At 41.6% G+C, this 72,089-nt stretch overlaps 3 protein-coding genes across 8 annotated transcripts; 2 read left to right on the top strand and 1 right to left on the bottom strand.

The window, feature by feature from the left end:
* The first annotated feature begins 8,015 nt into the window (after window positions 1-8,015).
* On the top strand, window positions 8,016-9,502 carry LOC148047781 (vomeronasal type-2 receptor 26-like). Its single transcript, XM_087708489.1, has one exon. The coding sequence runs from the start codon at window positions 8,048-8,050 to the stop codon at window positions 8,999-9,001; it is 954 nt and encodes a 317-aa protein (XP_087564615.1). The 5' UTR covers window positions 8,016-8,047; the 3' UTR covers window positions 9,002-9,502.
* Window positions 9,503-40,598: 31,096 nt separating this feature from the next.
* On the top strand, window positions 40,599-60,945 carry LOC106551331 (uncharacterized). 6 transcript variants are annotated; one of them, XR_015695855.1, is made up of 6 exons: window positions 40,599-40,937; window positions 41,819-41,894; window positions 42,782-43,104; window positions 54,436-54,524; window positions 54,844-54,988; window positions 60,785-60,945. XR_015695855.1 is itself a non-coding variant. In XM_087708486.1 (4 exons), the coding sequence occupies exon 4, from the start codon at window positions 48,375-48,377 to the stop codon at window positions 49,671-49,673; it is 1,299 nt and encodes a 432-aa protein (XP_087564612.1). In that variant the 5' UTR covers window positions 40,783-40,937; window positions 41,819-41,894; window positions 42,984-43,104; window positions 48,148-48,374; the 3' UTR covers window positions 49,674-52,314. The 6 variants fall into 6 exon arrangements, 4 of the variants coding, with proteins under 4 accessions (XP_087564612.1, XP_087564611.1, XP_087564610.1 ...); XR_015695854.1 differs by having other exon boundaries at window positions 54,436-54,988; XM_087708486.1 differs by lacking the exons at window positions 54,436-54,524; window positions 54,844-54,988; window positions 60,785-60,945 and adding an exon at window positions 48,148-52,314 and having other exon boundaries at window positions 40,783-40,937; window positions 42,984-43,104.
* Window positions 60,946-61,343: 398 nt separating this feature from the next.
* Window positions 61,344-71,380, bottom strand: LOC148047780 (16 kDa beta-galactoside-binding lectin-like). The gene is made up of 4 exons (XM_087708491.1): window positions 71,232-71,380; window positions 66,566-66,645; window positions 64,567-64,738; window positions 61,344-61,576 (listed from the first exon to the last, which is right to left on the bottom strand). Exons 2-4 carry the CDS (start codon window positions 66,640-66,642, stop codon window positions 61,424-61,426), a joined length of 402 nt encoding a protein of 133 aa, XP_087564617.1. The 5' UTR covers window positions 66,643-66,645; window positions 71,232-71,380; the 3' UTR covers window positions 61,344-61,423.
* Window positions 71,381-72,089: the final 709 nt, after the last annotated feature.

Raw genomic sequence — 72,089 nt, 5'->3', positions numbered from 1 at the left:
AAATCAGAAAGGGGATGAGAAGCATTAGAGGAAGGAGTTGAACCAGCACAATACTGTACCACCCAAGCACAAATCCCACTGCTGACAATGGTAATGAAAGCTGCTGTGAGGTCAAACAGTTGAAGGATGGATGCACTAATCTCATCCTGCTCTTGTGCTTGCCAGATGTCATTTGTAAGAGCTGCCAGTGTCATTTCTCTCCCTTAACTGAAACATGAATGAAAGGCCACATGTAATACCTTTCATCCAAGGAACTCTGGAGTTTGCAATGTAACTTCTTTTTCCATCACCTTCCCTAAGAAGGAGAGGTGGCAGAGTGCATGGAAATTGTCCAGACAGTTGGGATGCGATGACTGTTTCATAAAGAGGGGACAGACCAAGTCCTCCTTGAATGATACCGGGAACAGTCCCTCCTGCAGCAATGCATTAATTATCACCTGGACCCACCAACAAGTCCCCATCCTATAGACTTTCACCAATAAGGAGGGAGAAAGATCTAATAAACAAGTAGTTGCATTGACAGTCCCAAGGACTGTGTCCATTTCCTCAGGACCAACATGATCAAACCATTCCCTTGGCATGTCTAATGATCCTACTCCATGCTTGGTTTCAAACTGAGAGTGGATCCAAGCAAGTTTATCCATCAGGTGTTTGATAAATTCCTCAAGTTAGTTCTGTAAGTGATTGTAGGAGCCTTCCTTCCCAAGGACAGACTGGGTGGCCCTGAACAGGGCTGTCAGGTGACACTCTGCAAGTACAATAAAACTGAAGAAATGGTGACATTGCACTGCTCTTATTTCCATGAGTATATTCATAAAGAACAGATATAAAATGTGCTAGTTCTATTGCCTCTGTTCTATCCACTTTATGTTGTGTCAGACATGTGACAAAGGCAGCGATTTCTTAGGCTATACTACTTACATCCATGGTACGTTACCCAACATATAAGGGGGAAATGAGAAATGGGGCAGGTCTGTTAGCATAACCTTCTCACATCTGGCTGTGTAAATATTTCTCTTCTTCAACCTGTTTCTTGTGGATTTTCTTCTATACCCCCAACCCCAAAGCAGAGTAGAAGCAGCAAGGTTGCTGAAAGGACTTGCCTAACCTCTCTGCTCAAGAAACAATTGTCATTTCAAAAGGAAACAATAGCAATAGCAGTAGACTTATATACCGCTTCATAGGCCTTTCAGGCCTCTCTAAGCGGTTTACAGAGAGTCAGCATATTGCCCCCAACAATCTGGGTCCTCATTTTACCCACCTCGGAAGGATGGAAGGCTGAGTCAACCCTGAGCCGGTGAGATTTGAACCGCTGACCTGCTGATCTAGCAGTAGCCTGCAGTGCTGCATTTAACCACTGCGCCACCTTGGCTCTTAACTTTTATTGAGAGAAAGTGATAGCAAGACAAAGAAAGCAGGATCTGAAGATTCCGGCAGAATTCCATAACCCTAACCCTAACCCTCAATCTGGTGTTGAATAAGTCAATCCACAGGTGTAAAGTTGTCTTGAGAATCACAGACTGAGAAGGTGATAAGAAGTTTTTCTCAGGCATTGCTTGCTGGAGATTTTAGAGTTGAGGCAAAACAGATGCCTCCCCCCCCCCTTACATTCCCAGGAAGGTAAATCAAAGTGCAGGATAGGTAGGGAACAGGAAAAAGGTTATAAACTGAGGAATGAATCAAGGCCTCTGCCCCACCAGAATGCCAGCATCCTGATAGGGATCTATGGGACCTGACAGTTGTCTTGGGACATCCATTTCCTTTTACATCATCTAGATAAGTGCATGATAAGTGCAAATAATATAGTTCAGTACTGTCAAACTGGCGGCCCATGGTCTGATTGCATCATGAGCAGGCCATGCCGACCCCAGTTCCACAAAGGGGAAAAACACCATGAAATATCACATGATGGTAATGTGACACCATGAGTTTTACACCCGTGACATGGACAAAGAGAGAGGACAGCAGCCCCATAGCAGAGGGGAAAAAGCAGAATGCCTTGGGACATCCACCAAAGGAGATTGAAGAATCAGCACCAGGCTGATGGTTATTCAAAGCCAAGGTGGAGTTGATGTTCAGAGAAGTAAAAACGGGACACGTGTGTTTTGGGGTACATCAATACTAGAGGTGGGGAAACAACCCTGGAGAGATGGAGAGATTTCTGGAGGTAAAACATGTTTGTGACCTGAGATTATTGCAATTTTGACTTAAGGGTCAAAAGATTACAGGTAGTTCTCCATTTTCTTTCAGTTCCATCATTTTCTAAGAAACGTCCAGATTTACAATCTTTCTGTGAATGATATTTATTTGGATGAGGCAGGAATTCCTATTGCTGACTTTGATATCATGGACTGGGCAATGTTTCCTAACAAGACCTCTGCTGGGGTGAAAATTGGGAATATCAAAAAAGATGAAGTCTCTTCAGATATTAAGTTCTCTATTGATGACAATGCCATCATATGGCCATCTTCCTTTAACCAGGTAATCAATTCTGCCAGTTTGTGGATCTTGCTATTCATCCATTCCTACATATCCACCTGCCTTTGTGGTTTATCAATCTTGTCACTCTGCTAGAGGCTCTATGCTAACAAAATGATAGGTTGAAGATCACACTACCAGTGGTGGAATTTAGCCAGCTTGGTTCGGTTCAGATGAACAAGTAGTAAAAGCTCTGGCTGCCTTTCCCCATGGTCCCCAAGGCCTAGAGAAGGGCCGGTGGAAACACCCCATTTCCCATGCACATTTCCCCCATTTCCCTCTCTCCTTTCTGCCACATGTGCAAGCCTTCCCTTCCCTTGCACTGCTCAGCCCCAGGTTTCTGCTGCCTGTGCCCTAAATTGCCTGCCTGTGTTTTTCCCACAGACTCCTATCCTCCTGCTGTCCTCACACAGCCTACCTTTCATTCTCCCCTCCTGTGCTCCTTCCTTCCACTCATTTCCCCCATTTCTCTCTCCTTTTTGCTCCCCTGCGAGCTTTGCCTTCCCCCGCAGAGCGTGACTTAAAGTTTCTGCTGCCTGAGCCCTAAACTGCCTGCTTTTTCCCATGGACTCCTTTCCTCCTGCTTTCCCCACGCAGCCTACCTTTCATCCTCTCTTGCTTTCCTTCGCTGGTCACCTAATTTTTGGTAAATTGTTCTGACCTCATAATCTTATTTCCAGGATTATTGGCCTAGGTACCTTTTATAAATGAAGCTTTTAATACACACACACACACAAACACTACTGTATATATTTGTGTCTGTGTCTCTCTGTGTGTGTATGTATATGTAATGTGTGTGTAATGTATATATATATAGGAAAGAGGAGGAAGGGGCAGAGAGAGGCTTTTCAAAAGCTCCGTGCAGCGCTAAAGCCCAATTCCACATGGGCTCCCCTCCTTTCCTTCTCTCTGAGGAGAGCTCCATTTTCAAGCTGCTTGGGAAAGAGGAGGAAGGGACAGAGAGAGGCTTTTCAGGAGCCCAGAGCAGTGCTGAAGCCCAATCCAGCATGGGCTACCCCCCCCCCCTTTCCTTCTGTTTGAGAAGAGCTCCGTTTCCAAGCTGCTTGGGAAAGAGGAAGAAGGGGCAGAGAGAGGCTTTTCAGGAGCCCAGGACAGTGCGTTCCGGTACTGGGCCTCCGGAAGAATGGGCACTAGGAGGCAGGCTAAATTTCACCAACCAGTACGCCTGAACTGGTGTGTACCAGCTGAAACCCATCCCTAATTCCCAATCTACTCTGGGGCCAGTAAGAGGTGGCATTTGCCGGTTCTCCAGAACTTGTCAGAACTTGCTGAATTTCACCCTTGGCCCCGCCCCATCTATTTTCTGCTTCCTGAATCTCAGCTGATCAGGAGGGAATGGGGATTTTGCAGTATCCTTCCCCTGGAGTTGGGAGAGAATGGAGATTTTACAGTATCCTTCCCCTGCCACGCCCACCAAGCCATGCCCACAGATCTGATAGTAAAAAAAAAATTGAATCCCACCACTGTACTATTCATAGAGTTTACAGCCTGGCACAGAGACGTAAACCATTTTCAGACATAGAAGATGACATAGACATGCAAATTAGAAATGGATTAGATATGGTAATAGGATTTCATTCATGTAAAACTGCAGTGGAAATAGTTCATTTCATTGCAAACGAAATAAAAAAATATCTACTAAAATTATTGAAAACAATCAGAAAATATGTTAGATTATTGATGAGGCCTCAATGATATCTTGCAAACCAATTGTTATACTTTTCTTGAAAGTTGAGGATCCAGTTACCTCACCAACAATTTTCCTTGAGCTAGTTGAATTTTGAAAAAAAAGATGCAGAGACAATATGTTCTTCAGATGGAAAGTTTAAATAATGTTGGGCTTACCAAGAACTATCTAGAAAAAAAATTATTAGGATTTTGCTCCGATGGTGCCAGAGTTATTCTTGGGAGAAAATCTGGAGTGATGCACTAGTGAAAGCCTCTAGTGATGGATCACTCACTATGTGTTACAATGTTGCAAGTTCCATTGGGTGGATCTTGTGTTATGTCATTCTTTCTACTTATATTTTGGTATAGCAATCAAATAGATTATTTAAACTGAATGTGATTTTGTTTCTTGGAACAAACAATACCAGTGGTGGTTAACCTCTTTGGCACAGAGTGCCAAAAAAGGAGTGTGCATGTGTGCCAGAGCACCAAAACCTGGAAGAGATGAGCTGGCTAATGTCCATGCATGTGGCCGCCAGCTACACTTCTGGATTCCGTCATGTGCATGTGCAAAGACCAGCTAGCCCGACGTGCATGAACATGTGACCAGCCACTCTCTTCCAGGTTCTGGCACACACATGCATGCAAACCAGCTGATCGTAACGCATGCATGGGACAGAATGTGGAAGTGCAGCTGGCAATGGGGCGTGTGCCCACAGAGAGGGCTCTGCATGCCACTTCTGGCACACATGCCATAGGTTTGCCATCACGGAACTATACTCTTGTGGTTCTATAAAATCAGAGAACATGGATTAAATTCCTGTGCCTTAACCTGGATTCAGATTGATTGAGTTTAAAGCTAAATTCCTTATCAGTATGGTTAAAATATCAGTTTAAAGTATATGTTAAACATCTGGGTGAAATATTAGAAACAAAGTGGGGTTTATTTGCATCAGTACTATTGCAGAAATAAAGTGAGAGGCATCTTGAAGTTCAAATAGAAAATGACATCCATACCTTATTCATCTACTATCAGTTTTTAATAGAATAAAATAGTGATTGAATAGAGATGGAAATAGAAATAGCAAAGAAGCGCCCTCAAGTTCATATGGTAAGATGGAAATCATATTGGCTAGTCCAATGGTGCTTGTGCCCGTAAGGATATGAAGGAACCACGCAAAGCCCTTAAAGCCTGAAGATTCTACAGCATGTCTTACTCAGTGGAGTCCTTGATGCACTGTGAGCTTGGTTGTTTACTTGCACACATTTTATTACCCAACTTAATAACATCATCATCACTGCCTGATGATATTACCTATTACGTTTTCCCAGAAAATAAGACTCCCGAAATAAGCGCTTGGCCTTATTTTCAGAGAGGTCTTATTATTTTTGAGGTGCACGAGGTGGCAAGCGTGGTCACCTCATGGCTGCTGCAATATTTTCAGGGAGGGCTTATTTTCATGGGAGGGCTTATTTTAGCACATGAGCTCAAAAGTCCTATTGGGCTTATTATCTAGGGAGGTCTTATTTTCAGGGAAACAGGGTAGGTGTTTAATGATACATCAGCAAGGAAACAAGCAAGCAAAGGGAGCAACCCAAAACACCATGTATTGTCTTCTATTGGATTTTACTTAATGCTTCTTCAGTAACTAAAATCTGTTTTGAGAATAGCATGATAGGAAATTAAGATCCATATTGGAAAAAGGCAAAGACATGAACATACGTTATGGTATATGGTATTCTAGCATTTCCTAAATGGGAGGAAGCAATCTTCTCCTTCCTAGGTTTTGGTCAGTTCTTCTCATCTTTTCTTACTATTGGCAATTCATTCTGAAGCTGATGGGAACTTGAGTCCAAAGGCATGTTACCTTGCACTGCCTGAAAAAACTCAGAAAGATAATGATGTCTGGATAGAGAAGCCATCAGCCTTGAGTGCACTCTGGGATTATATCTTGCTGAAATGAAACTGCGAGTGGAAAGATTTCAACCAAAACAAAAGTATTTCTGTTATATTGGGGAAAAGATCTTGAAAGTCTCTTCTTGAGTTTATGAATCCATCTTGGCAATGACTTCCACTTATAAAAGGAATCTACTCATTCATACATTTGCCTGATTTTCTTTCTATTTAGAAGGTCCCTTTTTCTAGATGTACTAAAAGTTGCTTCCCAGGGTACACCAAGCTCGCAAGAGAGGAAGAACCAGTTTGCTGCTATGACTGCTCTCCATGTATGGAAGGAACAATCTCCACCCAGGAAGGTAGGTTGCACGAGGGCAAGGAAGGAACATCTGCATTTTATTCTAGGGATAATTATATTAACAAGATTCAAACTCATATGCCAGTATACAGCATCCAGACTCAGGAAAGACAATGAAAATACAACAAGAACTCACAAATGAAGGCAAGTATACAAGTACCAGAATAATGTTGCAGTATCCAATCTGAGACGATCACCAGGACAAGAAGTTTAGTCTTCCGAGCATTCGGACTCACATTGGAGTCCATCCTCAGGGAACTATACTCTTACATTCTGGTGAGAGAGAAGTTCCCTAGGCCGGGCTCTTAGCACGAGTCTGAAAGCTCAGAAGACTAAACCACTGATCCCAGGTGACTGACCCAGATTAGTTCCTTCAACAGCAAGAACTAAGGTATTTCACTTAAAGTATTTCACCATGGTGGATGATTGTCTTCAGAAATTCCTAAAACTTTCATAAGCAATTTCAGAATGTGCACAGTGACTGTGAGACAATCCAGGAGCAATAACATCAAACAGAGGTTTGTAATAATAAATAGTGGTTTATGTCTCCAAAAGGATATACACACACGTACTAGGCAAAGGTCAAACAATCAGCAGCTACAGCAGGGAAGCACACACGGAGAGAGAGATTTGCCCCAACAGAGCGTCTCTTATAATACATCTCAAAGTGGTAACACTCAAATAATCCTGCTGACTCATTCCTCCCATTGCATCATCATTACAGTATTCCAGCAGCTGGTCAGCTATTAAAGCATCATTACCCTGACAAGCAATTATTTTTTTAAAAATGGAAGAAGCTTTAGAAAGATACAAAGCCAACATCAACGATTGAATACCAAAATTCAGAAAATTCACTCCTGGTTATAAGTTAAGGGAAATTGGTATTCTATAACAATCACTGATTTTAAAATAGATACATTGTTTAACAATATCTACTGGAAATGCCATAATAAGGAAGGATTATTTTATCATTTGTGGTGGTTATGGAAAACAATTTTTAAAGTATTGGAATGACAGATATCAGAATAGTGGGGGGGGGATCCTAAACATAAAAAAAATGAACTGAAATGACAAATACGCACTTTAGGTATGATTCTATAAATCTGGCACAAAATTGGAAAGACACATTTTGTCAGGGATGTCAGAATGGGAGGTAAAATTGGAAAATATGGGGCAATGGAAAAATACAATATCTATAGTATTTATGACAGAAGTAGCAACAATGGGTACCCTACATACTGCATATTACAAAGCAAATTTAGACCTTTTGAACATAGTTTTTAGAAAGTTTTGAGAGTAATCAAAACTAATAGACGAAAGTATTCAAATAGATGTTAGTAAGAATTGTTTAAAATTAAGCACAAACACATACACACACACACAAATGACATACAACACAGCACTTGGCAAATAAAGAGAAAGGATGATGGCAAAGTTTTCCTATAATCACTGTATTCATGCTGAGTAATTATTTCTTTGTGTTATTCAATTGCCACTACTCAATGTAGATCATTTCCTCCTTTATATTTCATTATTCCAGTAATAAAAATTGTTTTGAAAAAATAAAAATGTCATTGCTTTATCCTGCTTTATCGGCTCCTGTCAATTGGTTATGTCACTGTAGAATGTCACTGAATCACGAGATAAACAGCAATTCATGTTTTCCAGATGCAGCATATTGTGAAAAGTGTCCAGATGGTCAGCATTCCAACAAGAAACGAGATCAGTGTGTCCCCAAAGTAATAACTTTCCTGTCCTACAAAGAAACGTTAGGTCTCATCCTGGCTATCACAGCCTTATGTTTGTCCCTAAATACAGCCTTAATTCTGGGAATCTTCATTAAATATCGAGAAACTCCCATAGTCAAAGCCAACAACCGGGATCTCACCTACATTCTCCTGGTGTCTCTCCTGCTTTCCTTTTTGACATCTCTTCTATTCATTGGTCAGCCCAAGCAAGTGACTTGCCTTCTTCAACAAATCACTTTCAGTGTGGTTTTCTCAGTTGCTGTCTCTTCCTTGTTGGCCAAGACGATTATGGTGGTGGTGGCATTTTTGGCCACAAAGCCAGGCAGCACAATGAGGAAATGGTTGGGGAAAAGTCTGGCCAACTCCATTGTCTTGTCCTGTTCTGGAGTTCAGGTGAGCATCTGCCTTACATGGTTGGGAATTTCTCCCCCATTTCCATATTCTGACCTGCATTCTCAACCAAGAGAGATCCTCCTGCAATGTAATGAAGGCTCAACCATCATGTTCTACACTGCCCTTGGCTACATGGGCTTTCTGGCTGCCACCTGCTTCTTGGTGGCTTTCCTGGCCCGCAAGCTTCCAGGGACTTTCAATGAAGCCAAGTGGATCACCTTCAGCATGCTGGTCTTCTGCAGTGTTTGGATCTCCTTTGTCCCCACCTACCTGAGCACCAAAGGAAAATATATGGTGGCTGTGCAGATCTTCTCCATCTTGGCCTCCAGTCTGGGCTTACTGGGATGTATTTTTGTCCCCAAATGTTACATCATTATTCTGAGACCTGACGTGAACACTAAGGAGCGTCTAATAATGAAAAACAATGAGGGCTCTTGAGTTTGGAAGTTTTTTTCCTTACCCAAATTATTTTTAGGATAAAATAAGATCACTTGGAAGTGAAATCTGTTATGTTAAGAACTCTCTCTCTCTCTCATGTGAACTTTCAATCATGACTGATTTAGTAAGATATATAAGAGATCTGTAAGAGGTCATTTTCTTTTAAATCATTACTTTATCACAATCCATATTTAGGAAGAATCATAAAGTGGGCCTTGGTGGTGCAGTGGTTAGAGTGCAGTACTGCAGGCTACTTCTGCTGACTGTTGGCTGCTTGCAATTTGGTAGTTTAAATCCCACCTGGCTCAAGGTTGACTTAGCCTTCCATCTTTCTGAATTGGGTAAAATGAGGACCCAAATTCTTGGGGGCAATATGCTGACTCTCTAAACTTCTTAGAGAGTGCTGGAAAGCACTGTGAAGCAGTATATGTCTAAGTGCTATTTCTATCACTAATTACTAACCAGGGACTCTTTGGCTCAGTGGCGATCAGAAAGGTTGGTAATTCGACAGTTCAAATCCCTAGCATCGTGTAATGGAGTGAGCTCCTGTTACTTGTCCCAGCTTCTTCCAACCTAGCAGTTCAAAAGCACATAAAAATGGAAGTAGAAAAATAGCCAATATTAACTAGAGCCCTTACTGATAATAAATTAACTTTCAGTTTAGGTACATATAATATGGATAAATGCTCATTTACAAATAAACAATATGCATTACCTTCACCAGATGCTTTCACTTTCCATCCATTTGCCACTGATACATGTTGCTTGCTCATGAAATTTTCACAAAACACTTTCTATTTCTAGTAATGCACTGTGATGCTCCATTATCAACAACCCACAAATCATGGTCTATTGGTGCATTGCTAGACATAGCCAAAGTACACCTAGCTAAGTAGACATTAGCGTTTTTTGTAGCCTTTCTAGTATTCTGTTGTTTTGCATTTTTACAGAATCTAGCTTATGTCCCTTAGTCCCACAAGAAAAACATTTTCATAACAGTATAGGCAGTCGAAAATGACTCGTCATGTTGTGGTGGTTTCTCTCTCAGTTGTTATCTTTCCATCTTTCTTCTTGACTCTTCCAACAGTCGTGCAGTTATGTCAGTCAATGTTAGTTTATTTCGGGTTAGGACTTCAAGGGAAGATACAAAATCATCGTAACTCTCATCCAGTGAGGACAAAATGATGTAAACTTGTTGTAGCTCTGAAAAAATCAGATCTTTTTCATGTAGCTCCTGGAAAACACCTTTCATAAAGGTTAAATGAGCTAACATATCTCCACCTTTCAGAAGACGTGCCCTAAACAGTTTGCGTGTAAGATGTATATGTGCACCTACAGCGTCACACACATACATTCTCTTCAAATTCTCCCAACATCTTGCAGCAGAATCTTTCCACGAATGTGTACTAACTGTTGATTATTCAGTGTTAGACAAATTATACACAATGCCCGTTCATTGCATCACTGAAAATCTGCTATCTTCTTTGTATCATTATCGTTATCTGGTTTCCAAGCAGTTACATCCGGTGGATTCTGTACAGCATCCCATAAACCTTCCCTACGCAGGAGTAGACTGCATTTCGTAGACCAGGAAACATAGTTTGTTCCACCCAACCAGGTTATCATCGATCGACTTGTTGATGGGTCGCTCGTCATCTTCTCCAGGATAGTGCAATCACTAAATGAACAGCTGTCTGTATACGGTATTGCGTATCAACACCAACTCTCCTTTAGCTACATCTGGTATACTCTGGGCCCATAACCAGTGTTAGGTAAGCTCCCCGTTGGGAGAGTGAGTACATTCAGCGAAGCATTGTGAGAGTTGTGTTGGAGAACACACAAACCAGCATACAGAGACAATACAGTTTAAGTAGGCTTTTACTTTCGTGGAAATAGAGGTTTCAGAGTCCATCAAACAGTCCAAGTCATACATGGGTAAGACTTTTGTGGAAATAGAGGTTTCAGAGTCCATCAAACAGTCCAAGTCATACATGGGGAATGTCTTTCAGTTAAGGGATAATCCAAATAACATAGTCCAGTTTCATATAATCAGTTCGGTACTCAGAGTTTGCTCCCAGCTGCAAAACTTACAATAGCTCACGGCACTTTCTAACAGCCAGCTTCCAAAACACTCAGATCAGATCAGCCCAGCATCTAACAAACAGAGAGAGAGCTAACAGTCATTCTGGCTCCCTCTTATGGCAGATTGGGGAAAACAGCAACCAATCACATTTTACAGTATGATTTAAAGAAACAGGTATAACATTGCTATATGATTTACATATTGCCAACCCAACCGTTAGATTATATTCCTAACACCTTTCTTTAACCATGACCTTCCTTTACGTCTGCTTCCTGAGATTCCTAGTTGACATTCTATTTTAGAGTAACTCTTGGTTTTTTTCATGGACATAATTGCAGGTAAGTGTGCAAATAAAGGTGGGAAATTTGCAGCCCCTGCCTCAATACCCCCTTTGCATGGACCCAAGTTGGCCATTTGATCTAAGATAGACTTTTTGATTTCATTTGATCTAAGATAGGCCATTTAGTCTAAGATGGGCTTTCCATGCACAAAGAACCAAGATTTATTGCAGATATTCTAGCTCAGAGCTCAGCAACCTGCCGCTCTGGAGCTGCAAATGGCTCTTTCATCCCTCTGCTGCGGGTGCCTGTCACCAGTCTGCACCACAACTGATATACAGTATTTAACATTTCTAGGTGTTTCCCATGGCTTTCATGAAAATTGAAGAATGTCTAAAAATACAAAGTTTGTGGACAGCAGATTAAGAACACACTTTACATATTTTTCCCTCTCCTTGCATCCTTAACAATATTTATAACTGTGAAATAGATAGCCATATAAAGGAAGCATATTATGCCCACACTTTCCCCAAATCAAGAAAAGTAGTACTGCTTCTCTAAAATGCATTTAATCTCTGAAAGTACACCCTTGAGATATTGGAATGTTTCAAATCAAGGCTTAGCAATGAGAAGGTATTTGAGTTTGACTTCTGGCTGCTAAAAAAAAAAATTGTCCAAACTCTAGAAGCTTTTACAATCTGCCTGTGAACCGAAAGCAGACAGAAACTGTTTACCTTAATCCTGTTTGTCACGTTGAGAGATTTTGGAATGAATGAAAGAATTTAAAGAATTCACCATGGGGTGTAAAGATTTCGCCAGCAAAGTCAGTGACTTCATCAGGGATTCAGTGGCACAGAGAAAGTCAGAAAGGGCCCTGCTTGTAGCCCCTAATTCACACATAACTATCCAAAACCACCTCCCCATTCTTACCCACCAGTTCTCCACATTGATATTATACACGGGCTTGTCTAGATTAGTGTCATATAAAACGGTGGCCAAGTTCTGTCCTTCGCCAGAGAGAAAACTCAGAATAATGTCTTCACAAATGATCTTCAGGATCATGCTCTTCTGGAGACACTGGAGTTCCTCCGTGAATTTGATCTTGGCAAGAGAAAAACAAGCACGGATTTCTTGGTTCTGAATTCCAAGTAGCTTTAGATCATTCTCCACATGCTGGAGATTTTCTGCAGAGAGGGTCTCCTCTATTAGGCCTCCTCCATACTGTAAGTAGATCTCCTGTACTGGCAAACGTTTTGAGAATTGGGTTTGTCCACCAGCATTCAAAACAGCCACTTGGCAGGTCTCTGTCCAATAAGTCAGTGACAAGATTTTCCCATCACACTGATCTTGAGCCGCCTCACCTTTCTGTAAAGAGCGCGATGTTTGGAGCATTTTTTTCAGCAACCTACAAAAGCAACGTTTCTGCTCCTTGGTTAATGAATTATTTGAGGCAGGTTGGATTTTTTTGGAGAAAGACATACCTTTTTTTTAAACCACAAACCTCCAAAGATGGAGGTAAGATTTGAATGTACTTTTGGAGGTTGAATTCCTGGAAGCCAAAATCTGGGGGAGAGAAATTGAACGGATGAAAGCTATTGCAGATGATCTAGCCCAGTGGTTTAGGATTGTGGGAAGCTGTGGTTCACTCATCAGTGTCTGCAGAAGGAAAGAAAAATGACAAAACAAGTTCGTAATTCAAACCGTGTGTCTCGGGTTAGAGTCAGAAAGTAAGAAAGGCAGGGGGTTGCATCATGACATTTTGTTGTACATTGTAGTCCTTATTGTCTAATTGTGGATTATATTGTGAGTGAACCACATTTGGTTTTAAAGGATTAGACCAGGGATGGTATTCACTTACTTTCCCTACTGGTTCACAAATGTGAGCATGCACATACTCGGCTTTCCACGCGTGTGCTTTGGCTTGAAAACATGCCTAAATAGGATGGCATAGAGCTGGGGCGGGTGGGCTGGCCCACCCACGATGTCCACTACTGGTTTGGGTGAACCAGTCCGAACTGGCTGAATATCACCTCTGGATTAGACTACAACAACATATAAAAACAAAGAAGAGCCATACTCTCTTGGAGACTTTACTTTGTATTGGGAAACTGCCACCCAGACTGGAAGGATAGGTCAAACAGGGACCTAGCTTGGAGTCCTTGCACGGCTACAACAGGCATAAGCCTGACCTTCCCCAAGATCCATAAAACATTATCCACTTATTCCCAGAAGGCAAGCAGTGTGGGGAGCTCCTCTCTGGTTGCTTGTGCCTGTTGTGCCAAGAGTTTGATTCCCCCTTCAGTAAACCTGTAAACTCTTTTGTGAATACAGTTGAACTTACTTAATGATTAAATAGAATTGAAAATCCATTGAAATGGTCTTCCCTTTTGAAGCTGCTTCATGAAGCAACAGAGCCCTTGGTTTCTTAGAAACCCTTGTGTTAGGTAAGCTCCCCGTTGAGAGAGCGAGTACATTCAGCGAAGTGTTGTGAGAGTTGTGTTGGAGAACACAAAAACCAGCATACAGAGACACTGCAGTTTAAATAGGCTTTTACTTTCATGGAAATAGAGGTATCAGAGTCCATCAAACAGTCCAAGTCATACACGGTTAAGACAGTCAGTCATCAATGTCTTTCAGTTAAGGGATAATCCAAATAACATAGTCCAGTATCATATAATCAGTTCAGTACTCAAAGTTTGCTAGCAGTTGCAAAACTTACAATAGCTCATGGCACTTCCAGCTTCCAAAAACACTCAGATCAGATTAGCCCAGCATCTAATGAACAGAGAGCTAACAGTCGTTCTGGCTCCCTCTTATGGCCGATTGAGGAAAATAGCACCCAATCACATTTTACAGTATGATTTAAAGAAACAGGTACAACATTGTTACATGATTTATATATTGCCAACCCAACCGTTGGATTATATTCCTAACACCTTGTTTTTATGCATTAGGTTTATGGAGTCTAACTTATGCTAAAATTGAGCTGGTGGAGCAGTACTCAATTCTAAAATAAAAATAAGTTATATCTTTATTACAGACGGCTGTTGTCAGGGTCCCAAGTAACACCCCCAATGGAAGAAGACTCCAAGGTTTGCGTTTCCTCACAGTTCCATTTTATTAGAGATGTCATATTGGCACATCTGGGAAAACCTGAATTTGAAAGGCTCAAGGTTTTCCCCATCCAAGTGAAAGTTCAAGTCCCTGCCCAGCACCCACATTTCCATCACATGGCCCAATTAGGCACCATCCAAAACTGGAGATGCTTCCCAATCACCTCATCGCAGCTGCAGGACAAGATGGCCTTGACTCTCTGAGAAAGGAATGTTATTTTGACTATATATCACCCATACTCCATACAACCCCCATCCCCTTTTCCCACAATAGAAATTGTGGTAGGCCTGAAGGCCCAATGCAAAAGATGGCTTCCGGGTCTGACATCTGTTTCATTAAAATCAAAAGGATAGTTTTTCTTTACCCAAACACTTACAGCACTTTGTCAATAAATACCAAATATATTTCTTCAGAGAATATTATGGTTCTCGATTTTGTGCTTGCAATGAAAAAAAATATGAAACTTTGATTTTGTTTTTGCTAATTAAATAGGTTTATTGTTATAGAAATGATTAGTATATACAGTTATATAAAAGTAAAAAAGTTGAAGGTATAATGTCGTTATCTTCTACTGTACTAAAGAAAGTACAGTAGAAGTTGGTGCCTTTTTCTTTCTTTTTCCCTCCTTACACCATTTTTTCCTTTTTCCCTCCCCCTCCTCCTAGTTTTCTGTCATCTCAATGAAGCCATCAAAATAATAGGTTTTGGAAATACATATTACGTGTTCTTGGTATTGATTCCTTCTCAAAATAATCTCAATGGCAATTATGAAATGATGCTACAATCTCTAAAAGGGAACAAGCAAGATCAATGGTGGAAGTTGCCATTATTTTAATTAACATTTCAATTAAATACTTAGAATACATAAAATCCACTAAAACATTTCTTAGACAAAAAAAATTAAAACATGTAATATACATAACTCACAATCTAAGAAATATGTAACATGCTTTTTTTCAATAAAAGTCATCAAAAATCACAATCTTATTAACAGTAGTGATCATGGTAAAATAAAAATAAAAATGCAAAGGCAGCATTTTAAAGTAATTATGGCAAAAAATTTAAAAATGCAAAGGCAGCATTTTGCAAATGACATTATATTGGGGTACAAGAATCTTAAATTGGTAAAAACCATGAAGCCTCTTTCTTTTTATAAGAAGAATCTGGTATGCAAACTATCATTTCACAATGTAATTGAGCATTTCTTAAATATTTAAAGGTAAAGATTCCCCTTGAACATATTTGCTACTCGTTCCCGATTCTAGGGGGCAGTGCTCATCTCCATTTCAAAGCCGAAGAGCCAGCGCTGTCCGAATATGTTTCCATGGTCATGTGGCCAGCATGACTAAACACTGAAGGCACATGGAACGCTGTTACCTTCCCACCAAAGTGGTCCCTATTTTTCTACTTGAATTTTTTTTACGTGCTTTCGAACTGCTGGGTTGGCAGAAGCTGGGACAAGAAACAGGAACTCATTCCGTTACGTGGCACTAGGGATTCGGACTGCTGAACTGCTGACCTTTCTGATCAGTAAACTCAGTGTCTTAGCCACTGAGCCACCTTGTTTCCAAGGTAAAGATTCTCCTCGCACATATGTGCTAGTTGTTCCCAAGTCTAGGAGGTGGTGCTCATCTCCATTTGAAAACTGAAAAGTCAGCACTGTTTGAAGATGTCTCTGTGGTCATGTGGCTGGCATGACTAAATGCCGAAGGCGCACGGAATGCTGTTACCTTCCCACCAAAGGTGATTCCTATTTTTCTACGTGCATTTTTACATGTTTTCGAACAACTAGGTTGAAGCTGGGACAAGTAATGAGAGCTCACTCCATTACGCCGCGCTAGGGATTTGAACTGCTGAACTACCGACCTTTTGCTCGACAAGCTCAGCGTCTTAGCCATTGAGCCATCGCATCCCACTCTTAAATGTTTATGTATGTGATAATATACATTTAAAATCAAAGAAATGCACAAACTGGAAATAGAAAGTTTTCCAGAACAGGACAGATATGAGATCAACGTCTGGATGCTCCCAAAACACCTTTAATGGAACCTAGTCCTATTTTTCTTGTTGACAATCCATATCATACCTTCCCACTATTTTGAGGCAGGAAATAAACAAAAATGTTTGCAATGCTACATTGCAATGCAATGTTATCCCTGAAATAGTTTAACAAGTTTGAAAACAATAAAGAAAAGTCAATTCCCAGTTATGCCCATATATGTAAGATGGCATACACTTGTGCCACACTTCCCTTCCCCTCATGTTAAATATGGGCAATAGCTATCAAAAGTTTTCTTGCCCACAACTGAACAACAGGAGCTAACAAAATCATTTCTTATTAGCTTTGCAATGGATGTACTATTTAGCATCATTTGCATGGCCATTACAGAAAGGTTTACAAACCTGATACAAGATTTCAAGTAGTTCTGTGAGATGCCATGAATTGTGGCCTTTCTCCTAGTTCAGAGATTGCCACTTATTTTTTAGAAACAATGGGTGGAAATTAGCTAAGGAGAAAAGCAACCTAGAACTAAGGAAATATGCTCCATCACTGGAGGTTTTGAAGAAGAGACTGGACAGCCATTTCTCTCAAATTGTATAAGATTTCCTGCTTGAGCAGGGGGTTGGATTAGATCAGGGCTATCAAACTCCCAGCCCTTGGGCCAGATGCGTCATGTGCTGGCCAAGGCCAGGCCCAGTTTAGCGAAAGGGGGGAAAGTCCCAATACGTCACCTGAAGATGCCATTACAATGTGAGTTTGACACCCCTGGACTAGATGATCTCCAAAGTCCCTTCCAACTCTGTTTTTCTGTAGTTCTGTAGTCCTCAACTCATTTATAAACACTGAAAGTCAAGCTATCAACATAGCTAGTCTGTTTTGAAGAAACAGCAGCTGTGGTGCCTGCAGAGCTCAATTCCTCCTACTTAATTCTTCAATTTGCTTTTTTTTTAAAAAAAAAACACCAAGTATTTAAGAGTAAACAGGAACATCCTTTTTCTGATAGCAGGTACAGATAATATTGGGGAAAGTTAAAGGATTTTCAGAAAATGGATAACCCCAAAGAACCATCCTCTTGTTAATTTGAACTGGAAACAGTTCAACCGAACTGGGCCGAACCAGTAGGAATCCACCTCTGCATAAGTGGGAGGTGATGGGTGATAGGAACGATGAGAAAATTAAAAGTAATAGTAATGCAGACTTAGTTTGACAGTGTTGAGTGAATTATTTGTTTAGCAGAGTGATGGCATTGGGGGGGGGGAACTGTCCTTGTGTCTAGTTGTTCTGGTGCTCAGTGCCCTATTGCATTGTTTTGAGGGTAGGAGTTCAAACAATTTATGTCCAGGATGTGAGGGGTCTGTAAATATTTTCACAGCCCTCTTTATGACTCCAGCAGTATACTGGTTATATTTCTTTTGTATTTCTTGCACAGTGGTAGAATTTTGTAAAGACATTGTAACAAAGATTCAATATGGGAAAAAAATGTAGAAGCTCTTCTATAAAATGTGGCCAACCAAGCAAAAAATACCCTCAAGTTCCTGTATAGCTTGGTATACCAAGCTATACAGGACCATTTTTATATCATATTTTGGTATTTCCTCAATGTCATCGAAAAGAACTGTGGCCAAGTTCTTTCCTTTACCAAAGGTGAGAATAACTTCACAGCAAATTATTCTCAGTTTCATATTCTCCTGCACCACGTTTTGCTCTTCCATAAACTGGGTTCTAGCCAGGGAGAAGCAACCACACACTTTCTTGTTTTGAATTCCAAGGAATTTCAATTCATTCTGCACAATTTGGAGATTCTCTAAGCTAAGAGGTTCTACCTCATCACCATGCCAGTTGAGGTAAATATATTTTGTTTCTATTATTCCCTCCCATATTTTCTTTCCATCTTCATCCAGAATGAGTGCTTTACAATCTCTTCCCATATATTCAAGCTTCAGTTTGGAATTGTCACACAAACATTCTTCCTTGTTGCCTTCTTTTAAGATGCTCTGATCTTTAAGTAAATGTTTCAGAATGTTGAAAAAAACTTTTTTGTCTTTTTTAGATGGGATGCTGTCATTGCAGGAATAGTAGAAATCATCAGATCTTGTTGATCCTGAAGAATCATCACTGTCTTCTAATTGACTTAGAATCACAAGTGAATCTGGATTTTCTTTTGAAATGTTAACTTCGTATTCTTTTGAATCCATGGTTCCATGGATTCTTTATATGATCAAAAGATGAATAATCCATGAATCTTGAGGACAATTCATTCAACACCATGCTACACCTGGTTCTGCAGCTCTTCTCCTCTTCCCCCAATCCTTTTGTGGGGGAAAAATCTGCCAATTTTTGAGCAGTTCTTATACAGTCAGTTTCCAAGACCTGGAAATATAGGTACAAATTATCAATATATGAAAATCTCTCATCAGGAAATCTCCAGAACCATAAAGCCTACATACACCTTAATTGTTTATGTATTGGATTCTTGGATGTGACAGACACCTTTGGAGATTTCTATTAGAAGAACGGTAAAATAGTCCTCTAGGAACTTCTTCCCAAAAGAAGCACTAAAGAAATGCAATAAGCTTGATATATTAGGACAAAGGGTCTCCTATTAAAATCACCAGAGCTGACCCTAACTATAGTTTTCTCCAAATTGTGACTTGGAAGGAAAAAATAGGAAAATAATTCTTATAGCTTCACTAACACACTTAGGGATAGAAAGAGGAGAGGCTTCTTAATTCTATTACAGTACTTAGGACTGTTTAAACATTGCAAAACCAAAAAATTCTCTTTCTGTCTTTCTCTTTCTTTCATTCTCCTTAGTTAATAACATAGTTACCATAGTTTTCGTAGCATAAGATGCACTGGAGTATAAGACACACCAAGGTTTTGGAGAGACAAATTTTTTAAAAAAGTTTTTGCACTCTGCAAATCTCCCCAAAATGGCCCATTTTTCATGAAAACAGGCCTGCTTTTTTTTTCCAAAAAAAGGGCATGAATAGCCTTTAGGAGGCTGATAGAGTGATCCGGGGGGGGGGGGACAATTGAGCAAAAAAGGGCTGTACAAATTGCTTACAATTACACCCCAGGGTTCTGAAGGAACTGGCAGACGAGATCTCAGAACCACTGAACTATATCTTTCAGAGATCCTGGAGTACTACAAGAGGACTGGGAAAGAGCTGATGTTTTCAATCTGCCACCCAACAACCAAACGGAGAAGCGAAGAGGTAGGAGAGACGAGGCAGGAGAGACAAAGCGGGAGCCAAGTCGGGTCATGATGAATGAATGTTGTTTACTATTTTACTTTTATGTACTATTTTGTGTCTATTGTCTGTACCCTCCCCTCCCCATTTTATGTAAGCCGCCCTGAGTCCCCTCAGGGAAAAGGGCGGCCTATAAATATTAATAAAATCTCTAAAATCTCTAAATTCCTTCCAAAAGGCAACTTTCCCATAAAATGGCTTGCTGCCCTAGACTCGAGGAGACCCTCTGCAGTCCCTCTCGTCTGGCCGGTATGCCAGCAAGAGTGTTGGGCTGAAGAAAGGAAGGATGCACACGCTCACGCGCTCTCTCTCTCCCTCTCCCTCCCTCCTCCCTCTCTCTCACAAATGGCAAATCTGAGCAGCCTCTGCTGGGAGTCCGTCCCATGCTTTCTCCCAACCCCCACACCCCTTCTCTCAGCTACTTTCTGCCTTGTGGACCTAGAACTGATTGCTGTCTCCAGCCTGGTTCTCCTCTCCTATTATCATAGAAGGCATCTCACAAAAACCACTGCATGGCAGTTGGAAACTGCTGCGTGGTGTTTTGTTGCTACGTACACAGCCGCACAGCTTAGAGGGAACATTGGAGGGAAGTATGCAGTGGAGTACCCCAAGGCTCTATTTTGGGCCCAGTACTCTTCAACATCTTCATCAATGATTTGGATGAGGGAATTAATCAGTGGAATGGCTTGTCTCCAGAAATTGTGAATGCCCCAACACTGGAAGTCTTTAAGAAGATGTTGGATAGCCATTTGTCTGAAACGATATAGGGTTTCCTGCCTAGACAGGGGGTTGGACTAGAAGACCTCCAAGGTCCCTTCCAATTCTGCTTTGTTTTGTATTGTATAACTTTTATACAGTTTATACAATAACAGCAATTCTGGACATAAATACCAAAAGCAGACAAATGATTGATGAGTGCAAGCTGCAGTATAGCTCACAGAACAGGAACTGACTTTTTAAAATAAATCTTATTAAAAGTTTTAAAGAGAACTGGCACTTTAAAAGCTGAGACATATCAGACAGATATTTAAATATCAGAGAAATTTGCATCTCAAAAGACTTAAATGCAGTGAGATGCTTTTTTAAAAATGTTGGGGAGATTTAATAATTAACTTATGAAAGAAACGTACAAAACCTTTGTATGTCATTTCGTGTTGCAAATACATTTTTAAGCTTTTATAATATATAGTACAGAACTTACAAAAGCAATAATTACAAACATGAGACTGAAAATCAGTGGTGGGTTGCTCCCAGTTTGGCCCGGTTCGTCCGAACCAGTAGTAGTGATGGCAGGAGACCCCGCCTACCCACCTGGGTGCTTCTGCGCATGCGCAGAAGCGTTGTGAATGCACGTGAGAGTGCCCGAACCGGCAGTAAAAATATTTGCCACCCAACACTGCCCAAAATGTATTCTATTGACTCCTAAAGGGTGTTCTTAGGGTACATATCTTTACTTTTAATCATAATTCTCCTATTTTCCAAAACTTCTCCCCCCTGCATTCATACCCACACAACCCACACAAATTTGTTCAGGAGAAAAAGTTGGAATATATGTACAATGGCTTTGCACTAACACATCGACACTGTCTATTAATCCAGAAGTGCAGCTCCTACCTAAAAATCAGAATTATCAGGCATTTGCCTGCTCCTTTTGTGGAGATGGGGAGGGAGATGATTCAATAACACAATGAGGCTTTCCCTCAACATACGTATTTCAACAGTTTTCATTGGAAGGGTCCTTTTCCAATTTCATTTAGATATTGGGTTGTCATATCATACTTTAAAATTTATCCTGTTACATACAAGGATTTAGGAAGGTTTTCTCTGCTGCCTGGTCCAAACCAATACAAATGTAGCCACTTACCTGAAAAGACAGACAGTTGATTTGATATTTCGGAAGAAGAATAACTTGAGGTTCTTCTTTGCCAAAAGAGTAACGTCATCGGAAGAGTTTCTGTTTCTAAACTCTGGTAGCCATTAGAAGGAACTACAGCATGTCCTGCTAACTTCCAGAAACCTCAGAGACTGAGGCATAGAAGTACAACTAGCACAACTTTTCTGAAAAAGATCACATGTCACACCACACAGGAAATTGTTGATTTGATGGCTTGTTTGTTTAACTTGTGTGAGGGACATCACAAAGGGGTGTTTGTTTGAAAGAAAAATAAATGAGGAAGGCTGAAGAAGGAGAAAGGAACAACTTTCACTGAATGAGTAACTTTTGGATGTTTATGAACAACAATTCTTATTTTATGCAAAATATTATTTAATTTTTTTCTCACATACTTCCTCATCAGGACGCAGGGCAGATCTGCATTTCTATTTATGTCAGCATGAACAACTTCCTTCTTTATCAGTAGGACAGAGGGCACATCTGCACTTCTATTTAATTCAGCATGGAAAACTCACTGTTGTCTGAGCAAGGAATGGCTGACAGCCTCCTTCTACATCTAGCCCATTGCAGCTGTACTCTTGTTTTTAGGGGACTGGAGACCAAAACATAGGAAGAACGGTTGCAGGAACTGGTATGTCTAGTTTAATGAAGAGAAGAACTAGGGGAGACATGATAGCAGTCTTCCAATATCTCAGGGGCTGCCACAAAGAAGATAGAGTCAAGCTATTTTCCAAGGCACCTGGGGGCAGGACAAGAAGCAATGAGTGGAAACTAATCAAGGAGAAAAGCAACCTAGAACTAAGAGAAATTTCCTGACTGAACAATTAATCAGTGGAACAGCTTGCTTCCAGAAGTTATGAATGCTCCAACACTGGAAGTTTTAAAGAAGATGTTGGATATCCATTTGTCTAAAGTGGTGTAGGGTTTCCTGCCTAAGCAGGGGGAGAGGACCTTCAAGACCTTCCAACTCTGTTATTCTAATTCCAATACTTTTCCATCTTTGATTCAAAATGGCTGCTTTCCAACTGCAACTGTTTTAAACCCTCCATAATTAGTGGTCTCCAGTGCTCTTATCTAGTTGATTGCAGTGCCTTTCACAGCCCTTCCTCTCAATGAACTGGTCACTATCCTGTACAACTGTCGGATTTTAAACGGCTGTGATGTTCTTCACTGCTCAACAGCCCCCATTTTCTTTAGGTATTTAGGTATTTATTGGGATTTATATGCCGCCCTTTTCCCTGAGGGGACTCAGGGCGGCTTACAACCACAGGGGAGGGGAGGTGCAAGGTCAAAACAAGACAATATGTGAACAACAGAAAAATAATAAAACCCAACTTTCATTCAGCAATCAAACACTCGGGCGGGTAATTAGGAGCCTATCCCCAGGCCTGCTGGGAGAGCCAGATCTTGAGGGCTGCGCGGAAGGTCTGGATAGTGGTGAGGGTGCGGATCTCCATGGGGAGCTCGTTCCATAGGGTCGGGGCAGCAACAGAAAAGGCTCTCCTCCGTGTAGTCGCCAGTCGGCATTGACTGGCAGATGGAATTCGGAGGAGGCCCAGTCTGTGCGATCTAATTGGTCGATTTAGGGAGGTAATCGGCAGAAGGCGGTCTCTCAAGTACCCAGATCCACTACCATGGAGTGCTTTAAAGATGGTCATCAGTATCCTGAAGCGCACCCGGAGACCAACAGGTAGCCAGTGTAGCTCGCGGAGGACAGGTGTAACGTGGGCGAACCACGGTGCGCCCACTATCATTCGCGCGGCTGCATTCTGGACTAGCTGTAGTCGCCGGATGCACTTCAGGGGCAACCCCATGTAGAGCCCATTGCAGTATTCCAGTCTAGAGATCACAAGGGCTCGAGTGACTGTTGTGAGAGCCCCCCGATCTAAGTAGGGCCGCAACTGACGGACCAGGCGAACCTGGGCAAATGCCCCCCTGGTCACAGCCGACAGCTGGTGATCAAGAGTCAGCTGTGGATCCAGGAGGACTCCTAAGTTGCGGACCCTATCTGAGGGGTATAGAATTTGACCCCCCAGCCTAAGCGTTGGTGTATTAGCCAAATTATTGGGGGGGAAACACAACAGCCACTCGGTCTTATCCGGGTTGAGTACCAGTTTGTTAACACTCATCCAGTTCTTAACGGCCTCCAGACCCTGGTTCATCACGTCCACCGCTTCATTGAGTTGGCACGGGGCGGACAGATACAATTGTGTATCGTCCGCATATTGGTGGTATTTTATACCGTGCCTCCGAATGATCTCGCCCAGCGGTTTCATGTATATGTTAAATAGTAGGGGTGATAGGACCGAACCCTGGGGTATCCCACATGTTAGGGGCCTCAGGGACGATCTCTGCCCCCCGACTAACACCGACTGCGACCTGTCCGAGAGGTAGGAGGAGAACCACCGCAGAACAGTGCCTCCCACTCCCACCTCCCGCAGTCGTCGCAGAAGGATACCATGGTCAATGGTATCGAAAGCCGCTGAGAGGTCAAGGAGAACCAGGATGGACGCATGGCCTCCATCTCTGGCCCTCCAGAGATCATCGGTCAATGCGACCAAAGCGGTTTCTGTGCTGCAACCAGGTCTGAAGCCGGACTGGAAGGGGTCAAGATAGCTAGCTTCCTCCAAGGCCCGTTGAAGCTGAAAGGCCACCACCTTCTCAACAACCTTCCCGATAAAGGGAAGGTTGGAGACAGGACGAAAGTTGTTTAAAATGGCTGGATCTAACGATGGTTTCTTCAGGAGGGGTCTCACCACCGCCGTTTTGAGTACGGCGGGGAAGTACCCCTCCCGAAGGGAGGCGGTGACAACCGCCTGGATCCAGCCATGTGTCACCTCCCTGCTGTTAGCCACCAGCCAGGAGGGACACGGGTCCAGAATACAAGTGGAGGCACTTACAGCTCGGATGGCCTTGTCCACATCCCCAGAGGCAACTTCCTGGAACTCAACCCAGAGCTGATGTGGCAAATGATCCTCCTGTGTCTCAGCTGGGTCTACTGCGGTGGAGTCCAGGTCCGATCGAAACCGAGCTACTTTGTCCGCCAAGAATTGAGCATAATCCTCAGCCCTACCCTGCAAGGGGTTTCCCGCCTCCCTCCTATTAAGGAGGGAGCGGGTTATCCTGAACAGGGCGGCTGGGCGTGACTCGGCGGACGCAACCAAGGAAGAAATATATGATCTTTTTGCAGTTCTCAATGCTCGGACATAGTCCTTGGTGCAGGTAGTTAAGAGTGCTCGGTTTGCCTCTGACTTATCGGACCTCCACTGGTGCTCTAGGCATCTCCTCCGGCGTTTCTTCTCCCGGAGTTCCTCAGTGAACCAGGGAACTCTCCGGGATCCACTGACCCGGAGGGGCCGTAGTGGCGCAATCCGGTCGAGAGACTCCGACGCCGCCGAGTACCAGGCGGCGGCCAGAGTCTCCGCCGAACTGTGGGCGAGGGTATCAGGAATAACCCCAAGCTCCGTCTGGAACCTCAGAGGGTCCATAAGTCGCCTGGGGCGGAACCACTTGGTCGGTTCCTCCTCCCTACGGTGGGGGTTTGGCCTCCGGAAGTCAAGCCTCAGTAGGCAATGGTCTGACCACGACAGGGGTATGATCTCATTACCCCTCAGACCAAGATCACACATCCACTGCTCCGAGAGGAATACGAGGTCGAGCATGTGACCCGCTGCGTGGGTTGGGCCCCGAATTACTTGGGTCAAGCCCATGGCTGTCATGGAAGCCATGAACTCCTGCGCCCCATCAGAGCGTTCACCGAGCGATGGCAAGTTGAAATCCCCCAGAACTATAAGCCTGGGGAACTCAACTGCCAGCTCGGCTACTGACTCGAGGAGCGAGGGGAGGGATGCTGCAACGCAGTTGGGAGGCAGGTACGTTAGCAGCAGACCCACTTGACCCTTGAGGTCCAACTTTATCAGCAGAGACTCACACCCGACAAGCTCCGGAGCAGGGACCCTACGAGGTAACAGAGACTCCCGGATTACAATAGCCACACCGCCACCCCTTCCCTGGGCTCTCGGCTGATGAAGCACCTGAAATCCCTCTGGGCACATCTCTACAAGGGGGACTCCTCCTTCTGTGCCCAGCCAGGTTTCAGTAATACATGCCAGGTCTGCCCTCTCGTCAACAATTAAGTCCCGGACGAGGGGAGCTTTGTGAACAACAGACCTGGCATTTAGCGACAACAGCCTGAGACCAGGGTCCTGACTACTCGCGCCATCTGGTCTTGGAGTGGGACTCCTAGGGCCGGAAGGAGGGATCTCTGTAATGTAGCGAACCCTCCTTCCCCGATTATGGCCAGCCCTAAGGTCCCCGCCGTATCTGCCTCTCCCTGTCACGACCGCTATGCTCCGACCCACTCCCATGTCCATGGTCCCCCCAACCACCCCGGTTCCTCCCGCCTTCCCCAGCAGGTCCTCCGAGTCAAGCATTCTCATTTATCCACTCTAACAATTCCCACGTAAAAAATTTAAAACATTTAAAATACAAAGGTAACAATTACTAAAAGTGGGCCATTCATTCAATTCCAGCCAACTCCCATACACTCAGCATTCTATTTAAAATTGCGCAGTTATAGGATATAATAATATGGAAACAATGGAGGAAGCGATGGTCTGCTCCTCTCCCTTCTTATGTCCTGGGGAAATGTCCTTAGCCACCAAATCAAAAGTACGTAGTATATAAGGTGGTTGTAGACAAACAAGATTGAGTATAAAGCTCCAAAGTTCGTAAACGGCATCCGTATAGTCTTGCCCCACTGGTGGAGGTTAGCGGGCTGTATGTTCGAGAGTCTCTTTCCCAAAGATATATAAGGGCCCCAATGTAGGAGACCAGAGTTCGAGGCTAACTTGCACCGCTCTTGCAGATGGAAGGAAAAATGCTGGTATTTTCGGGGCTCAGTCCTTATCCCTGCAGTCGCCATCCTCTATTGCTCCCTGCCGGTTGGCCACAGTCCCACTCCTCCTAATGGTTAAGTGAGCAGGGAGCAAGGTCCGGAGGGGGCTACAACGATGATAAATAGTAAAACAGCAGATGATAAATAGTAAAAATAGGTAACAGATAATAAAGTGAGCAGAGATAGATCCGAGGGGGGGGGGGCGTCTAGGGCAATAGCAAGCACGTCCATTCAATCTGCAGATTCAGTGCAGCCTCCAACAGCTTCCGACAGCCCCCTTCTTAAAGTAAACTAAGTTGAAGATTCGCCCCTCTCAGCTCACTAGTCACCAAGACTCACAATCTCAGTCACAACCACTCAGCTCCAGCGTAATCAGCAAGCTGGCCGGAGAGGAGGATGTAGAGATGAATGCTGTGAGTCAGCTGTTTGGCGCCGCCATTTCCTCCATGCTTTCCTCCACGCTTCCCTTCCAACCTCAGCAGCCGCTGTTCCGCTGCTCTGGGATGACTGCTAGGACCAGGGGCCAGCAGGTAATTGGCCAGGGGGCTCACCAGCAGCACCAGGGGCTACCAGAAAAGACCAGAGATGGTAAGGTGGTAGGGGAGGCCGTCGCCGCCGTCCTCGCACAGCTGGGTAGCCCGGGCTGCCGCTATAGTAAAAATGCGAGCCTCCGGATTTCAGCAGGTCCTATGGGTTCCGGAGCTCTTGGGCTCTCCCAGGAGCTGTTCCCAACAATTTTTGCGGTCCGTTTGGAGGCTTCCCGGTGCTTTTTCGCCAGGTTAATGTGGAGCGAAAAAGCCCGGTCGCCATTCCAAACCCGCACATGCGCAGAAAATTTTACACTCTTAGTTGATCAACGTTGGCTTAATGCCATTGAATATATCAGCACTTTGTGCCCTCAATTCTTATTTTATTTTGTCATCTTTAAAACCTTGGTCCTATCCATTCTTCCTGGTTCCAAATTTTCAGGGGACCTAAAGATAAGGTGACCAGATTTTCAGATTGGTAAAGAGGGACACCTTTGACCGGGGGCGGGGGAGGCCTTGATTAAAATTTTTATATGGAGCAACAAAAATTTTCAAACAACGCAAAAATAGTATTGTAATTTTTTTTAATTTCAACATAACTACAAATATAAATTGTAACCGATAAGTTAGTAACATGACTTTGTCAAAAGGTGATTATATGACCCCAGGACACTGAAAACATCATAAATACGAATATGTTGCCAAACATCAAAATTTTGATCGTGTGACCATGAGGATGCTGCAATGGTCGCTAAGTGTGAAAATGGTCGCTAAGTGTGAAAAATGGTCATCAGTCACTTTTTTCAATGCCATTGTAACTTTAGTCACTAAGCCCATTATACCACCTTTCTTGCCGCAGTTCTTAAGTGAATAACTGCAGCTGGTATTTTGTATTTTGTATAGAATCTTTTTTTAAATAGCCTAAGACAATTTAAAAAAAGAATCCACACAGAATAAATTGAAGTAAAACATTTCAAACTATTCTTTCTATGCACAATATATTTCAAAGTATTGTGCATAGAATTTTTAAACATGGTTTCACTTCAATTTATTTTGGATAGAATCTTTTTTTAAATAGTCTAAGACAATTTAAAAAAAGAATCCACACAGAATTTTAAAAAATCCTATGCACAATAAATAAAATATTATTTTAAAATACATTAAAAAAATAAAAGAAAAAACCCAGTTCACTTACCAGCAGGCTTGCACTCCAAGTCAACCCAGAATGATGTAGATATTAATACAAAGAACTGAGTAAAATTAGTCAGGGAAATATTTTTCAAAGCCACCATTTTTTCTACACGAGCAGCCCTCCAACCGCCGTGCCCCTCCCCTCCAGAAAATTGCAACCTCTCTAGCCAAGTGTTTCCTGCAGCTCTATGGTACTTGGTCATTTTTTCTTAAAAAATGTGGTAAAAGGGGCGTGGGGGGTTCCGTTTTGTTGCTTTAACGTTTTAATATCTTCAATGAAAGTACTGAGACAGAGAGAGGGATTAGACAGAGTGTCTTTTGTCTTGCCCCGGTTAGGATTTCTTAAGCAAATCCACTGGGCTTTCAACATGAAGCCAGAAAATCGGGACTTTTTTAAAACGGCCCGGGACACGGGACAAATTGTTATAAAGCGTGATTGTCCCGCTGAAATCGGGACGTTTGGTCACCTTACCTAAAGAAGAAGTTTAAACAAAAAAACTAATCACCGTTGCAGCAACACAGCAATGATGGCACCCCAAGGGGAAGAAAAAATGTCTGCAGTAGTGTTAAATGAGATAAGGGTGAAGGATGGATGCAGAAATTCACGTGTACAAATATTTGAAAAGTGAAAAGGAAGCATAGGGAGAAGGGAACAACTCCTACAAAAAAAAGACATACTTTATACCAGGGGTGTCAAACTCAAGGCCCGTGATCCAGATACGGCCCACGGTGTGCTTAGATCTGGCCCGCAGGGCCACCCTGAAAACTGAAGGACGGGCCCGTGGTGCCTCTGCCAGCATAAACAGAGCTCCGTTTTCACTGGCAGACGGTTGCAGGAGGCTGCTGCAGCCAAAACCAGACCTCGGGAGCCTGTTTTAGCTGGCAGAGCGTTTGGGCCTCCATAAGCACCCCCGAGTGATGTTAAGCTGGCCACTCCCACCCTTGCCACACCCACCTTTGCCACACAAACCCAGCCATCCAAAGTCAAACACAACCCTGATGCAGCCCTCAATGAAATTGAATTTGACACCCCTGCTTTATACTTTTGCTGTGAGATGGGCAGTACCAAAATTTGACAACTAAATAATAAAGTTTCAAGACCAAATGAAGAACATAAATACAGGTGCTCCTCAACTTACAACAACTCATTTAGTGACCACTCAAAGTTACAACAGCATTGAAGAAATGTGACTTATGACCATTTTTCACACTTACGACCATTGCAGCATCCCCATGATTGCAGGTTGAAAATTCAGATGCTTGGCAACTAGATCATAGTTATGATGGCTGCAGCGCCCTGGGGTGATGTGATCAGCTTTCGCGACCTTCTGACAAGCAAAGTCAATGGGGAAGCCAAAATCACTTCACAATGGTGATACTAACTTAACAACTGCAATGATTCACTTAACAACCGTTGGCAAGAAAGGTCGTAAAATGGGGCAAAATTCACTTAACCAATGTCTCATTTAGCAACATAGATTTTGGGCAATGTTGTGGTTGTAAGTCAAGGACTACTTGTGAAATTAAATGAGTCTAAAGGACAACTTTATTATAAAGGATTGTCCTTTATAATAAAGGATGTAAGGCCACTTAAAAAACAAACATGTTTCTTCATTTTTCCTTTAGGGTAATACAATATTCTGTGTTTTTTAAGTATGGGCTGTATTGCCAGGGATTCACGTGGAAGGAAAAGTGGGGGTGTGTAAGACTGCAATCTTACTACTCTGAGGGAGTTTCCAGTATATTTGTGGAACATTTTTTTTATTTTGTTTCTCAGCTTCTTCTCTCCAATTGTTTTGCTCTCTCAACAATTTGCACACATGGATTTCTTTATCCACATCCTTAATTCCTTTGATGCTAATGCAGATTCCCCAGCCCCTTTCTTTTCTTTTCCCCTTTGTGATATCATCATTGTGTGATGCAACTGTGGGAGGCCCCCTCCCCACCCCGAAGAATGAAATATTTCAGGAAATATTACAAAAAGCAGAATATTATATTTCCCTAAAGGAGAAATGGAGAAGCATGTGTTTAGAGGCAGAAAGCAGCCCCCAGTCTTTCTTAATAGCCCACAGCAGATGCCAGCACTTAAGAGATAAATAGCTTATTGAAAGAGGAGGACAACTCTAGATGGTTCTATTCCTAAGGAAAGCAAATACTTCCAGCAGAAGCCCATTCAAGACAGGATATTTCAAAACTCCTCACAGCAAAGTTTGACAGCTAACAAAGGCAGAATGTTAGGATTAGAAAGCAGCCCCTCACCCAAGATCCAACATAGGGCAAAAGCCATTAAGCCACAATAGCAATTGCCCAACATCCTTTCGGAACACAAGCCCCTTCGTTGCACCCCCACCCCCCAGAACAGTTCAAACTTCAAAGTCACAGAAACCTATAAAGATCCATCCACTCATTCAATCATTTGTTCAGCTGAGCCAGAACTGCTGTTGGTTCTGTTCATCATTAAACTTTCTTTCCAATCAGCCTCTAGCCTCTATTTGTTTCCAGCATCTTTCTCCCAGCTTGGAACTGGACCAGATGGATTTTCCTTTCAACACAACCAATCAAAGTAACCAAAGCACTGGCCCCTTTTGCTTTCATTTCAACTACCTTTTAGGGGTTAATTGAACCTTTCCAACAATGAAGACCTGATGAGTGAAGCCTATAGAATTGAGGCTTTATATAAAAAGAAAGAGAAACTTTGTAGTACTGTGGACAGGAAGTACTAGAACATTCTTTGGCATTATTGATCAGCCACAAACTATATAACTCAAGACTGATTATTTCCAGTCTATCACACTTAAATCAGAGATGGTATTCAGCAGGTTCTGACCAGTTCTGGAGAACTGGTAGCAGAAATTTTGGGTAGTTCAGAGAACCGGTAAATAACAATTCTGACCGTCCCCTCCCCCATCTATTCTCTACCTCCTGAGTCCCAGCTGATTGGCCGGAAATGGGGATTTTACAGTATCCTTCCCCTGGAGTGGGGAGGGAATAGGGATTTTATAGTATCCTTCCTCTGCCACGACCACCACAATGTTGAATCCCACTACTGACTCAAATATATAATATAAATATATAGATCTAAATAATAACATTTGATAGCTGACAGGGCTGCTTTACCTTGTTTGACTAATTTGGGAATATAAAAAGTTTCAGCAATGGTATATTGCCCATCAGATGTCAGATAATTTGGTCCTTCACAGCAACCTTTGGTTCCAAAAATGCTTCTCCCAACTGCATCCAGCTTTGGAGTAAAAAATCCCAAGGCAGAGATATTAAAGTTTGCATATCATGCAGCTCCAAGGTTACACCAACTTTCACTTTTAGGCCATGAACTGGGAATTTTTCACTGGGCACTTTGCCAAATCTTTTGTTTTGATTCCATGAGAGAAAGGAACAATTCTTAAAAGGAAAAAAATAAGAACTTTTCAAGCAGTATACATGGGGAAGGACCAAGGACCCCTCAAAGAGTATGGATCCATACATTAAGATATAAAGGTTCATGCTCATGACGCTAGATAGTGAATATGAACTGAATTATAACCAATCTGGTGTTGTGGTCAAGGTGTGTATGCTACTGTGGCATAGTAGTTAAGGTATTTATCTAAGACCCTGGAATCAAATCACTCCATAGCTAGACGTTGAATGATGTTGTACCAAACCCTCTTTTCTTAGCACAGAGGTGTCAAACCCACGGCATCATATTGCTGTCACATGACATATCATGATGTTTTTTCCCTTTCGTGGAGCTGGGGTGGCCGTGGCCTTCATGTGATGCATTGAGGCTGCTGGTGGCCAGTTTGACACCCCTGTCTTCTCACAACCTCTTGTCCTGTCCAGGATTGTTATTGTAGAGAAAGTGAAACAAGAATCCACTGTAAACCATCATGAGTTCCTGGAAAAAAGGTGGCATGCAAAACAAGTGAAAGGAACACTACTAGAGCAAATAGATGAATTTGTATAAATGCTGATTAAAAACATGCAAATATTGGTAGGAAAATAGCAGGCATAACAATGAACATTTATTACAGTCAGAAACCAACATAGCAGCACGTCCAGAAAAGAAATATTTATATCTGCAATGCAAAATGTAAACAAGAAGAGAAGGAATTTAAATGCACCAACAAAGGATAAATGGATTAAATATTTTTGAGTTGGAACAGTGAGGAGTCTCAATTCTTTGTCTCTATATGGGGAAACAGTACCAGACAGAAGCTAGCAGCAGTGTCAGGAAGAAATGGGGGTGGAATAATTAGGCTGACAAAAACAGCATCCTGTCATCATGCTACAAAAGCCCCATCCCTTTTAGAAAGTATATGTGTTGTGACCTCACACACAAACACACACACACATGCATCCTGAAGAGGTAGAACTCTTATGTAGCAACACAAACTCTGCTTTTATCATTTCGATTAAAGCATCTGCAGCTGTTGACATTTACACAACTTAGCTGCGTTGCAGGATTACCAAATCATGGTTGTGTCAGCGTTCCAAATATCATGCAGGATTAAATCAGAGTCCAAGGCAGAGTCATCCTTAAAGTTCCAATTTAATAAAACAGACATGTTGGCATCATGCTATGAAATCCCAATTCTAAAACTTCCTGGGATTCCACCCAGTTTAAAGTTCATGATCTTGTCCCCACACCCACAAATCCATCACATGGTCCAATCCTCTTCTTCCTCACTAGGACTCCACCCAGTTCAAGAATAACCTTGAGCTTCTAGAAAGGATTTTTTTATTTTGAAAACAACACATTCTACCCCTTGCTATCCCCCCCCCCGCTCTTAATGAGAATGTGGCAGGCCAAAGATTCTTAAAGGAACCGCTGCAGGCCTGACAGGTTGCCTATGAAGGAGTACCAATTGTTCCCTCATCTCAGCCGTGGGTGCGCAGTGGTTAAAATGCAGTACTGCAAGCTACTTCCACTGCCTGTTGGCTGCCTGAAATTTGGCAGTTCGAATCTCACCAGGCACAAGGTTGACTCAGGCTTCCATCCTTCCAAGGTCGGTAAAATGAGGATCCAGATTGTTGGGGGACAATATGCTGACTCTGTAAACCGCTTAGAGAGGGCTGTAAAGCACTGTGAAGCAATATATAAGTCTAAGGGCAATTGCTATTGAGCACTATGAAGTCTGAGCATCACCTGGGGAGCAACTGCAGTACACTGAAATCTAAGTAAGTGATTTGAGGGTTGAAATCATCTCAGCCTGTTAAAATTTATAAAGATATGAAGCCCACTTTCAGGATAAGGGTAGTCATGGAGCCAGGAGAAACAGGCTTATTAAGGTAGAAAGTAGCATGGGTGCAGTGACCATATCGTCTTGGAAAAAATAAAGGGCAAACCTGAAAAAGGAGTAAATGTGAAAGAGGTCCATAAGGGTTAACAGAAACATTGTTTGTTTGTATTTTTAGGCTTGTTTTAAGAAAATAAAATTCAAGAGCAAAATCAAGACTATAAATACTGAAATTAAAGGACGGCTTTCTGAAATAAATGGCAGTCTTTTATAATAAAGAATGTACAGACATTGTCAGCATGGGCTCTGTTGCCAGAGATTAATGTATGTAAGGAAAAATGGGTGTGTGTAAGAGTGCACTCCGACCTACTCCGAGGGAGTTTCCTGTGTGTTTGTAAAACAGTTATTTTCATTTTGTTTCTCAGCTTCTTTCCCATGGTATTAAAAACAAAAGGTTTGGCAAAGTTCTCACTGAATAATTCCAATTTTCTTTTTATGGCCTTCAACCAAGTGTCGGCCTAATCTTGCAGTTTCATCAGATAAAACACTGAATATCTCAATCTTAGGATTTTTCTATTCCGAAACTGCGTGCAGCTAGGGGAGTGAGGGAAACATTTTTGGAACCAAATGTTGCTGTTATGAACCATTTAGTGACCACTCAAAGTTACAACAGCATTGAAGAAATGTGACTTATGACCATTTTTCACACTTACGACCATTGCAGCATCCCCATGATCGCAGGTTGAAAATTCAGATGCTTGGCAACTAGATAATAGTTATGATGGCTGCAGTGCCCTGGGGTAATATGATCAGCTTTTGCGACCTTCTGACAAGCAAAGTCAATGGGGAAGCCAAAATCACTTCACAATGGTGATACTAACTTAACAACTGCAATGATTCACTTAACAACCATTGGCAAGAAAGGTTGTAAAATGGGGCAAAATTCACTTAACTAATGTCTCACTTATCAACATAGATTTTGGGCTCAGTTATGGTTGTAAGTCAAGGACTACTTGTGAAATTAAATGAGTCTAAAGGACAGCTTTATTATAAAGGATTGTCCTTTATAATAAAGGATGTAAGGTTGCTTAAAAAAACATGTTTCTTCATTTCTCCTTTAGGGTAATATAATATTCTGTGTTTTTAAAGTATGGGCTCTATTGCCAGGGATTCATGTGTATCAAAGGAAGGAAAAGTGGGGCCGTGTAAGACTGCACTCTTACTACTCTGAGGGGATTTCCAGTATATTTGTGGAACATTTTTTTATTTTGTTTCTCAGCTTCATCTCCATGGAATCAAAACAAAAGATTGGGCAAAGTTCCCAGTGAAAAATTCCCAGTTCATGGCCTAAAAGTGAAAGTTGGTGTAACCTTGGAGCTGCATCAGATGCAAACTTTAGTATTTCTGCCTTGGGATTTTTTACTCCAAAGCTGGATGCAGTCGGGGGAAGCATTTTTGGAACAGAAGGTTGCTGTGAAAGACTAAATTATTTGACATCTGATGGGCAATATACAATTGCTGAAACTTTTTATATTTCCAAATTAGTCAAACAAGGTAGAGCAGCCCTGTGAGCTATCAAATATTATTATTCATATCTATATATTTATATTATATATTTGAGAGTGGTGGGATTCTAATTTTTTACTACCAGTTCTGTGAGCGTGACTTGGTGGGCATGGTGTGGTGGTCGTGGCAGGGGAAGGATACTATAAAATCCCTATTCCCTCCCCACTCCAGGGGATGGATACTGTAAAATCCCCATTTCCTGCCGATCAGCTGGGACTCAGGAGGTAGAGAATAAATGGGGGAGGGGCGGTCAGAGGTGGTTTTTACCAGTTCTCTGAACTACTTAAAATTTCTGCTACCGCTTCTCCAGAACTGGTCAGAAACTGCTGAATACCACCTCTGATTTAAGTGTGATAGACTGGAAATAATCAGTCTTGAGTTATATAGTTTGTGATTGATCAATAATGCCAAAGAATGTTCTAGTACTTCCTGTCCATAGAACTACAAAGTTTCTCTTTCTTTTCTTTTATATAAATATATATCATTAGAGCCCCAGTTCTATAGGCTTCACTCATCAGGTCTTCATTGTTGGAAAGGTTCAATTAACCCCTAAAAGGAAGTTGAAATGAAAGAAAAAGGGGTCAGTGCTTTGGTTACCTTGATTGGTTGTGTTGAAAGGAAAATCCATCTGGTCCAGTTCCAAGCTGGGAAAAAGATGCTGGAAACAAATAGAGGCTGGAGGCTGATTGGAAAGAAAGTTTAATGATGAACAGAACCAACAGCAGTTCTGGCTCAGCTGAACAAATGGTTGAATGATCTTTATAGTTTTCTGTGACTTTGAAGTTTGAACTGTTCTGGGGGGTGGGGGTGTAACAAAGGGGTTTGTGTTCCGAAAGGATGTTGGGCAATTGCCATTGTGTCTTAATGGCTTTTGCCCTATGTTGGATCTTGGGTGAGGGGCTGCTTTCTAATCCTATCATTCTGCCTTTGTTAGCTGTCAACTTTTACTGTGAAGAGTTTTGAAATATCCTGTCTTGAATGGGCTTCTGCTGGTAGTATTTGCTTTCCTTAGGAATAGAGCCATCTAGATAGTTGTCCTCCTCTTTCAATAAGCTATTTATCTCTTAAGTGCTGGCATCTGCTGTGGGCTATTAAGAAAGACTGGGGGCTGCTTTCTGCCTCTAAACACATGCTTCTCCATTTCTCCTTTAGGGAAATATAATATTCTGCTTTTTGTAATATTTCCTGAAATATTTCTTTCTTTGGGGTGGGGAGGGGGCCTCCCACAGTTGCATCACAGCAATGATGATATCACAAGGGGGAAAAGAAAAGAAAGGGGCTGGGGAATCTGCATTAGCATCAAAGGAATTAAGGATGTGGATAAAGAAATCCATGTGTGCAAATTGTTGAGAAAGCAAAACAATTGGAGACAAAGGAACAATCCTTAAAAGGAAAAATAAGAAGTTTTCAAGCAGTACACATAGGGAAGGACCAAGGACCCCTCAAAGAGTATGGATCCATACATTAAGATATAAAGGTTCATGCTCATGATGCTGGATAGTGAATATGAACTGAATTATTACCAATCTGGTGTTGTGGTCAAGGTGTATATGCTACTGTGGCATAGTTGGAATGAGTTAGAGTTAGGATTAAGGTTAATGTGTGGCAAAGGAAGAAAAAATGGGTGTGCATAAGAGTGCACTCCTACCTACTCCGAGGGAGTTTCCTGTGTGTTTGTAAAAGAGTTATTTTCATTTTGTTTCTCAACTTCTTCCCCATGGTGTTAAAAACAAAAGGTTTGGCAAAGTTCCTACTGAAAAATTCCAATTTTCTTTTTATGCCCTTCAACCAAAAGTCGGCCTAATCTTGGAGTTTCATCAGATAAAACACTGAATATCTCAATGTTAGGATTTTTCTATTCCAAAGCTGAATGCAGCTAGGGGAGTGAGGGAAACATTTTTGGAACCAAATGCTGCTGTTATGAACCACACACCCCTACATCTGATGGACAACGCCCATCGCTGAAACTTTTCATATTCCCAAATCAGTCAAACAAGGGAAAGCAGCTCTCCTAATGCCAGCTATCAATTTTTTTCAAGAGAGGACTCTCTCCTTCTGTGAACCTATTGAAACATTTTATTAAGAAAATGAAACAGTAGAACACAGAATGCAGCAGAGAATCTAGATTCAGAGAAAACCATGGGTTAAGAATGAGGAGCGATGGCAAATATAATTAAATACAGGGGTGGGCTTCAAAAGTTTTAACAAAGGGTTCTCTGCCAGATTGCTGGGTAGCCATGGTGGGCGTGGCCTAGCCAGCCTCCTGCACCATGGGAGAGGGGGGGCGTTTTTGCCCTCCCCGGCCTCTGAAGGCTTTCCTCAAGGCTCTGGGAGGGCAAAACTGGCCTCCCCAGACTCTGGAGCCCCTCTAGAGGCCTTCTCAAACTTCTGGTAGGCTCATTTTTCACCCTCCCTGAGCCTTTCACTTACCTACATCCAAAATGGTCAGCATGGAGACTCCTGGGAGGGCCTGGGTAGGCGGGGCCAGCCAGGAGTGGGATTTGAGGATTCTCCGAACTGAACAGGATCTTAACTAGAGTTCTCCTGAACCCCTGTGAACCCCCAGCCACCCAACTCTGATTAACTATCACAGTGCAAAACAGCAAAAGACTGATACAGATGATAAAACCTGAGATAATAACATGGTTTTCACAAGGCAGTGGAAAAAACCACAATGTGAGTGCCAGGTAACCTCTTTGGTTGTGCCAGGAGATAAATGGTTATTCTGCGTTGAGTGTGGACCCCTGAAGATAAGCCTAGACCAGAGTTCCAAATGTGAACAATATCAGGGGAATTATCCAAGGGGTTGATGAATGGCTGGGGAGGTCAAAAGTACATTTCTGGGGGTCAATAGATGGTTGAGAAAGGATAGAAGGTCAATTGGGAGGGTCAATTAATCTTTTGTGGTTTCTATAGAGCTCCATACCAGTCCATAATCCTGAAGGTGAAAGTAGCCACTGGCAAGATAGTATTGCCTGCGTTGCAAAGTTGCCAGTGAGAGTGGCTTTGAGTTGTCCCTATCACCTGTGTGATGTTACTGGCCTCATTTGTCTATTGTTTGTAATACTATTACTAAAAGTAGAATGTATTCAATTATTTTCATATAATAAATATTTGGAGGTCAATGAACAATCTGAAATGTTATGACGAAGTCAGTGAGCTGAAGAGTTTGGGGACCCCTGGGGTAGTTTGATTTCCTGGACCATGGACTGTATGACCTACATGAAGGACTCTTGGCAAGGGATGATCTGCACTCACAAAAACAGGGGGAAATGTACTTAGAAAATGACTGGCTCAGCTCATCAGAAGGACTTTGAACTAAAAATCAAGGGGGGAGGCTGACCAATCTTTAGCATCTCTAGAACACAAAACCAATCATAAACCCCAAGAAAAGAAATCAAACAATGAGGTAGGGAGTGATGGAGGGGGATATCAAACACCAAGTAGGAGATGCAGGAAACATACCCATGGACTGGCATAAAAGTCTCAAATGCTTATATACAAATGCTCAAAGTTTGGGGAACAAACAGAGTGAACTGCAAGCAATAGTATACGAGGATAGGTATGTTGTAGTTGCCATTTCAGAAATCTGGTGGGACGAAACCCATGACTGGAATGTACTGATGGGTAGATACAAATTGTTCAAAAGAAACAGATCTACAAAAAGAGGAGGTGGGGTTGCACTATATGTAAGAGATCACTACATATCTACAGAAATGCACATGATCAAAGATATAATACATATGGGCCAATAAAAAAGGACAAACGACTGACATTGCCATAAGTATATACCCAACCAATCAGAAGAAATGGGTGAAATCTTTGCTAACCAGTTAACAAAGTCATAATGGGAGACTTTAACTACCCTGATATCAATGGGGAGACAAACTCTGCAGCAAGTGGGAGATCCAATAGATTCCTAATCAACCTAGCTGACAAAAGGTAGAGGAGGGAACCAGAGGAAAAGCTATACAGGACTTAATTATTGGCTATCCCGTCAGGCCTGGGGATAGGATTACTCTCACCCCGCCCGAATGTTGAGTGAATGTTGTGATTTTATGGTTAATTTTCTTTTAATCACGATTCTTTTCTTTTTAAGTCTCGTCTTGCACTCCCTTCCCTTCACTGTTGTGAGCCGCCCTGAGTCCCCTCAGGGAAAAGGGCGGCATATAAATTCCCAATAAAATCCTAAATCCTATACAGGACTTATTTATAGAGAAGAAGTGATAGAGGGAGTTGAAGTTGCCGGAAACTTGGGTGAGAGTGACCATGTCATATTGCAGTTCAATATAATGCAAACCCAAGCAACAGAACATAATCTAAACAGTGTCTTAAAATTTAAAAGCGCTGATTTTAACAAACTCAGAGAGAGCCTAGGAAAGATTCCATGGATGAAAATCATAAAGGGGAAAACAATTCAAGAAGCATGAGAATCTGAAAAATATGATCATAAAAGCCAGTCCAGCACAATACCACTAAAAAAGAAAAACAAGAAATCCATAAAGAAACCAGCCCAAAGATCTGTCTAATAAACTGAAAGACAAAAAGAACAAGTACAAAAAAAATGGAAAGAGGGACACATAACTAAGGCAGAATATCAGCAGATAGTCTGAATCTGCAAAGATGAAGTCAGGAAAGCAAAGCTCAGAAAGAATACACTTGTAACAAAAGTCAAATATAATCTTAAAAGTTTCTTTCAACATATTTATAACAAGAAAAATGTCAAAGAAATAGTCAATCCACTAATTTGCAGATGACAGTAGGCTGGCTCAGGAATAGCCAACACCCTAAAAGACAAGCTCAAGCTTTGGATGCAAGAATAAGAAAGAATAAGGATCTTGACAAGAGTTGAACAATGGGCCCTATCCACAAAATAAATTTTAATGTGGAGAAGCCAAAAAAGCTAATAAAATCCTTGGTTCTATAAGAGAGGCATAGAATCAAAATCACATCAAGTATTAATACCACTTTATAAAGCCTTAGTAAGGCCACACCTAGAATACTGCATCCAGTTTTGGGCCCCACATTACAAAAAAAAGATGTTGAGACTTTGGAAGAAGTGCAAAGAGCAACTAAGAAGATTAAAAGCCTGGAGACTAAAACATACGAAGAATGGTTGCAGGATTTGGGTATGGCCAATCTAGAGAAAAGAAGAACTAGGGGTGACATGATAGCAGTTTTTCAGTATCTGAGGGGCTGCCATAAAAAAGAGGGGGGCAACTTATTTTCCAAAGCAGCATCAAGTAGGGCAAGAACCAATGGATGGAAACTAATCAAGGAAAGAAGCAACCTGGATTTAAGGAGAAACTTCCTCACAGTGAGGACAATCAACCAGTGGCACAGCTTGTCTTCAGAAGTTGTGGGTGCTTCATCACTGGAGATTTAAAAAAAGAGACTGGGCAGCCATTTGTCTGAAATGGTATATAGGACCTCCTACTTGAGCAGGGGGCTGGACTAGAAGACCTCCAATATCCCTTCCAGCTACTTATCCTATTATCCTTTCTTAGATCCAAGGTCCATGATCAAATCACTTCAGAGGATAAATTAGACCCTTTTTTTGGCACAAGAAGACAAGCAAGCACACAAAAAGGCATAATACCCTTAGCCTTCTAAAACTATCAGGGAGTTTTGCAGTGAACTAAGAGTTAAAATGAACACATTTGTTAATGTAAGTCTGTAATTGACACCATTAGGGGAGGAGAAAAAGAAAGGAGGGGAAAGAAAGGTTTATAGAATTGTTCCTAAGATATTCATTTCACTTCTATTCAGGATACTTTGAGTATAAAATGTAACAGAAAACCCATTACTATATACATATTTTTGTTCATCTGTTCAGAAACTGGTTTTGTTTTTAACTCAGACTGGATTCCTAAACTTCCTGCCGTGGCACTTAAAGGCAAGTATTCTTTTTTCTTAGTTTGCATACTTTGAGAAAATGATTATTAAACAGAATCAATGTGCATGTCAGGTATGGGCTGGAGATTGTTTTTCCTGACAAGATTAGCCAAAAGTATTCTAAGAACAGAAGGGAAGGGAAGGGAAGGGAAGAGTTAGAAGGGACCTTGGAGGTTTTCTAGTCCAACCCCTTGCTCAGTCAGGAAACCCTATACCATTTCAGACAAATGATTAACCAACATCTTCTTAAAGACTTCCAGTGTTGGGGCATTCACAACTTCTGGAGGCAAGCTGTCCCACTGATTAATTGTTCTAACTGTCAGGAAATTTCTCCTTAATTCTAGGTTGCTTCTCTCCTTGAGTAGTTTCTACCCATTGCTTCTTGTTCTACCCTCAGGTGCTTTGGAGAATAGCTTGAATCCCTTTGCTTTGTGTTATTTATTAGAGTTAGTAAGTACCTCCTTACATTTTAAATACACTTGATGCAGATATTTTGTTTGTTCCGATTTGTATAGTTGTCCATCTCGCATAACTAACTTGCATGCTTGTTTGTTGCATTCAAGGCTAGTTCGGATTACTTTAATATCCAAGGATGGATTAGTAAATACAGTATATAGATAATATATATTTATATTATATTTATTTGTCTACTGTATCATTTGGCTAAACTAAAGATATTTGCTGCCTGGAGCTGAGAAACAGAAAGGAAAATAATGCAATTTCTGGCAGGAAACAGATGTCCTGTTTTGTGTTGTGCTGTATAAACATAATATTTGAGAATCATGCTCCCTATTCGACAAACATTTAAACAAAAGGGTTCATCTCTTTTTTCTCACCAAAGCTCTGTGTTATATATTAGTTATCTTTTTTATCCTTCTGCAGAAAAAGGCAAAAACTACAATTCCTGCCTTTTCTTTTCCAATTCTGGAAGGAGAGTGGATTTAGACTACCAGTTCAGGTATGTGATCACAACTTAGTCTTGTAGTAAAGTCCAAAATGTTTCTGTTTAATGAAGATCTGAATTAAACCAGTGCTTCCCTTTCTGGCAATGGAAAGAATCTTCTAGGCCTGTATCCTAGACCGGCCTGGGGGGGGGGGGGGGGAGAGATATGACACTTCTGTATATCCCCCCACTACAGATGTCAAATTCATCATGTTGCCATCATGTGACGTTTTCCCCATTCACAGAGCTGGAGTACACATGGCGAATCCAGCCCAGGTGTTCCACTGGTTAATTGGGAAGTAAATAAGGGAAAGGGGATTTTTTTTGCCTGTTGTGGAAGAATCAGGGGTGGGTTCCTGCCACAAATCTACAGTGCCGTTTAGAACCGGTTCCAGCTCCCTCCCCCCGCCCGTCCATACATCATTAAGATGAAGAGTGAGAGAAGGAATTCTGGGAGTTGAAGTGTGCAAGTCTTAAAGCTGTCAAGTTTGAACACCCCTGGGTATTTTTTCCTAAAGGGTTAGGGGTGCAAGGGTCTTGTAACTTGACAGCTTTTAGACTTGCATGCTTCAAATGCCAGAGTTTCTGAGCCAACATTTTGGTTGCTAAGCAAGAGCGTTGTTATGTGAGTTTCATCACATTTTACAAGTTGACCACACCCACCCAGTCACATGGCTGGCAAGCCACTCCCACAAAACAGGCCATACCTACAGAAAAGGTCCTAAAAAATTTGGAAACCCACCACTGGGAAGAATATAATAAGAGTATATGAGTTAGGGATGCTCCATGGAAGCATATTTTTGCACCCTTCACCTATGTCTAATCCATTGATTGGCACTTCTCCCACCTTTGTCACTTAAGTACTCACAATAATTTTGTTTCATTTCTATTTAAATATGTAGGCCACAGAAATCATACTCCTTGACAATTATGTAAATTTGGTAAATATGTTATTGTGAAGATCACCCTAACCCCAACCCCGTTCATGAATATTTGAGAAGGGGATTTCTCTACGAAACCAAATATAGCTAGCGCTCAACTTACAACAGTTTGTTTAGTGACCATTACAATGGCACTGAAAAAAGTGACTTGTGACCATGGCAGCATCTCCATGTTTAAGAGATCGAAGCAGGAACGACGTGAGAGCCAGGACTTCAACAAGAACAGATTTATTGGAAGCAAGCAGGAGCTGACAGCGATTCAAAACATCAATTTCCGCGCCAAGGTATTTATACAGGCTTTGTTTAAAAGGGTAACTAATGGGAGTCCGGGTAGCGTCCAGCAACTGATGACGCAGTACCCTGGCCAATCAGAACGGTTCGGCTGGCTAGCAACAGTCTATGCTGCGCCTCAGCCAAGCAGGGCTCAGCATAGACTGTTGCTGGCCTCCCGGTCGTAAGTGGAGGATTTTATTAATCCTCAACACCATGGTCACATGATCAACATTCAGATGCTGGGCAACTGACAGTTGGGGTCACGTGATCACCTTTTGCGACCTTCTGACAAGCAAAGTCAATGGGGAAGCCGAATTCACTCAACAACTGTGTTACTAAATTAATAGCTGCAGTGATTCACTTAGCAACTGTGGCAGGAAAGGTCGTAAAATGGGGCAAAACTCATTTACCGGTGGCAACTGTCCAAGTAGCTAATTGGGCTCAACTCTGGTCATCTAATGCTAATTGTCTTTCTAATGCTTCAATCCTAGGGATTTTAGGATTGAGTGTCAGGGACTGTAAGATAGATGAGTTTCTCAGCTGAATTATTCTCAGCCTCAGGAATTGTCTCTGCTGCTGAATGCAACCCTATCAAATTTGAAAATCAGCTCCTTGGAAATTCCCCAAAGGAAGTGTAGCAGGGTGTGGACCTTTTTGCTTTGTTTAAACAAACACAGCCCATTGTGCAGAAACGTCACAACACTCCGAGAGTGCTTTCCCTGTAAATCTCAATGCGCACTTATGTCATATACAGATAATCCTCAGAATCAGAATTAAAGCTGGAAGGGACTTTGGAGGTCTTCTAGTCCAGTCCCCTGCTCAGGCAGGCGCTTCTTGATTTACAACAGTTCATTTAGTGAGCAAATGAAGTTATAAGATTAAAAAGGTAACTTTTTAAAACTGTTTTTCACACTTAGGACCATTGCAGCACCCCCATGGTCATGTGATCAATATTCAAACATTAACAACTGACTCATATTTATGACGGTGGCAGTGTCCTGTGGTCATGTGATCCCCTTTTGAGACTTTCTGACAAGCAAGATCAATGGGGAGGCCCGATTCACTTAACAACCATGTAACTAACTTAACAACTGCAGTCATTCACTCAGCAACTGTGGCAAGAAAGGTCGTAAAATGGAGCAAAACTCACTTAATAAATGTCTTACTTGGCAACAAAAAATTGGGGCTCAGTTGTGGTTTTAAGTTGAGGACTACCTGTATTTAGATGTGCTTTTCCTTACTTGCACAGGAACATGGATTTGGGAAGTAAAAATTGATCCAGAAGTCTGCCTATTCTTTGTCTTTGGATCCTGGAAGCTTCTGTCCCTGTGGCTAGTGCCTGGCAGCCTAATGAAGAAGACTGTGTATAAGTTGATTGCCAAGATTGGCAGCTGCTGGTGGGATTTTAGTGGGGAGGGAGGGTTTAGACAGGAATTTTGCCCTTTTTTTTACTTCCTTACCTCCCTGCTCCATCTTTAGATGTGGCAGCTTTATCCTAGTCCCGTGATGGTGCACCTATGGCACGCATGCCACAGGTGGCACACGGAGCCATTTGTTAGGACATGTGAGGCACTGCCCTTTCATTTGGCCAGCACTCATGTGTGTGTTGTCCAGCTGACTTCAGCCTTCTTTTGAGGCTGTGTTTCGCCCTCTGGAGGCTTCCTTGAACCCTCCAGAGCATGAAAAACTGGCCCCACGGGCAAACCGGAAGTCACTTCAGATTTGCTCATAGGGCTGATTTTTGCCCTCTGGGGCCTTCAGGAAAACCTCCTGAAGCCCCCTACGGACAAACCGGAAGTCACCATTCCCAAATTACCAGTTTAGGGCTAGTTTTTCACCCTCCGGAGCCTTCAGGAAAGCTCCTGAGGCCTCCGGAGGGCATCTGGAGGGGAGGAGGCTGTTTTTGCCCTCCCCAGGCTCCTAGAAAGCCTCTGCAGCCTGAGGAGGGTGAAAAAACCGTGCCAAAAGTATGGGGGGCGCTGGTTCACGCACTCATGCATAGCATTATGGATATGGTATCCCCGCGGATGACCCACCCACGTTCCCCCCGCTTTTGGCATGAGACAGGAGAGCCAAAAAAGATTCGCCAATACTGTCCTAATCTGACATATTATCTGCTTTCCTTTCATTAAACAGTGCCATCTAGTGGGATCCAGGAGGTATGCCTTCTGTGTTTTAGTGCTTATTATATGGCACATGTTGCCTGGAATTTGCTGTGGGAGGTTCAGCAGGTGCCAAAGAGAGCCAAGAAAAATATTTCTCAACCTTGGCAGCTTAAAGATATGTGAACTTCAACATAGGTGCTAAGGGATTTTGGGAATTGAAGTCCACTAGCCAAGAGGGTCATCTACAGAATGAACTGGCTGGTGGAACAGACTATAGTTTTAGAGATCAGCAAGCACTTCGGCTAGAAATACTGGAAACTCAGAAGTTGAGAAAAGAGTTGTTTTTCCTTTGCTTAGAATCTCTCATCACTCTTGCATTTTAATTTGATTCCCTCAATTTTTTCACAGAAACCATCATGTAGTGAATTGATTGCATTCCTTTGCCATCTGAACTTGTGCTTAAACCATGTCTTCAAAAGTTATGTTTTTGAGCCAGTCCTCAATCAGTCACAATTATTGTTCATTACAGGGTCATTTTTTCAATATATTCTTATCTTGTGCTCATCAATCTACTTATGCTTTCTAGCAAAATATTTTTCTCTCTTACTTCAAGTTAATTCAGGGTGTCATAATATGTCCCCTCAAAATCTTCCATCATCTTTCTTTCATTGGAAGTTAAAATGGCAATTATCACCAACCTAGGAGTTTCTACTTCAACCATTTTGGTATCATCACAACAACCTAAACACCAATGTATACTTCCTGAATATCTCTCAGACTTTTCATACATGACTATGCTTTCACTTCCCTGAACATATTAAGGACCTCCATAACATTATTAAGAAGAAATGTCCTAACAGTGAGGATAATTAACCAGTGGAACAGTTTGCCTTCAGCAATTCTGGGTGTTTCATCACTTGAGGTTTTTAAGAAGAGACTGGACAGTCACTTGTATAAAAGGGCATAGGGTCTCCTGCTTGAGCAGGGAGCTGGACTAGAAGACCTCCAAGGTCCCTTCCAACTCTATTCTTATCAGAGGTGGTATTCGGCAGGTTCTGACCAGTTCTGGAGAACCGGTAGCGGAAAATTTGAGTAGTTCGGAGAACTGATAAATACCACCTCTGACTGGCCCCACCCCCATCTATTCTCTGCCTCCCAGGTGATTGGGAGGAAATTGAGATTTTGCAATAACCTTCCCGTACCACGCCCACCAAGCTGCACCCACCATGCCATGCCTACAGAATTGGTAGTAAAATTTTTTTTAATCCTACCACTGATTCTGACTGATTGACTTTAAGATCAATTACATTCTTGCTCCCTCTCTTTTTGGGGGTCTTCCTTTCAAATAAAGTCTTGATTCTTCATAATTGCCAGGAGGAGCTCATGCAGTTCTTAGTACAGATAGTTTTTCGTAATTTTAATGTTGAATAATTTTTACTAACAGTTTCACTGTTTCAACTCATGATCATGAGTTGCTTGAGAAGTGATAAGAGGTTATTATGAGGAAGGAGGGATATTCAGGATCAAGCCCGTTTGTCCTGATTACTTAATAGGTTTTGTAGATGACCAGATTGAGCCTGAGAGAGGGATCAAACATGTCATCAGTCTCGAGTCTCTTCATGCGAGCATTAGTATATAATAAACATTTATTTATTTAATCTGCCTGGACGCCTGATTTCCTGCACTTGACAGTTACTTTGTACCAGTCACTCTGTTTTAGCCCCACATACAGCTCAGGGATGTGGCGAAGGGACATGGTGGCTCAGTGGCTAAGATGCTGAGCTTGTCGATCAGAAGGTTGGCAGTTCAGCAGTTAGAATCCCTAGTGCCGCATAATGGGGTGTCCCAGCTTCTGCCAACCTAGCAATTTAAAAGGACATAAAAATGCAAGTAAAAAAATAGGAACCACCTGTGGTGGGAAGGTAACAGCATTCTGTGTGCCTTCAGCATTTAGTCATGCCGATCACATGACCACAGAGACATCTTTGGACAGCATTGGTTTTTCGGCTTTGAAATGGAGATGAGCACCGCCCCCTAGAGCCAGAAATGACTAGAACACATGTGAGGGGGAACCTTTACGTTATAGCTCAATGGACTACAATGGAGCCCAAAATTTCTGTTGTTAAGTGAGACGTTAAGTGCGTTTTGCCCCATTTTACGACTTTTCTTGTCACAGGCTGTTAAGTGAATCTAGCTTCCCCACTGAATATTTTTTTTGTCAGAGGGTCACAAAAGGTGATCACTGAACCTTGACACACAGACATAAATATGAACCAGTTGTCAAGAATCTGAATTTTGATCACATGATTACGGGGAATGCTGCAATGGTCGTAAGTGTGAAAAGCGGTCATGTCACTTTTCTCAGTGCTATTGTAAGTTTGAACGGTCACTAAACGTACTGTTGTAAATCAAGCTCTATCTATCTATATATCTATCCATCATCATCATCTATATCTATGCCTATACCTATCATCTCTGTGTGTGTGTGTCTGTCTGTCTGTCCATCATCATCATCTATATCTATGCCTATACCTACCATGTGTCTGTCTGTCTTTCTGTCCATCATCATCATCGTCATCATCATCATCTATATCTATGCCTATACCTACCATGTGTGTGTGTGTCTGTCCATCATCAGCAGCAGCAGCATCTATATCTATGCCTATACCTACTGTGTGTCTGTCTGTCTGTCCATCATCATCATCATCATCATCATCATCATCATCATCATCATCATCATCATCATCATCTATATCTATGCCTATACCTACCATGTCTGTCTGTCTGTCTGTCTGTCCATACGTACGTACGTACATACATACATATATACATACATACATACATCTATCATCACCTTTCATTCAACCAATAAGCAGCTAAATAAACATGTATTTTTTTAAAAAAAAATCAATAAAATATTGTTTTGTTCCTTTAAAAAAACAATTCCAGGTAAACAGCATGCTAAATGTTCATCCTGAACTGTGAGCATTAATCTACAATCAGTATGAAGGATTATCCTTTGAAATTTAAGGCCTGCAATCTCAGACAAAAGAGACTATAAATATTTTGATATGGATTCATAAAAGAGCCCCCAAACAATCAAGCCTGAGAAAAAGAGTATTTTTTTGAATGTAGTTCATTCAAATAATTTGGAGCTATTTCAGAGTGCAAAGAACATGGCCATTGTTTTATCTTTTTTCAAGAAGCAAAAATTACTGTCAAAGACACATCGCCTGGATATTGACAGCTTAAACAAAGTGAAGAACGAATGGAGGAATTTAGGAATGGATGAGGGGATGGGGAAATGTTTCAAAGAAGTAATGAAGAACTTTCCAAATGAGCCTTCGTGGGTAATGAAAAATGCTCAGATGGTTCTCAAGGGAGATGATGGGAAAGTGCTCTCTTTTGCTTCAGGAAAAAAAGAATGGAAAATCAATGTTTCTGCTGGAGACTACAAGTACCATGTCAAAGCCCCATCAAAATCTGGATATCTGGCCAGATTACGCTCTCGGCTGCAACCCCTTAGCACTGGACATTTAGAAAAGGTGAAAAGAGACTTGGAGACATTTGGCCCATTGACTCAGGTTGAGAAGAGTTGCTTCGAGTTGGTACTCCAGAGGTTCCCCCAGAAACCGAGTCAAATACAAAATAATGCCCAGATAAAATTCAGCTTTGACATGGATGGAGAAAATGTGGAATATGTATTCATCTCAGGGGAAGGAGATTACAAACTGGACGTTACTCATTCCAATGGGCAACCTCAGTACCGTGAACTACATACAAGTTTAGGCAACAAACTAGAGAATTTCTCGTGTTCTCTTCAAACACTGGACGTTGGCAACTTGAGGGGAATTAAAAGTGAATTAGCCCAATTGGATTTGCTCACCGACAGCCTCAAATCATGTTTTAATATCCTTGTGGATAAGTTGCCTGAATATCCTGCCATCAATAAGAATCTCCAAATTGATTTCACTTGCTATGAGCAAGGCCTATCTGTAGACTCCGAAGATTGGAAGATCATCGCACAGAGTAAAGACGGAAAAGTAGATTTCAACTTCGAATCACAAACTTGGGACATGTTTTCCAAGCAGAATGTTTACCCTTGTAAAACACATGAGCTCACTGTGGAAAAACTGGAGGGAATGAGGACAAAAGTCCGAAATCTGTTGGGAGTACCTCAGAGTGTCCATGACGGAATCAACAAAGCACTAGATACATTTCGCAAGGAAATATCATGTTTGCAAAAGAATGCTCGCCTTATTATTCGGTGTGACCAAGGAGAGATGGTTTTCAAATCTGGCAAAGGGGAGAACATAATTGATACATTCAGCACTGGTGGTGTCATCCATTGTGAGATATATCGTACTTTGGTAATTACCATACTGATGTTCATAAGGAGATTGCATAAACACATTCCAGATATTTTAACTGCAGTACGTTTTTTGCTACCTTGTTTGGGATGTCCCGTTCATTGAGGCCATTACTTGGGATAAAGCTATTTCAGTGAGGGGTAAATTGTATTGAACAATGATTGCTGTAGGAACATCATTATTGCCATGTGTTTTAAATATGCATTAAAAACTTTTTCTAACAGGAACCCACTCACTTGGTTCTTCCAATAGGCAGAGGAAGTAGATGCTTAAGTACTTGAAGTTAACCCAATCAATTTAACCCATTCCTTTAAGGCTGAGCTTTAGGACACATTCTGGAAAAACTAAAACCTCAGCTTTGGAGAAATTCATTTCAAGAAAGACCCCTTTATCTATGTACTGTATTTTCCGGAGTATAAGATGCACCAAGATTTTGAAGAGGTAAATTACAAAAAAATATTTTTTTGTACTCTGACCTCCCAAACCCTTTGCACGCCTCATTTTTTGTGAATAATTTTGTGCTCCTGGGGGTGGGTGGGGAGCCAAATGAGGAAAAATGGCCCATTTTTTGCTCATTTTTGCCCCCCCCCCCAGCCCCTAGGAGCACTCTACAAGCCTTCTAAAGGCTATGCAGGTCTATTTTTGTGAAGGGGCGGGGTTTCGGGAGGCAAAAAATGCTATATTCAATGTATAAAATGCACCCAGATTTTTACCCTTTTTTTGGGGGGGGGGAGGTGCCTCTTATACTCCCAAAGATACGGTACATTAATTTTCATTTAACTGATGGATGTTTCTATGTGCCTTGGAGTCAGTTTTGACTCCTGGAGACTGTCTGGACTTAATCCCTGCAGTTTTCTTGACAAGATTTCAGAAGTATTTTTCCATTGTCTCCTTCCTAGGGCTGAGAAAGAGTGGGTGGCCCAAGATCACCCAGCAGGCTTTGTGCCCAAGGCAGGAGTAGAACTCACTGTGTCCCGATTTTTTGTCTGATGCCTTAACACTACAACATACTGGCTCTTGATAAGGAGTAGCTAAACATGCATGTATTGTTTGTACACAAAGTTCCCTGCAATGGTGACCTGCGTAGATACTTTTTCCTTCCCTTTTGATAAGGACCAGGTTGGATCAACTTGAGGCCTAGTTGCTTATGTCAATTCTTAAGGTTACTATAGCCTAGTTCAGTAGATCCCTTCCTGTTTGTATCCTGCTACTGTCTGTGTGTTCTGCTTATTTGATATTTTCCCCTTTTAACCAAATTCCCTTTATACCATGATTTAGCAGTGTTCCAGCAGTTACTATTTGATAGATAATAGTCCCTGCACACTCACATTTGTGACCCAGTAGCAAAGGTAAGTAGATTTCACTCCTGCTCCATACCAATGGTTGGTATGCACACAAGGTCAAAGAACGCAGTTATGCAATAAAGGAAGATAAATTAATGCAAGCAAATGGAGAAAAAATTAGCTTCAAGTAAGACAACTGTGAGTATAATGTCAAATATCTAATTACGTATTTAGCCACAGATTAGTCAAGTATTTGAGTCAAAATAGACCCCACCCCACCCAAATTGGATTTGGCTTATCCATGGTTGAGCTTCATCTGTGAGTAAATACCATAATACTTTTTTAAAAAATTTCATATATACTGTTCCCCAAAATAAGACAGGGTCTTATTTTCTTTTGATCCCCTGAAATAAGCGCTTGGCCTTATTTTCTGGGAGGTATTATTTTTGAGGTACAGGAGGTAACAAGCGTGGTCACCTCATGGCTGCTGATGTGTTGCAATATTTTTGGGGCGGGCTTATTTTCGTGGGTCTGCATGTGCTCAAAAGCCCCATTGGGCTTATTATCTGGGGAGGTCTTATTTTCAGGGAAACAGGGTACTCAAATATAAGGTCATCTGCGGCAAGTTGTTTGGTGTAGTGGTTAAGGCATTAGGCTACAAACTAGGAGACTGAGTTCTAATCCCACTTTGCTGATGATATCCAGCTGCATGGGTTTCGGTCCTTGGTCCAATCACTTTCTCTCAGGCCGAGAAAGGAGGCAATGGCAAACGAATTCCCCCCCCCCCAAAAAAAACTTACAAAGAAAAGATAGGATTGATGGGAAAAGCCCACCTTCAGGTAAGTCAGCCTTCACATTTTCAACCAAATAACCATTAAAACTGCACATACACACAACCCCGATAAGCCAATCGTGAAAATTAAAGCATGAAAAAAATGAGATCAGTTTATTGTGGATGGGCTTATCTGCAAGAATACATATGATCTGTTAAAATACATGCACCCATTGCTAGGTATGATGCTAAACACAGCAATAGCACGTAGACTCATATACTGCTTAAGTGTTTCTTTACAGGTCACTTTTAGCAGTTTAGAATCAGAATATTGCCCCCAACAATCTGGGTCCTCATCATTGAAAGGATGGAAGGTCGAGTCAACTTTGAGATGGTGAGAATCAAGTAGAATTAGCCTGCAATACTGCATTCTAACCACTGCGTCATCATGGCTTAAAGGTAGTGGTATTTAAAATGAATATTTATATTTATTAGTACCCAATTCTATAACCCAATCCAGACAGTTATCCTTCTAGGGAGGAGCAATGAAATAGTGCAACAAGAAATCACAATATTGCTGTTTAAGGTACACATAGCTAATATCAAGGATACTAAAAAAGCGACCAAATGTATACATTTTTCCCTTCCTCCTTTTTTCTCTTTGCACTTTTTATTTTATATTTTCCTTTTTTTTAAAAAAATAGTATTAGGGTTGTGAGGTGTTTTTTTTTGCATTTTTTAAAATTTTAATAACATATTTTAACAAAGATAATATCAGGAAGGACACTGCAAGTATGAAGTATAACAAGGAAATCATTTCAATAGCTCATCAAAGCATTCAGAAGGCAGTCTTATTGTATTCTTTTTATCTTACTGTTTCAAATGCAGTTAACCAAACCTATATAATCTGAGGAATACTTTGCTCTGGAGTCACTTTCCTGCTGTAAGCATATTTCAATAAAGTATACTTCATTGCACCTATCTCCAAATGTTTCAGTTTTAATTTCATCCTTCCTTAACCTCAGAACTCAACTGGTTATATTGCCAAGATCTGAAAAAGTAGTTGGCTTATTTGCAGCGTATTTCCTGATGACTTTGGGGGAGTCATTTTTTCATGATCTGCCTTCATCTCATATCCAACATTTGCTTGAGACAATTTAAAGTCGTCTTGTTATGGCTGAGCCCCCTCAAAACTCTCCTTAGCTACTCTAGTATTAACTGATGAGAAAATCTTAAATATTACGCTGATGATGCACTCTGGATACCCCTAGCAGATAAGAACAGCCTGCACCTATTGAACACTTGAAGGTTTTGTGGGCAGGATATTCTGATGTACAGGTAGTCCCCGAGTTACAACAGTTCATTTAGTGGCCATTCGAAGTTAGAACAACAGTGGAAAAAAAGAGACTTATGATTGTTTTTCACACTTAAAATCCTTGTAGCATTTCCCTTAATCACTTAATCAAAATACAGATGCTTCGCAACTGACTCATATTTATGACGGCTGCAGTATCCCGGGATCATGTGATTCCCCTTTTGCAACCTTCTGAACAAGCAAAATCAATAAGGAAGCCAGATTCCCTTAACAGCCATATTACTAGGTTAAGAATCATAGTGATTCACTTAACAAATGAGGCAAGAAAGGTTGTAAAATGGACGCAAAATTCACTTAACAAATGTCTCACTTAACAACCGAAGTTTTGGGCTCAATTGTCATATGTCGAGGACTACCTGTATCGCTTTGGTTTTGCTTATGTTGTCTCTTAACAATTTTGTGTTCACGTGCATTGTTTTCAAATATAACTCTGAGCCTCCTTGGTCACAGTAAATATGCCAATTTGGTTACTTAATTCATCTAACATTCCATTTATTGTTACGTATCCGCATATATCACATCCTGGCTGATCAGACAATAGAAGAAAAACAAGACATCTCTGAGACTTAAGACTCTGTGTCTTCTTCTACAGCTGTTATGAAATGTGCTGGGGGAAAAAAGAAACCCTCTCGACTTTCTTTCTTTGCTAGTTTTAGTTACGTGTTTATTTAAATGATCTTTGTTGCTACCCATCTCAAAAACACAACTCTGGGCAGCTCCCAATAATCTTCTAGATTAAATAATCCTTTTTCCACATACATTAACAATGGTGTTATTACCAAACATCGCCATCACTTTGCTCCCCAAAAATACAATTGTGGAAAAATATTGGATATACTTCTAAACTTGCATAAATTTACCTCAGGTTGTTAGGCCTCATCATAACATCCAAACATGAAGGGCAGATCACATTGTTAAGAAACTGATGTACTTCTGGTTTACAGGTAGCCCTCGACTTATAACCATTCACTTAGTGACCAATTTGAAGCTACAACAGCACTGGGGAAAAATGTGATTTACAACTGGTCCTTGCTCTTAAAACCATTGCAGCATTTGATCATCGCCACCTGACCAAAATCCAGGCCAGTATATACGATGATTGCAGCATCACAGATTTCTGGTTTCTGACAATCAATGCAAGAAGCTGGATTTGCTTAATGACCATTTGATTCACTTAACAACTGTAGTGATTTGCTTAAGAACCATGGCAAAAAAGGTCCTTAAAAATCGGGCACAACTCACTTAAAAACCATCTTGCTTGTTAACGGAAATTCTGGTCCCAACTGTGGAAGAAAGTCGAAATATACCTATATAGGTAGTCCTCGGACCTAGAACCCCAACTGACCCCAAAATTTGTTAAGTGAGACATTTGTTAAGTGAGTTTTCCCATATTTTACAATCTTATTTGTGTTTCCACTCCACACTCTTTTCACCCAGCTTCCCAGCTCTGGAGTCAAGATGGCGAGGAATTGCTCCAGCATGACCAGTTCCAGCTTCTCTGGCTTCAGCCACCGACAACAAAGATGGTAGAGTTGTCTGCAAATCTCTCGAGGCCCCAGGGTCTCCTGGTAGCGGAGATTCCCGAAGTCCTGACATGGTGTATCCAAAACAACATTTTCTTCTTTGTGTACTATATCTCCTGCTCCATTCTTCTCCCAAGCTGCCCAGAACTCTTCACTCAGGCAGTAGATCCTTTTCCTATTAATCCACTTTCAAACTGAACTCTAAACTGCTACAAAAGACCTCCAAAACCCCCATTAATTTATGGGCCCATAATTGCATGAATTGGATACGAATAAACCTCAACAGGGCATCTTTGATTTTTAGGCATTTTTGTTTCCACAGATACTTCCTATACCTGAAGCGGAAAAGAGAAAAATATAACAGCAAAATTTTACTGCAATGCACTTCAGAAATTCTCACAAAAACCAGGTCTGCACAACATGCCAGAATAGGCTACAACAGAGCTTCTGGTTGTCCAGCCACCAAAGTAACTATTTCAATAATTTATTTAGCAGGTATAGATTATCAGTTATGTTATGAGAACACACAGGAATTCCTATCTTTAGGTATATTAAGCTCCAGTGAGTCACTTGGAGGCATTCCCAGGTTAGCTGGAATCCAGGTTTTCAGAAGGAATGTAATTACTATTATTATCCAGGGTTCATTGAGGTGAGCATATGAAGAACGGTTACAGGAACTGGGTATGACTAGTCTAGTGAAGAGAAGGACTAGGGGAGACATGATAGCAGTGTTCCAATATTTGAGGGGCTGCCAGAGAGAGGAAGGGATCAAGGTGTTTTCCAAAGCACTCGAAGACCAGACAAGGAATAATGGATGGAAACTGACCAAGGAGAGATTAAACCTAGAAATGAAGAGGAACTTTCTGACAGTGAGAACAATCAACCAAGGGAACAGCTTTGCCTTCAAAAGTTGCAGGAGCTTTATCACTTGAGACTTTCAAGAAGAGATTGGACTGCCATTTGTCAGAAATGGTGTAGGGTCTCATGCTTGAGCAGGGGGTTGGACTAGATGATCTATAAGGTCCCTTCCAACTCTGTTAATCTGTTAGGTTGGGGGGGGGAGGCTGCCTATATGCAGAGCAGTGTCAAACTGAGCAATATCAAAGGATCTTTTGATTTGCTTTCTGAGGCTTTGCAGGGCAAGAATCTGCTTCCCCATTCCCCTCACTCAAGACCAGATCCTGCAGTTTAAGAAGTGGATAATTTATTTATTTATGTGCATCTAGGAACGACTCTGTAGAGCAGTGTTTTTCAACCACTGTGCCGTGGCACACTAGTGTGCCGTGACATAGTGTAAGGTGTGCCGTGGGAGAATTACTTTATATATAGTCAATATAGGCACAGAGTTAAATTTTTTTAACATTTTCTAATGGTGGTGTGCCTCGTGATTTTTTTCATGAAAAAAGTGTGCCTTTGCACAAAAAAGGTTGAAAAACACTGCTGTAGAGGAGTTCTCCAAATTATTTCTCTTTGCATCTCTTGAGCAGCAGGTGGCAGGCTTAGCTCTTAAACAGCATTCTCTGTCCCCAATAGAGACATTTTATTTTCTCTTGTAAGAGGTCTGCATCACTCCTAGTAATATCACTCGCTAGTAAATAAAGAATGTCCCTTCCCAGTTGCATCCACCCTGAAGCTCAGATTCTGGAATCTGATCGTTGGGGATATTGTTTTTAATGTCCCCAACGATAAAATACAAAAAAATATTTGGTAATGTTGATGTTTGGGGATGAACATTTGATATTTGATCGTTGGGGATATTGCTTCCTCGCAGCCATCAAAACGGGTGCAGAGAAAATCTACACTCATACATACACAAGTTTATTCTCGCAATAACTTCCCGAGCTTCCATTCCATTCCAGGGGATGAAACGAGGGGGCTTCGCCCTAGAGCGGCAACACTCCTTGCGGGGAATAGCGTAGCTCACTTCCTGACCTCGCGTTCAAAATCCCCCTTCAGCGTGTTAGAGAAGGAGCGCATGCGCCGTTCGACTTTGAAGCTAGAAGCTGCCAGAATTTCAAGATTCGAAAGCCGGAACTACCGGTAGCAGCTTAATTCGGTTTAGCTGCATTAAAAACGAAACGAGTTGGCAAATGTCTATGGACATTCTCAGTCATCCAGATCATGCTTGTCCCCAAAGACGCTTTTTCCAGTTGCCCCTTGAAAAAGCACCTTTGGGGAACAAACGAGTTGGTATTTTTTCGGGTGCTGTGATACAGAGCGTTTGAACTCAAATAGCATTAAATAGTTGCAAATAGTTAATAGGAGATTTTTTATGGTAATAAGAGTCTTCCCTGATACTTAAAAATAAAATTCAACGATCACACATTGAGATTTAAAACTTAAACAGAGTTTGGAAAATATGAACTTTATTTCTGGTCCCATAGTTTCTCCTCTCCTCTCCTCCCATTCGATGAACACTCACACTGTCAACATAGAAATAAACATCCATACAAGGAGAAAAAAAAGACCAAAGGACTTTTAGATTCAGGGACGTTTAAAAAAAATCTGTTTATGTGGCAGAGATACAAACACTTTAAAATTCCTTGTTGCCTGTCACCTATTCGCTAGAGACAATCAAGGGATCTATCTGCATAGCTTTAGGAATTTAAAATAAATTGTGGCAGGAAAGAATAATGTAGTACGCCTGAATCAAATCCACAAAAGTTAGTTTTGCTGCAAACACCGAAAAGGTTTGGGAGGGTTTTTTCCCAGTGTCAGGGACACACTTAGCTGATCTTATTATGCAGATGATACCACTGTAATGGCAGAACGTGAAAAGGAACCAAAGAGCCTCTTGAGGTGGGTGAAGAAGGAGAGTGCAAAAGTTGGCTTGAAACTCAACATTAAGAAAATTAAGATCATGGCATCTGGCCCTCCCAATTCCTGGCAAATAGATGGGGAAGAAATGGGGGTAGTGACAGATTTTATTTTCCTGGGCTCCAAAATCACCGCAGATGGGGACTGCAGCTTGCTCCTGGGGAGGGAAGCTATGGCAAATCTAGACAGCATACTAAAAAGAAGAGACATCACCCTGCCAACAAAAGTGTGCATAGTCAAGGCTATGGTTTTCCCAGTTGCAAAGTATGGTTGTGAAAGTTGTACCATAAGGAAGGCTGAGCGCCAAAGAATGGAGGCCTTTGAACTATGGTGCGAGTCCCTTGGACTGCAAGGTGATCAAACCGGTCAGTCCTGGAGATCAACTCCGACTGCTCTTTAGAAGGCTAGATCCTGAAGATGAAACTCAAGTACTTTGGCCACCTAATGAGAAAGGACTGGAGAAGAGCCTAACGTTGGGAACGATTGAGGGCAAAAGAAGAAGGGGAGGACAGAGAATGAGGTGGCTGAATGGAGTCACCGAAGCACTAGGCATGAGCTTAAATGGACTCCAGAGGACGGTAGAGGACAGGAAGGCCTGGAGGAACGTTGTCCATGGGGTCAGGGTGACTGGACACGAGTTCGCAACTAACAACATCTTTGAAGCCTGCAAGTAGGCTGTCCATTCATAATCCATTCATAATTCATAATCCATAGTCCACTCATATTCGTACCCATTTCCTGTGCTCATGTCCACGTTTATACTTATACCTGTTATCTTGTACATGTTTGACAAGCCAAATAAATAAATAATCACAAGGAGCATCCTCTCCCCTTTCTTGCTCGCCGGGAAAAAAGAATGCCCTTCCTCCTCGCCACGACCAGATCTCGGAGGAATCCTCTCCCTTCTATGGGGCTGCACATGTGCAGATTTTAACTTTGCACCGTGCATTTTTCTTTCTTGCACTGCACACGGAAAGAGAACTTAGAAGATTTCTCCCCTCCCAGGCTCTCCCACCACCCTTTCAATATTTGCCATCACTTCATTTTTTTGTATTTTCACTGGTTTTGAGACCAACGACACGCCGGGACTTTATGCTTGAGATCACTTCTCAGCGTTTGCCGTTTCTCAAGAGGCCGGTGATTCGAAGGGTTAAAATGAAAGAGCGCTTCTTCCTAGAGAGGAGAAATTCCACCGGCCTCTATAACTCCCCGTATGTATCACACGTCCTCTCCGTCTATCAGCCAATGCTACCAGGCATGGAGCGCATGCTCACTTCCATTTCGAAGCTGGGCGAATGCCAGGGATTGTAACATACGTAACGAGAACCTGGTTGCCGGATTTTGCAGGTGGATCTTGGAGATTCTCAGAGAGGCTTAGAGTCTGAGGATGTACGTGCATTTTTGTGCAAATGCAGACAGCTGCGTTGTGTGAACAGTATTTTACAGTACTGATTTATTCCTTTCCAGTTTATTGTGGTCGTATAGATAATGAACACACTAAATATTAAATAGTGTTGAACCACAGTTGTAAAACAACCTGAAGCTTATAAGTGAGATCCAGGATACACATGAATATATAGTGGATCATAATGAATATATCATTTAAATTAAAATATATAATTATTTCTCCTTTAATACAACGTGTAATAGCATAACAGCTTAAAAAAAGTTGAGAATCCTACACAATTCATTTTATATTTCAGTTCATGAGGATTTAAACGTTCCTTCCTTTTTGGTTGGTTGATTGGTTGGTTGATGAGCCTCTTTACAGTGTCGGGCAGCATAATTCAGTTAAATTTTGAGCTCAATTATAGTCATAAATCAAGGACTATCTGTACTTTAGAAACTCATTGGGTGGTTTTGGTCATCCAGTCTCTGTCCGTAATATCACTTGTTTGCTTTTGTGGGAAGTTATCATCCAGCCCTCTCCCAGAAAAATGAAATATCCTAGGAAATATTGAAAAAGCAGAATATTTCTATGGATATGAAAAGAAACATGTTTTAAAAGACAGAATAGTTGCCTGTAGCTTCCTGCCCATCCCCACTTTGTCAATGGGCCATTGAGAAGGCCAGGCTAGTCCACTTTACATAATAAAGACTTCTCCACTGCAGCCCAGGGGGGATGGGAGTAAAGGCATGATAATGTTGGAACTTTACTCAACTCTCCACATGGCATCTGAGAACTCATCCATACCTGGATTCAAAACACAGCCTAGAGAGTAGCCCCTGCATGGCCCCATGGGAGTCTGACAACCAATCAGAATACATTTCTTACACAGGAACAGGAAACAGAGAGGTGGGATAAACAGGTTATAAAAAGCCTAGCAAGCCCCTCCTTCAGCCCTTCTCTTCTTCTCCACCAACATTGAAGCATGTGATCACCTTTTCTGTTCTGGGCTCAAGCCATGTGGCCCTGTCCAACAATAAACCATCTTTCCAAGCAGCCTCCATGTCTCCAGTGTCTTTTTCCCCACTTGGAGCCGAACCCAGAGGGACATTTCTTTCATCACTTTTATGGGAATAAAATAAAGGAAATTGCAATGTAATGACACTGAATTACTAGGAAAGGGGAAGAACATATACATCTAAGAAAGAGGAAGAGATTATCTTCCAGCTTAATACATTATACCCAGTTATTTGTTCAGATAATAATAAAGGAGTGTTTTGTTTGCGATATTTTACTTCTGCAGGAAAAGCAAACTATAAAATCAATTAATCAAATAGGTCCTCCAGATCTGGCTAATGGGCAGAGGTGTGGAAAGAGATGTCCTTCTGGGTTCAGTTGCAAGTGGGGAAAAAAGACACTGGAAACATGGAGGCTGCTTGGAAAGATGGTTTAATGGTGGGCAGGGTCACATGGTTGGAGGTCCTGGGGGAAAAGGGGAATCACATACTTCAAGATGTTGGGTGAAGAAGAAAAAGGGCAGAGATGCTGAAAGTCCCTGGCTTTATGCCCTCTTTGCCTTTGATCTTGAGCTTGTATTCTGATTGGTTGTCAGACTCCCATGGGGCCATGCAGGGAACTCTGTAGGTGTCTCCGAGGCTTGTTTGGCTTGCTGGGTGATGATGTAATCTTCCCAGGTGCCCTGTGGTGAGATTGGTAAAGAACTAATACTATCATGCCTTAATCACATCACCCTGGAGCTGAAGTGGAGAGGTTTTTGTTATGTAGAATAGACTGGGTGAGGCCTTAATGGCTCATTCACAAAAGTGGAGCGGCTGAGTTTCTGCCTCTCTTGAGTTTCTACTTCTCTTTTTAGGGGAAATATTCTGCCTTTTTCATATATCCTAAAATATTTCGTTTCTCTAGGAGAGGGGTGGGTTATAACTTCCAACAGAGGTAATGTTTTACTTTAAATCATCCAGAGAACACACTTTGCATATTCTTCTGTATTAATGTTTTTAAGACATAGTTATATTCTCTGCTTTTTTTTTTTTTTTTGCAGATTTGATCATTTGGGGGGAAAGCTTTTTGATGGATCACAGTTCTAAAATCTTCCCAGCAGATGGCAGTCTCTGATGATTAAATTATACAAATAAAGGTAAAGGTTCATTAATGCTGAATTTGCTTTTCATGAGAAATAAAAGTTTGCCTGCGAATAGGAAGGCTTTGAGGTGACCATGCTCGCTGCCTCCTGCACTTCAAAAATAAGAAGACCTCTGAAAATAAGGCCAAGCACTTATTTTGGGGGTCAAAAGAAAATAAGACAACTTATTTTCGGGGAAACAGACACAGACACACACACACACTTTGTGTGTGTGTGTGTGTGTGTGTGTGTGTGTTACCGTAGAAATATATAGACATGAATATTTGAATTATATAAATACGTTTAGAAAATAAACATTTATTGTTACGATACTTTTTTGTTTTTTTCTGTTGTTTTTTTCCCCACTTTTTAAAAGCATTTTCTTTCTTTCCTTTTGACAATGTATGCATTTTTACAATAATTATATTAATGTGTTATTTCTGATATATTATTATTTTGAAAGGATTAAAAAAGAAACTGAGACAGAATGGCTCATTTATTCGCCTTTTTTGTATCTCATTGAAGAAATCCACAGGGTGGAAGTGTGACTATATTTCATCAGCATTTAGAACAACACTTGAAAGACAGAAGCTCCAGGTCTCCATCCACTGAGAAGTATTGGGCAGAATTCAGGCCAAGACGATTGGGGAAGCTGATTTCCTGTCCATCGATCTTCACCTTTATCTCCCCAGCTTGGTAGCAGAGGCAGATCTGTTAAGAACAGGCCAACGAGTTAATTCCTTGACGAGCTACAGGAAGTGAAAATCCAGATTCTTCCTCCACTCATCAATAATTATGGCCTAAATCAGGGGTCTCCCACCTTGGCAACTTTAAGACTTGTGGACTTCAACTCCCAGAGTTCCTCAGCCAGCTTCACAAGTCTTAAAGTTGCCAAGGTTGGAGACACCTGTCCTAAATAAAGATGAGTTAGGCAACCACCACTCCATATATTTCAAATATATACACAGTTTTTTGCCTATGGATGACCAAATACATAGTCCATTCATTGCTCTAATTATGGGAATAAATATACAACTTACAACTTTGACTTACAAAGACTAGTTGTGTTCGATTCGTGACCAAAGTTAGAGCACTGAAAAAAGTCATTTATTATTGCTTTTCGCACTTATGACATCTCCATGGTCACGTGATTAAAATTTGGATGCTTGGCAACTGGCTCATATTTACGACGGTTGTAGTGTCCCAGGGTCACGTGATCACCTTTTCTAAGCTTCCGACAAAATTAATGGAGGAAGCCAGATTCACTTTTTACAACTGTGTTACTAACTGAACACCTGCAGTGATTTTTTTTGAACAACTGTGACAATGTTGTAAAATGGGGCACTTAGCAATGGAAATTTTGGACTCAGTTGTGGTCACAATTTGAGGACTACCTACATATCAGAACCAATGGGAGAATTTTTGTTTTATTGTTTAAAAATATTGTGGCTCACTTTTTTTATATGGCTTTTTTTTTCAAAGTTTCTTTTGCTTTCTTAAGTCATCATGTTGTATTTTTACTCTGGCTTGGACCTCTCTGGATCCCTGAACTTACAGGTATTCCTCGACTTACAACAGTTCATTTAGTGACCGTTCAAAGTTACGATGACACTGGAAAAGCTGACTTAGGATTGCTTTTCACACATGACCATTGCAGCTTCCCCATGGTCACGTGATCAAAATTCAGGCGCTTGGCAACTGATTCATATTTATGACAATTGCAGTGTCCTGGCATTATGGGATCCCTTTTTGTGACCTTCAGGCAAGCAAAGTCAATGGGGAAGCCAGATCCACTTAACAACCATGTTAGTAACTTAATGCCTGCAATGATTCATTTAACAACTCTTGGCAAGAAAGGTCATAAAATGGGGCAAAGTTCACTTAACAAATGTCTCACTTAGCAACAGAAATATTGGCCTTCATTGCGATCGTAAGTCGAGGACTACCTGTACTTGCAATTAAGGAATTATCTACCCTCCCGAGATTGAAGGTGGCTATAATGCAGCATTCAGATTCTGGAGGGGAAGCCCAGAAATGCCATAGTTTCTACAAAGACAGAAGATTTAGTATATCATGGCAAATGCTAATGTGTTTATTGCAAGAAAATAATATCTTATGGGCAATTCCCTTGTCAGGTTTTCTTTTCCATTTGGCTTAAAAATGTAGATCTTTTTAATTTAAAATAAATGAAAATCAGGTTAGCAGTCTGCAAAGCAAAGCATCGGCTTTTAACTCTTCACTCGGAGCCACAGTGACAATCTTAGGAAAAAAGAGTGGTTTTTAAGCCTATCTATAGGGGGCGATCTTATCACTTGCTTTCTATAAGAGTACATGGATGGCTTAAAACAAATGAACTATGATGTGTACCAGTTTTTGAAAAAGCCCATCTGTTCCAGTTCTAGCCCCCTCCCCTCTCTTCCAATCCACCTAGAAATAAGGAAACATTTCTTGACATTAGAAGAGTGAATCAGCAGAATGGCTTGCTTCAGAAGTCCTGGGTGATCTACCACTGAAGATTTTTAACAAGAAATCGGACAAATATTTGTCTGAAATAATATACGGTTTCTTGCTTGAGCAGGGGGTTGGACTAGAAGACCTTCACAGTCCCTTCCAGCTCTGTTACTTTGTTATTATCTTTGTTATTAGATTCGTATTTGTTCTCAGTCTTAGGATAAGCGCATGCAAAGCTTTGCTGAGCATATTGCCAAAAGAAGCTTGCTTGAGCATAGTTATGCAAACACACAACAAAACATCTTAATGTTCTTGCCCTGCTTCACATAACATACTAAGACAGCAACCCCCAATCTTTTGGGCACCAGGGATCGGTTCTGTGGGAAGAGGTTCTTCTGAGGACTGGAGGGGACATGGTTTCACCTGCTGTCTTCATCCTGTGGATGGAGCTTCGCTTGTTAGTATGGCCCCCGTTTCTGGCATGCTGCAAACCAATGCAAATCCACGGACTGGGGATTGGGGATCCCTATGTTAATACAATAGTTGGTTCTCACCTTATGGCCAACCACAATCTATGAGTGTGGCGGTGCAATTGTTAGAATTCAGTATTGCAGGCTAATTCTGCTAAGTGCAGACTACCTTTATTAGGTACCCAGCTTAGCAGAAAAAGTGACTTGAGTATTCAGATGAAATAACTGGGACATAACTCTAATGGATAAAAAGAACCAATCAAATTGCATGACTAAGGGCAATATGAAGAGCCACAGTGGCTCAGTGGTTAGAATGCAGTATTGCCAGCTAACTCTGCCCACTGCCAGGAGTTTAATCTTTCCTGGCTCAAGATTGACTCAGCCTTCCAACCTTCCGAGGTTGGAAAAATGAGGACCCAGATTCTTGGGGGCCATAGGCTGACTCTGTAAATCGCTGAGAAAGGGCTGTGAAGTGGTATATACGTCTAATTGCTATCACTATTGCTATTCAATATCATTTTAATCTAAGCATTGGATACAACCTGAGAGTCCTCACTATCTTGGGGGGGGGGCGGGGGAGAGTGATTGAGAAAGTGAATTGGTAGCAGCAGCTGACATTCTTTCCAACATGGTGCCCCCTAGTGGCATTTCACATGGAGCAAGCCAGGAAGATCAGGTGAAGGTTCAGAGAAAAGGTAACTGACACCCAGCCACATTTTTTTTAAAGAGATCCCACATCTTTTGAACTGACACTTCAGTGCCTTAAATGTTCTTCCTGACCTTGATTTCAGCTCCTTCCTGGAACGGGAATATCGATGGCCGTACCTCCGCACCCCACTGGCCATTCGATCTGGAATTGCACACCAACTTCTTGACGTCTCCTTGGGCTTGAAAACGAGCGTTCAGGTGGATGGCCAGGTTTGACTCATCCCGACCTAAGTTGATGGCAAAACTAACGAAGGGAAGGGCAACACATTAAACACACATTTCGTAAGCCAGTTTCAAAAACTGCAGTCCCATTTTCAGCGATTTGGTAGCAAGGCTGGTCTTTGGGCTGGTGTTCAGACTGGACTTTGTCCATCACAAGGTTTGATTCATTCTTTCCCTGTGTTCTGATGCCAGTAAAAAAAAAAAACAGCCCCTCTTTATTTATCTCTTATGAATTAATTTTATTCACCCACCGAAAGTCCAGGCAAAAGTCCTGCAAAGACTTAACTGCAGCAGCAGAACTTATCAGTTCCTTACAATAATTGCAAGGCCGTGAGCTCACGGATGAAAGGCTGCAAATTAGGTTCTGGCAAGCAGTCTTTGTTGCACGAAACATAATGATCAAAATCTCTAGAAATACAAGCTGTTGTCTCCTATGACCACCACTCCCCTTTCCTTCTATTTGTTCCCCAGCCAAGGAGGGGCCGTTAAGCGTCCACGTTTGCTTTGCTTCCAGAGTCAAATCCTTTTCCTCCCTTTCACCTCTCCTGACTGCTCTGCGCATAGATACACCTGGAACAGGCCCAAGCTGTTCTTCCACCTCCAAAGGCAGCTGCCTCTCCGGTGGCTGGGAAATGACGGACGGGCCCTGGTTCTGTCTCTGTGTCCGATGCTGAGCATCCATCAGAATCTTCCCCAGACTCCAGAACAGGCCCAAGTTCTTCCCCAACCTCCTCATCTTCTGAGTTTGCCGCCAGTTCTTTTGGCAGCTGGCGGGCCACAACACCCTGTTTCCTGCCTTTCCCATTCAAATAAGCCTTGGGGTTGACTCCTGGAGGAACTGTTCTTGCTTTTCCTTATAGGAAGTGTTATCTTTTCACCAGGCCCATTGTGGTTCCCTGATGGGGGACCCTGCATGCCTTCCTTCCTGCATTCTCTCACTTGACCCTGATACAATCCCCTTAATTTTCTTTTCATTTTCTTCTGAAACATCATCATTTCATTGCAGCAGACCAGTGGCGGGTTTCAGCCAGTACAGCCCGGTATGGGTAGTAGCCGAGAGCAGTGGCCTCCATACCGGTACAATGGCTCATTTGGCCCACCTGCCTGCCCACGTTCCATATCTGTTTTTAAAGCAACTGGGCCAATTGTGCATGCAGCCACAGTGTGCGGCGCCTGTGCAACCTCCGACGAGCAGCTGGGTGTTGCGGGGGCGGTGGAGTGTGAATGTGTGTGCAGCACGGGAACATGACCAGGACGCCCAGCCCCATGCGCAGCATACCGATAGCGACAGAGAGAGGAATACACCAATGCAGCAGACCCTAATATACCTTAAGCATTTTACCACCATGATGGCGCTGGATTCAGCAGGACTTTGGTTAACAAACCTTTGGAGCATCAAGCCTACCTTACATCCACTTCTTCTTAATTGCAAAACCATTTCAGTGTGGGTTGCAGTGGATGGGGCCAAAAAGAATTTAGGGGGCAACTTCCTGCTGTAGATAGGCCAGTGTTGTGGGTATTGTGGTTTATACACCAATCACAGTACAGTATATGAACCCAATCATATTATCTGCTCATAAAGACCAAGTCCCGTCCCCTCCATCCTTGCAAGGATTCGCAAGACCAAAATGTCACCAGTCATTTCAAAGTCATTTCATATCAATTGTTGGTCATTTAAGATATTCTATTCGCAAACTGAATTTCTTAAGCTCCCTGCCAATGAAAACACAGCATTCATAATATTTATATGAGCAACAGAAGTGGGAAAGGAAGACTTTTAAATTTGCTCAAAGCCAGGAAAGACTTAATGTCATTTCAGACCTGCCTAAAGCCAATTAATTATACAGACCTCTTGGCCCCTTGGTGTATTTTCCCCTTCAGTTTGATGCATTCACCGGACTTCACTGACAAATCCAAGACTTTCATGGTCTGAAAGAAAAAACAGACAAATGTTTGTGTTGTGATGTTCACGGCTTTCAGGACCAAAACACTTAGATAATTTCCATTTCCCCACAAACTTGATGGGATAGGAAACATTCTCCACTATGAATCCAAACCAAGAAATCACCTGCATGCAGGGGTGGTATTTACTTACCTTCCCTACCAGTTTGCAAATGTGAGCACGCATGTTCGCGCATGCACTCTGCCTTTTGCGCATATGCTTTGTCTTTAAAAAGGGCCTAAATGGGATGCCGTAGAGCCGGGGTGGGTGGGGCCGGGCCACCTGCCATTTCCACTACCAGTTCATGCGAACCGATCAGAACTAGCAGAATGCAATAACTGCATGTCTTCAGTTGTGTTGGGGCCTTTCCGCCCAGATTTTGTTGCCAGAAGTGTCAAGAAATTTGAGCATTGATAGATCTGCTAGATCTCACGATGTCAAAATCAGGTCATACATATCATGGTGCCATGTCCCTTGTCTCATCCCCAGATCCTTAGGATTTGAATGGCGCTAATGACAGTGAAAGGCCTGTGTAAACTTTCAAACCAGTTTCAGATTCTTCATTATGTTACTGTGTTGCAGAAAATGAGACAAGACCAGCTCTTTGTCAAAGGGAAAGGTTTATTTATATCCCCGAATGGCAGTTGTGTACAGTCTTTTTATACTCTTTGACAACTTATCGATCATCCCCAAATACCTGGCCTTCCTCTGTCACGTAGACCCCTTTCCTGTGTCATGTAGAGCTCGTACACAATCTCCCAAAACAGAGACATGACATTCATTACTCATTTACCTCCCCACAGGGGGTATTGGTACAAATATCCTGTTTCATTTGTTTTAGTTAGATGAAGCAAACAGAACAACTAATCTTAAAGGTAAATCATTCCTTTTTCCCATTCCACATGGTAAAGAAATTTTTAATACCCAAAGAATCTGTCTAGTTGTCAAATTCTCTTTTAACTGAAATGTCTGAATCTCATCTATTCAACAATTCATAGCTTAGTACAAGGGTGTCAAGCTCAAGTCCCATGGGCTGGATCTGCCTTGTGAGGTGCTTAGATCTGGCCTATGGGGTCACCCTGGAAAGAGTGAAGGACTGGCCCACGGTGTGTCCCTTCCGAGCTCCATTTTTCCTGACAGAGGGTTGCAGGAGGCCATCGCAGCCAGAAACAGAGCTTGGGAGCCCATTTTTTTTGTGGCAGAGCATTCAGGCTGCCACAGGCAGCCCTCACATGAGTGACATCAATCAGGCCACACCCTGACAACACCCACCCTGGCCCCAAAGGTCAGATACAATCCCCATGCGGCCCTCAATGAAATCGAGTTTGACACCCCTGGCTTAGTGTAATGTGTGAAGCCAGATTACATCCCTAATCTGTACATCTATATAATGTACTATACTGTATACTAGTATTGTACTGAAGCTTGTACTAGTGTAATGTGTGAAGTATGTACCATACAGGTAGGTATTGACTTACAACCGTTTGTTTGGTGACTGAATTTACAACGGCACTAAAAAAGTGACTTATTACTGTTTTTCACACAACCATTGCAGGTCATCAGATCAAAATTTGGACACTTGGCAATTGACTCATATTTATGACATTGCAGTGTCCGTGTGTGTGTGTGTGTGTGTGTGTATGTCATGTGATCACTTTTTGTGACCTTCTGACAAGCAAAGTCAATGGATAAGCCAGATTCACTTTGCAACTGTGTTACTAACATAACAATCACAGTGATTTACTTAACAACTGTGGCAAGAAAGGGGCACAACTCAACTATCTTGCTTAGCAGCAGAAATCTTGGGTTCACTTGTGGTTGTTAATCAAGGACTACCTATAAAAATAAGCATGTTTTGTTACCCATGATTTTTCTGAAAACCTTATAACCAACTGAATTCATGCATCAAGCAGTAAGCCCAACCAAGGTAATCTGATCTTTGTGAATGTGTGAATTGGGTTAGTTTGAAATTTGAGGAGTGAAATTTGCCTGGCTTAGGTAAGATTCCAACTTCTATTTGGACTTTGCAATTAACCTAATCACCAGATGGTCTTTGTAATAAACCTTATCTCCAAATGGTTAATAAGTAAAGAACCAGCAATTTGTTTGAGGTCCTTTGACACTACGCATCATCAGCAAATCAAACAATAGACTTTGTTTCAAGAAATGCTTAGTCTTTGGTCTTTGAAGCTATTGTAGTATCCTGAAATTCAGAGCTACACCTCAAGGTCAAGTTTGTTAATCTATGCCAATACAGCCTTGCGCAACCACTAGATAAAAGAACTACTAAGTCTGAAAATTCTAGAATCTCTTTCATGTCACGCAAAGTATGTTTGAGTAGGATGGTCATTGAACTCTTTGCTATCATCAAAGAGTTTTACAGCCCGGTTATGGGAATCCTAGTTAGAGCCACATCTTTTAGAAGTCTTAAATATCTATCTTAATATCTGTTTTAAATATTAATCTGAGGAAATGCATCTTACATGCAAAAGTAAAGTTGTGAAGGCTCCAACACTGGAGGTTTTTAAGAAGATGTTTGATAACTATTTGTCTGAAGTGGTGTAGGGTCCATTCCATTCCATTCTATTCTATTCTATTCTATTCTCTTTTTAAGAGTTATCAACACTGTTGGCAGTTAATGTAAAAAAGATGTGGAGGCTCTAGAAAGAGTGCAGAGAAGAGCAGCAAACATGATTAGGCTAAAACATATGAAAGATGGTTGCAGGAACAGTAAATTTGGGATGGGTTAGGTCAGATATTTTTCCCTGAAGGAAATGAGACCATTAGCACTGCCATCATCCCAATATCCAAGGCTGGCTTGTTGAGTCACCTACTGATTCAATTACTCCTACAATGAATGAACCCTTTGTTGTCCTTTTGTGATAGACACCTCTGCCAACTGCAAGAAAGTCTGGCTGTGTAGATCAATAATGGTGACTCTAGTTTTGGGTAAAAACATCAGCTTTCATGGGCAACAGATATTCAAATAAACCATTACCTGAACAGACTTGTCTAGGCATTTCAGGAAAAATAAAAATCACCACTCATATATTGTGATTTCTATAGACAATCTATGGAACTCATACATTTCACTCAACTTGCAACAACACCTGAGATAGAACGTTAGCATATAAAGTTCTTAATTTCTGATCCCAAGGACAGTATCGTCAATATCGTGATAATTTTTCAGGGAAGCAGTTCGGACATGTAATCAAACATCCATGACTACCATATTCTTATTAGTCTTTATATAATTTCATATCTTATTCTAGATGGATTATTGATCACAATAAACACTCTAGGTAATATGGAGCTAGTAGGAAGCTTCAGTTCTTGCTCATAATGACTGACCAATCTACAGGCTTTAGTCGTAACACAGTACAATGGATTCATATACAGGGTGGGCCAAAAGTCAGGTGCTGTAGACAGAGTATTATAGACATATATTAAATATCACAATCTGTTACTGTTTTCTTCTCAATGCTTCCTAACCCATGTTATGATGAAAATTCCTAAGTATGGTAACATTAAAAAACCCAATAAAACATATTGTGATGGCCTATAGAACCTAACCTTTGGCTACCCATGTATATACTCCAAAAACAGATTATATAGGATAGAATAAAATGGAATAGAATGGAATGGAACAGAATAGAATGGAATGGATTGGAATAGAATAGAATAGAATAGAATAGAATAGAATAGAATAGAATAGAATAGAATTCTTTATTGGCCAAGTGTGATTGGACACACAAGGAATTTGTCTTTGGTACATATGCTCTCAGTGTACATAAGGGTAAATAAGGAAAATAAAATGCATTCATCAGGAATAAAAAGATACAACACTTAGTGATAGTCAAGGTTACTAATAAACTATCAAATCATACTAATAAACAAATAAAAATAAAACAATATAAATTGAAAGATGTATAATTACATTATATTTATATTTACATTATGGCATAGCAGGAGCTACAAACCAGACTATTATAATTTATAAACCATGATTTTTGCCTTAGCATTGTGTACAAAGCACAAACCAGTTAAAACCATCTGGTTTATCACATTATGCTTGAAATGTCCTTGAAAATATACAAATGACTAAGAGTATCGATTGTTTGTATTTTTCCAGTAGGTTTGTTAGCTAGACCCAGGTTGACTCAGCTTTCCATCCTTCCGAGGTGGGTAGAATGAGGACCCAGATTGTTGGGGGCAGTAGGCTGACTCTGTAAACCGCTTAGGGCTGTAACGCACTGTGAAGTGGTATATAAGCCTAAGTGCTATTGCTATTTAGTAAGGAGATTTTACTACCACATCATCCCAAAATAAAACATTATAGTTTAAAAAATGAACTCTTAGAATGGACTGCAAAAGGTTATCATTTTCTATGCCCCAGAAATCGGAAGGATCATGAATCTTTGTCTCAAGAACATCTGATCTCTAGGTCTCCTGGCATAATATCAAATGCATGCAATCTATCGTTATACAAATATATTAAGGAAAGGGAAGCTTACTAAATACTCAACAGTCTGCTATGCCCAACAGCCCATCTGCCCTGTTAAAGACAACTTACGGATTGCTTGATGATTCTGTTCTAGGAAGAGTGCAAAAATGCCCAAGGTGTGTCCCTGTCTAAATTTTAAACAATGGCTTGAAGGGGCATTGCCATTTCCCCAGCCAATGAGGTGTAAGTCCATAGACAATCAGGAAAAAATGGGCTGACCCTTGAAAAACTGAATTCATTCTACCACTCTGCTTCATGGTTTATGTCATTTGCAGACAAGGTATGGGAGAAGGAGTGGCGGAAACTGGGCGCAATCAGAAGAGGAGTCAGCCTAGAGTCAATAAGTACCCATAAAACGGACTAAGTCCAACTTCTCTTGAACTTCGTTGGTCCTTATCTAATGCCAAGATAGTGCTCACTATTAGTGGATTAGATTGTGCAAAGACATGATTACTGATAAATCAGTTTAATTGGAACTTCATGTATGGTCCTGGACTTTTATGCCCGACAAAAGGGAAGGTACAAGTCTGAAAGAAAAAACAAACAAATGTTTGTGTTGTGATGTCCACGGCTTTCAGGACCAAAACACTTAGATAATTCCATTTCCCCACAAACTTGATGGGATAGGAAACATTCTCCACTATGAATCCTATACCAAGAAATCCCCTGCATGCAGGGGTGGTATTTACTTACCTTCCCTACCGGTTCGCAAATGTGAGCACGCATGTTCGCGCATGCACTCTGCCTTTCGCGCATATGCTTTGTCTTTAAAAAGGGCCTAAATGGGATGCTGTAGAGCCGGGGTGGGTGGGGCCGGGCCACCTGCCATTTCCACTACCAGTTCATGCGAACCGATCAGAACTAGCAGAATGCAATAACTGCATGTCTTCAGTTGTGTTGGGGCCTTTCCGCCCAGATTTTGTTGCC

The sequence above is a fragment of the Thamnophis sirtalis genome, unplaced genomic scaffold (assembly GCF_051295495.1).
Source record: "Thamnophis sirtalis isolate CommonGarterSnake01/CBP01778 unplaced genomic scaffold, rThaSir2_p1.2 scaffold_3, whole genome shotgun sequence".
In the NCBI taxonomy this organism is placed as follows: Eukaryota; Metazoa; Chordata; class Lepidosauria; order Squamata; family Natricidae; genus Thamnophis; species Thamnophis sirtalis.
Note: the sequence above shows the minus strand (reverse complement) of the source record. Positions and strands in the feature narration are given on the sequence as shown.

Coding starts and splice junctions, on each gene's coding strand:
- LOC148047781 (XM_087708489.1), top strand. CDS start 8,048: ATGTCACTGAATCACGAGATAAACAGCAATTCATGTTTTCCAGATGCA.
- LOC106551331 (XM_087708487.1), top strand. CDS start 48,375: ATGGCCATTGTTTTATCTTTTTTCAAGAAGCAAAAATTACTGTCAAAG.
- LOC148047780 (XM_087708491.1), bottom strand. CDS start 66,642: ATGAAAGTCTTGGATTTGTCAGTGAAGTCCGGTGAATGCATCAAACTG. Junction 64,739..66,565: donor ATACACCAAGGGGCCAAGAG/GTCTGTATAATT, acceptor TCCCTTCGTTAG/TTTTGCCATCAACTTAGGTC. Junction 61,577..64,566: donor AGGAAGGAGCTGAAATCAAG/GTCAGGAAGAAC, acceptor TGTTCTTAACAG/ATCTGCCTCTGCTACCAAGC.